At 38.0% G+C, this 72,089-nt stretch overlaps 1 protein-coding gene across 1 annotated transcript; it reads right to left on the minus strand.

The window, feature by feature from the left end:
- Positions 1-8,132: 8,132 nt before the first annotated feature.
- On the minus strand, positions 8,133-53,755 carry LOC126335475 (TATA box-binding protein-like 1). The gene is made up of 5 exons (XM_049998792.1): positions 53,565-53,755; positions 43,038-43,354; positions 19,895-20,145; positions 19,601-19,695; positions 8,133-9,436 (listed from the first exon to the last, which is right to left on the minus strand). The coding sequence occupies exons 2-5, from the start codon at positions 43,335-43,337 to the stop codon at positions 9,201-9,203; spliced, it is 882 nt and encodes a 293-aa protein (XP_049854749.1). The 5' UTR covers positions 43,338-43,354; positions 53,565-53,755; the 3' UTR covers positions 8,133-9,200.
- Between the last annotated feature and the right edge of the window lie 18,334 nt (positions 53,756-72,089).

Here is a 72,089-nt window from a genome sequence, read left to right on the forward strand (position 1 = left end):
CATTGTTGATACGAGGTTCTAATATCCCACAAAATATCCACTGAAGCATTCCACAAAACAAATTGACAACTGCTTAACAACAGTAGCCCTATCGCTTGCTGTACCTTTTCTTCTCTGGAGACTTCTGTCAAATCTTCCCAGTAATCGCAACAGGGACAAGGCTAGATGAAGTCAACACATCTGCAATTGCCATTTAGAGTAGCAAGTTAATGTAACTCCAAAATTAATAAAATAAATTAAAAATTACAACAGTGAATGTGAAATAACACAGAAACTTTAGACTTAAAGTTATAACTTTTCGAAAGTCTTGAGATTCCCAGGATCAGTATAGGTATCGATAACATGCAAAAATCGTTCTTGATTCCTGAGATAGATGAGCTACCCATATACATAATTAGGTTTGTATGGAACACTCGGTGTGCGAATCCTATGTGGACTTGTCCATTTTTTTTTCTTTTTACAAGCCAATCCACATTTGTTGTCTTACTGCTTCTGCTTTAGGAACTTTCTGCGAGTATCACTTCCTGTCTGAAAGTATCTCTGTTTACTGATTCTTCTGTTTTTATATTCTATATTTCCATATATAGTTTCTTGGACCCAGTATATTGTTAATTTATTGCCTTAAAGGTACTTGAAGATTTGTCATCCATCCTCGATTAGAGTTTCAAATGTTCCTGCAATTTTTCTCTATTTTATATATTTCATCTCTCTTAATTTCTTGGCTTCTATGCTTCTTATTGGACCTAAAATTTGACTCTCCTTTTTAAAATTTGTATTATTTGGCCCAATCAAATTAGGGCCTTCAAGTCCTCTTTTCCACCCAACCAGGCACTATACACATCAAACATTGCAATTAAACACTGTTTATCAACCTTCTCAACCACTAAGCATACTTGTGGGGCAGTTATGTATACATATGAGGTAATATTATGACTAATTACAGATACAAATGCATATAATAATAGTGATTAATAATAACATTTAGGATCCACTTCTAGTCTGCCAGATCAAAATTTTATTGATTTTACTCACAGATCATCAAACTCCACACATTCTAGACAGCATTAAAATTACAAAATATTCAGAGAAGAATTTGTATTGTGGGCAAAAGATTATTTCATACAGAGTGTCTTTCCCAGATGCACTTGGCTCAATAAATTCTTTAAGAATGTGTCCAATTGTTTTAAGCTGTTGCAGTACCCTATTATATTTGAGATAATCACATATTTGAAAAGACGTCCACTTGTTGGACATATATAAGTGAATGAATGGAGCCATGTGTTTCAGCCCATGTAATGCTTAGAAAACAACAGATTTTTGTTTTTCAAGTGTAGTCATTATAACTAAAAATGACTATATTCTTGGTTCCTGTAATAGTCAGATTTTATATCCATTGTCACATAATCTGTTATTCGGAGCAATACTTTTTCTAACTGGCCTCTAACCTGTAAGTGGGGTCGATTTACCATGCAATAAATTCCACTTAAATGTAAATTATGCCAATGACTATTGCATGCATAGTGATTGATACTTCACAATCAGGCCAGGCCAGGCTATGTCATCATGCATTATGCTCTGCTGTGGCCATCAGCAGCCTCAAGGCGTTCAACATATTAACGGGTTAATAACACAGTTTGCCTCAAGTAATAATTAACAAAAAATCAATCTGGACATGGCCTTTCATTCACTTTCAATTGTTTCCTTCACCTTTCAGCACTCACAAATATGCAGAAACTGTGCTCAGTGTAAGAGCAGCCAAAATAAACGAACATCTGCCCCGGCTTATTTGTAGTTGCTTGACCTTTTCTGAGAAAATGACTCTAAAAGTTTGTGGCATACTTTGGATTTCTTTTAGTGCAGAATCAGGTCAGCCCAACTGATGGCACAGCGGCTAGTGCCACAGCCTTCCACTTTAGCATCCTGTGTTCGAAACCCGATTACTGTTGTTTTTTTCATTTATGTACCTTTGTACACATAAGGTTACTACAAGAATGTTTCTAATCAGTTAGGGGATACAACTGCATTATATTAATTGTAAAATTACAACTGGGTTCACAATAACTGTCATAATTTATTATATGTCTGTGTGGAATTTCCAGGGGTTTAGAATTTTTTAAAATTCTAGTATTTTTATATTTCCTTCTTATATCAACTCTTAATTCTTATATTTTATTCTTCAGGAAGATATGGTGTATTCCCTTGGATGATACTGATTTTAGAAACATTCTAAACATTGAAACTCCGAATAGCACGAGTGTCATTCGCAGGCTGGTTTGCCACAGTGACATTTCTTCATATGAATCTCACTCTGGAAAGAAATATCGTTAACATTGCTGAAGATTTCATGCATCAGCAATAGTTTTGTTGCAAACCTCACATAATGGATCATTTTTTTGAAAACTGGCATTTGTAATTGATTACGATCAAGATACACAACAGGGACTTCACTGAAAGCAATTTCAGATAATTGTGTTATTTTTTTAATTCATTCAACAGAAATATAATTAGTAGACAAATAAGGACAACATTTTAAAAAATAATATAAAATAAAAAAAATCAAGTTTTGAAGGAGCACAAAGTAGGATATCGCAATTCGAGCCACTGTTATCTCACTGAAAGGCACACAGAGTACCTCAAAAACATTGACCATTGTTTTCCCAAAAATAGTCAAGTATCTACAGATAAAACGACACATGTTCACTTATTTTGACCCCTTTTCCACCAAGTGAAGCTTCTCATAAATCATGTTATGGCACTTTCCATTTTCCTCATAAGCAGAAGTATTGCACACTTGCAACCTCGTGCGTGTTGGTCTGAAGGAGACAGAGCAGATTCATTTTCTATGAAAGTGCACTCCCCCATAACACCACCGTGCAATAAGTAACAATTTAAATTTGTTCAGATGAAAGGCAATTATTTATGGACTTTCAACCAGCAGCTGATATTATCATTAACACAATTAGGGTTAATGTAAGTTCTGCCTCATTGATTAAAACCACAACACCTGAGGTAATTAAGATACAAAAAGGCATTTGGTGAAACAGGATGAGAAATAATGTGTGTGTGTGTGTGTGTGTGTGTTGGAAAAGCGTGGTGTAGTGAAGATTTCAAAATAATCGCATTCAGCGAGGTCACTGGTGCAAAAGAATTGTAATCAGAGAGGAAAAAAAAGAGACCTCAGAGGTATGAAGGAATACCTACCTGAGGTGCAAGAGGTACAAAAATCGCAGAACTTGCTTTGTGGACTTAGCCTGTTTAGCATTTCAGTACAAATTTATTTAGAAAAGTCAGTGTTTATTTGTTATTTATGGATCATGCCAAGTGATAACTTCCTTTCCTAAAGTCTTCCAGCAAGTGTTAATGTGGAGTTAGTGCATATTTAGGTTCTTGTTATTAGAATAAAGTTTATTCTGAATAACTGAGAATGTTCATTTTGTTACTGAGCCCCTTTAGCATGATAACCCCTCAATCTCTTTCACCCTTCAGTGGAGTGTTCAATAATCTGAAAGATCGTGGCAGATTAAACCTGTGCAAGATTGGGACCTGAACCTTGCATTTTTCAGACAGTGCTCTGATTGAATTATTTATTCACACATGTCTCAAGGTCTAAACCCACAGCTCCAATTTGCCAGACTTCTCTCCTTTTCGGTCTTCACAGAATATCTCCCGTATATTTTCTGGAGTAGCATTCCGGGAAGAAAGGCTATTGTCAAGCTGCTTCTCTGTAATATAAGGGATTGGTTTTGCAGTGAATCTATGCTTATGCTATATTGGAACTTCCTGGCAGATTCCAATGCAGAGTGGCTGCCAGAAATGTAGTTGCGAGAACAGGTTGCACGCCATGCCAGTATGACTTCACCAATAAAATGAATGTCCACAAAAGGCAAGGTTCCGTATTTGAATCCTGGTGTGGCACAGTTTTAATCCACCAGGGATTTTCAAAATAGCGCATATTCGGCTGCAGAGCAAAGATTCATTTTGGAAATAATCCCCGATGCTGAGGCTGTGCCTTTTTCCTGCAGTACTCTCTTCGAGGTGGGCTAGACCCACAAGGTGTGTAGAAATGTTTGTTAAATTTGGAAAGTAGGAGACAGGTGCTGTCAGAATTGAACAAAATCACAAGTTGTGCTGGATAACTCAGTTGGGAAGAGCAACTGCTCTGGGAAAGGTGAAGTCCAGGTTTGAGATCCATCGCAGTACAAAGTTTTGACGTCAGGAAGTTTCAAAGACTTGCTGGAACAGTCTTACGTTCTCTTACACAGTTACACAAAAGCCAGCATTATGGTTAATTCTTACCAGAGCAGCACAGAGCTAAGAAGCCACAGAATGGGGAGATATGCAGTAGCTAGGCGACTATCACCTAATTCACTTGTCAACAGCATCATTTTTCTATTCTGTCACATGCACTGTGCCATATTGAACTTTTAGCGCTGAAGTGAATGTTAGTTCAATAATGGTTATTTTGCGAACATGTTATTATGGATGACACAAAGGAAATAGAACAAAATATTACCTAGACAAGTGATAGTGGGTTTGTTCCGTGTATATCAATTTTTCGAGCCAGGATCAGTATTAGGTTCAGAACACTCTAAAGAGACTAAGTCATGGACACTGTATGCAGAGTTATTTCAGATGCACAAGGAACTTTTATATTTCCCATTGAATGAAAATTCAACAAATCCCATACATACTTTATACAGTGATAAAAAAAATTGCAACACCAAAAAATTATTAATGTGGAGCAATCAAATTTTGGGGCTACACTTCTCTAGCTAACATATTCAAGGGATTAACACTGCAAGATCACAGGTTAATGTAAGCACAAGACAAGCCATTGCAAATGTGAAATGCTGGTACATTAGTAATTGATGTAACCACAAGAATGTTGAATGCAAACATGTAAATGTGCGCGCACTGTGTTGTAAGGGTGCTGGACATCACTTTTTGAAATGCTGTTCCATGCCTGATGCACTTGGTGGGTCAACACAGGGATGGTTAATGTTTGTTGTGGATGATGCTTGAATTGTTGTCTAATGATGTCCAATATGAGCTTGACTGGAGATAGATCTGGTGATCAAGGAGGCCAAGGCACTTGACTCTCTGTAGAGCGCCTTGGTTTACAACAGCACTATGCAGGCAAGTGTCATCCTGTTGGGAACCACCACCTGGAATGATGTTCATGAGTAGCAGCACAAGTCAAGTCACCCTACTGACGTACAAATTTGCAATCAGGGTGCGTGAGATAACCATGAGAATGCTACTGCAGTCATACAAAATTGCACCCCAAGACCATAACTCCAGGTGTAGATCCAATGTGCAGACAGGTTGGTTGCGGACACTCAACTGGCCTTCTCCAAACCAGCACATGGCCATCACTGGCACTGGGGCAGAAACAGCTTTCATTAGAATACACAACAGCCCTCCAATGAGTTCTCATTGGACACAACTGAAGTCACAAATGACGACAGTTTGAGGTCAGTGGAATGCACACTACAGGGCATCTGCCTCAGAGCACTTCTTGAAGTAATTGACTTGCAACAGTTTGTTGTGTAGTGCCAATTGCAGCTCAAACTGCAGCATGATGCACCACAGCTGTACACCGAACACGAATGTCTGTCCTCTCGGTAGTATCACATGGCCATCGGGGACCCGGTCTTCTTGTGACCACTGCTGCCAGCAATCATGTGCAATGGTTACATTCCTGCTAAGTCTTTCTACAGCTTCACAGAAGGAACATCCAGCTTCTTGTAGCCCTAATACACAAGCTTGTTCAAACTCAGTGAGGCACTGATAATGTGTGTCATCTTAAATGCATTCTTGACTAACAACCCACCGTGTAAAATCTCAAAGGTAACTGAAACTTACGACCATTACAGCATGTATTTAAAGCAAATCTGATTCGCACCCTCACAGTGGCACTACTAGTGTGACTCTTGCACAAGTGGCACAAAATTTGAATAGACATCTCTGAACTGTAGAAACACCTACCTACTTGTTTCTTTTCTGTCAGTGTATTTTCCAAATTTGTTTAATTGAGGTTCCAGTCCCTTATTTCCAAGCCAAAAAATGTTCAAATTCAGAGCTATGCTTTCTCCAACTGTTTTCAAAAGTTGGGCAATGGGTCATTTAATTATTAAACTAGACAAGATGTTTTCTACTTGTTTATTTCCAAAAGCCATGTCAGCTCATTACTGCTGTATATCAACCACAATTTATAAAATCATAGTTTGCTGTGCAACACTGTCAAGCATCAAAGTGTAAGAAGCTACTAGCTTCCACCATTGACTTCTCTCTGATCAACTGCCAAAGCACTTTCCTATTATTTGTACACAGAAACCGACCCTTTCCAATACGTGGTAACACCACATGTACTAGTTAATTCAATAATTTTGTTTTAATAACTGATTCTTGGAACTGTACAAATGTCTGGTTCGTTATATTTAGTTTTTATAAAAAAGCAAAACACTGAAAACTTAAGGAGAACTGGCATTTTTATGTCTTTAATTAAGCTAGTCAAATCTGGTCATTAATTGGTCTTTGGATCCAAGTGCAACAGGTGTGACCAGAAATACAAATGCAGTTGTGCAAAAAATGCCTTTAGTTTGTGTGCACTAGTAAACATTTAAATAAAGTTACAAACTCATTCTACTTTTCCTCTTAACATAAATACAAAAATTATAAAGGAATTTTTTGCAGAGATCAAACATTTTTCTACTATGTGATAAAAATTGGTTTAATTATGGTGTGGATTCTCTCTCCTTTCACTGACAAAGTCACTGTGCGTGTGCGCACGCCTGATTTGCCAAAATTTCGAAATGTAGTCTTAATGTGAATAAAATGGTGCGACATCAATATCTTCATTAATGGTAAAAGGTGTTCTAAGGTGTTTTTCATAATACAGTTAAAATTTGTGCTGGACCATGACTTGAATCCAGATTTCCCGCCTTATGCAAGCTGTCACCTTAAATGCTTTGGCTATCTGGGCACAACTCCTGGCCAGACCAAAACTTCCATGTCTTCATTTGTGTGTCACAACCTGTACTTTTACACATTATATAATTCCCATACAGTGGAGGGCATTTTTAAATTAAAGTTGCTGCCTAGTATCGGTGGACAAATACAATATTGCAACGCCTGTGTTGTTAAAAAGAACAATGCAATGTTCCTTCGCACACACATGCACGTCCAAAGGGACACAGTACTGTTGTTCGTAACACATGCACTGCAATATCATACTTATCCAATAGAAGAGGTATCAAGTAGCAAAGACGAAGTACACTTAGCTATTAAGGTATACATTTTTGAGCCCATTTACCAAATTTTTCTTCTTGTTTTGGTGTAAGGAAACTTTCCCCAGAGTTTGAAGTAGTGTTTTTGAAACACCATGTACAATTCAACCCCTACAGCTTGCTTCTTGAAACTTAAGTCATTTCCTCACTGAACATTGTATCCTCTAAACTTCTGCCTCATTTTGCAGAAAGCTGTGAGTTACTGGTAATCTGGAAGTTGGAAAATATCAGTTCTCTCTTTCAGTGAAACTACTGAAATCAATTTGTTATGGTTGGTAAATAGTGCCTTCACTATTTTTCTCTGGGTTTGATCCAGCGATTGATTGGAATACTCACTAATTATTTTATGTTCATGAAAAGTAGATTGTTCAAACATGAAAAAGCATTATGACATAATGATGCAAACTGCAAGTGTTATTTTGAAACTAAAATCGTAAAAGTATTTACTGAAGTATGTTTAGCCTAAGGTTTTAAACAAGGCAATAAACTTCTAATTCATCAACAAATAAAAAGCTGTTAATCAACAGCTATTTGCAGATTTGTTTGTAATGAGTCTGCGGAGCTGGAAACAGTAGTAGTAGCAGTACTTTTTACATATTCTAGTGAGAGTGAATCTCTAGTGAGAGTGAATTCCACCTCATTCAATCTTGTTACATCACATTCCTACCTGCTGTATCACATTGTAACAAGTAGCAGCTTCAGGACCCCTAATGCAACTCTGACCAACAGACAAAGTTGAATAAACCACAGCACATTTCACCCATACACAGTAACCTGTGGAACTGCTGTTACATATACAAGCTTGCACCAAGGAAAACTGGGATTTAATAACTCCAACTGAAATTACAGCATATATTGATATATTATTAAGTAACTGGTGAACAAATACAAAAATTCACTAAATGACTAATAGTGAAGACATTCACAAATGCGGTGGAACAAAAACCACTTCGGTTATGGTTTAGCAGTAGCAGCTGTATCACAAACTCTTCAATATCATCCTGTTTCTTACTGTCTGAAGTAAAATATGTAACAAAAAACTCTTGTTAAATAACAATTAAAATGAAAACACTTAACACCACGAACACACACAATAGTTTATATTTGGAATACATCACTGGCACTGGTTAACACAGAAACAGGCAGTCACATTTATTGCAGTTACCAATGCATTGAATGAAATCACTTCTTCCTTATTGTACACGTCAACCTGAAGTCTAAAACAAAATTTCAGTCACAAATTACTTTATAAAATGAATCTTAATAATAGATTGTATTTTCTTTGTACAAGGGTTGATTACATGTTTTGCACACTATTGCCTCATTCAAAACTGTACAGAAGCAATTTATTTCAACATGAGTAATACATCTTTTGTTCACAAACAACACTATAAACACTTTCTGCAAAATGTAAATAATTTTTGTTCCCACTTATTTTTTAACTGCAGTCATCTTTTGTGACTCAGAATGCCATAAACTACTCTTAACTTACAAATGATAAACACTTGCATGAGTAAAGTTTACAAATGTGCATTCCGCAAAAAACTTACGCAAGTTTATTTATAAAGGTGATTTCTTTAACATGCAATGTAAATAAATAACATTATGATGTGATGAGACTGCAAAAAAAATGCGGTCATAAATAATGAGTATTATAGCAAGCACATTCAAGGCATTCTAACACTGTGCAAGTAAATTAAAAGTAACAATATACATGAAAATGTTACTTCTCATTTCATTTTTGAAAATGCTCTGGACACTTACTGCTCATAATTCAAATCACATGCACTTTATACAATCAAGTATTTCCTACAAACACACTTCAGTCTGCAGCACAAGTCTTTCCATGATATGAGTTTACACAATCAGTTTTCCACACTTTTCTCAATAACACTCCACAAATTTGGAAGTTCAATCCCAGCTTTTTTCACTGTCATAATTTTCATCGTCATCCTCTGTGTCCATCAAGGGGTCCTCAAAACCATCTGGTTCTTCAATCTCTATGTGCGTGTAACTGCGTTTCCGTTTCTGTCCTCTGCGCTTCCACTCCATTGCAAGTAAATCTTCTTTTGTACGCTCCTTACGAAATTCATAGACTAGAGGAAAAATACGCTCTATGGCTGCCTGAACATCAGCAACACTTGGTGCTACAAAAAAATCAAGACAGATCTTACTGGATTTGTACTATTCTTTAATAACAATGTACAGAAAATTGCACACACACACACACACACACACACACACACACACACACACACACACACACACACACACAGTATTTATATTCTCCAACAACTTTTCTACTATATTTATATTACTCTTGTTCTATTACAAAAACATTATGCAGTTCATGGAATTTGAAATATATTTTTAAAATTATACACATATTTTTATGCCTTCATTTAAGCAACAATACAGAAGTGAGATACTTCTCAGGCAACTGTAACTGAATCACTCGTCATTGAAGAAAGCCACAAAGTCAAATTGACAAATTCTTTTTGCATTCTGAGATAAAAGATGCATGTGTTGGTGTTGAAAGGAACCATGTCCTGGCAACACCTGTGCCGTTACCACAGCTGTCAGGTTAGTAACTGTATGTTGGAAGGCAGCAATAGCCGACACATGCAGCAACAGGAAAGTAACCGCTGTTTTGTCATTTACAAGTTCCTAACCAGGAGCGAATTTTATTGTATCATCTGTGTGTTTTAACAGTTTAGTTTCTTGAGTTTCTGCATTTAAATTTAATATCTAATAGCTACAATTGACGAAGTTTTCATTTGCGTCGGAAAGTAAATCGATTTTGTGACATAGTACAACTTCCTAATCAGGGGCCAATTATTTAGTTTCACCTGAGTGCTAGTTAGGTTTTCGAATATCTGCGTATTACTAGACAAAGTTCGTGTGTTTCCGTCAGGGTCTAGAGTAGTGTTGTGCAACATGTGCCGATAGCCCATTTATCTGCATAGTTTAGTTTTCCACGGTCTTTTGTATGGACAGGGACTGTGATGGTTGTGTGCGGATGCTAGCCGAGTTGGTGACACTTTGCTCTCAGCTTCAGGCCGTGATGGCTTCGGTTCACAGCTTGAGGCTGCAGTGGATTGGCACCACTGTTGTGGGCTGGGCGTGATATCAGAGTCCTCCGATCAGTCCTCACCGGTGGCCAACCTTGTTACTGCTCACACTGAGGCTGAGTGCGAAGTCACCCTGGGGCGAAGCAGGCGGTGAAAGACTTCAGGCGGCCGCATGTAAGGCCTCCCCAGTTTGTCTGACAAAAAGGTTCCAGGTGCTGTCTGTGGCTGACACTGCCATTGAGCCAGATGCTGTCGCCTGTCCTGTTTCAGAGGAAACCACTCAGCCTACAAGATCTGGGCAATCGTAGACGGTGGGATTATTGATAGTTGGAAGCTCCAATGTTAGGCGCGTTATGGGCACCCTTGGGGAATTAGCTGACAAGAAGGGTAAGAAAGCAAATGTGCACTCCATGTGCGTAACAGGTGGAGTCGTTCCAGACGTGGAAAGGGTCCTCCTGGATGCCATGAAGAGTACAGGGTGCAGCCAACTGCAGCTGGTTGCTCACGTCGGTACAAATGATGTGTGTCACTTTTGATCAGAAGAGATTCTCTCTAGATTCGAGCAGCTAACAGAAGTGGTAATGGCTGCCAGTCTTGCTTTCAAGATGAAAGCAGAGCTGACCATTTGCAGCATAGTCGACAGGACCGATTGTGGATCTCTGGTACCGAGCCGAGCAGTCTGAATCAGAGGCTCAGACTGTTCTGCGACCATGTAGGCTGGAGATTCCTCAACTTGTGCCAAAGAGTGGTTGGGTTTCAGGTTCCACTGAATAGGTCCGGTGTCCACTATATGCAGAAGGCAGCTACACGGGTAGCAGGGGCTGTGTGGCGTGGACTAGGAGGTTTTTTTTAGGATAGAGGGTCTCGGAAAACACAAGAAGGGCTTCAGTCACAAAGGCTGCAGGCTGAACACAGGAGGAACAGATACAGGAACCATTGGTATAACAGTTGTAAACTGTTGTAGCTGTGATGGGAAAGTACCAGAGCTCCAAGCACTAATAGAAAGCACTGATGCTCAAATCGTTATAGGCACTGAAAGCCGGCTAAAGCCGAATACTAGCTCTACCGAAATTTTTTTTCGAAGAACGTAAAGGTATTCTAAAAGGATAGGCTAAACATGGTTGGCAGTGGCATGTTTGTTGCTGTCAGAAGTAGTTTATCTTGTCACAAAATTTAAGTAGATACTTCCTGTGAGATAGTATTGGCACCCGGAATAAAATAATAATTGGAATCTTTTACCGACCTCCCAGTTCAGATGATACAGCTGCTGAAAGGCTCAAGGAAAACAAACTATTTCAAACATGTACTCGACTCATACAATAATAGTTGGTGGTGACTAATTTAACCTTGATATGTTGGTGAAAATACATGTGCAACTCTGGAGGTACGCATAAAGTATCATCCAAAATTGAGCTAAAGACATTCTCCAAACATTATTTCGAGCAGTTAGTTCATGAGCCTATGTGAATAGTAAATGGTTGTGAAAACACACGACTTATTAGCAACAAATAATACTGAGTTAATAACGAGCACCAAAACCGATTCAGGGATTAGTGAACACAGAGTTGACGTAGCGAGATTGGATACTGTAATCCCCAAATCCTCAAAAAAATAAGTGAAAAATATACCTATTCAAAAAAGCAGATAAAAATTCACTTGATGCCTTCCTAAGAGACAATCTCCACCCATTCCAAATTAATCAAATAAGTGTAGACCAGATGTGGCTTAAATTCAAAGAAATAGTATCAGCAGCAATTGAGAGATTTATACCGAATAAATTAACAAATGACGGAGCTCATCCTCCTCGGCACACACAACGGATTAGAACACTGTTGCAGAAACTACAAAACAAACATGCCAAATTTCAACAGATGCAAAATCCCCAAGATTGGCGATCTTTTACAGAAGCTCAAAATTTAGCATGGACTTCAATATGAGATGCCTATAACAGTTTCCACAACGAAACTGTCTCGAAACCTGGCAGAAAATCCAAAGAGATTCTGGTCTTATGTGAAGTACGTTAGCAGCAAGAAACTATCAATGCCTTCTCTGCGCGATAGCAATGGAGATACTATCGAAGACAGAGCTGCCAAAGTAGAATTACTAAATACAGCCTTCCAAAATGACTTTACAAAAGACAATGAAATAAATATTCCACAATTTGAATCGAGAACAGCTGCCAACATGAGTAACATAAAAGTAAATATCCTCGGAGTAGTGAAGCAACTTAAATCGCTTAATGAAAGCAAGTCTCTTGCTCCAGACTGTATACCAATTAGGTTCCTTTGGGAGTATGGTGAAGCATTAGCTCCATACTTTATCATATACAAGTGTTCGCTTGACGAAAGATCAGTACCCAAAGACTGGAAAGTTGCACAGGTCACACCAACATTCAAGAAAGGTAGTAGGAGTAATCCACTAAATTACAGGCCCATATTGTTAACGTTGATATGCAGCAGGATTTTGGAACATATATTGTGTTCAAACATTATGAATTACCTCAAAGGAAATGGTCTATTGACACACAGTCAACATGGGTTTAGAAAACAATGTTGCTGTGAAACCCAACTAGCTATTTATTCACATGAAGTATTGAGTGCTACTGACAAAGGATTTCAGATCGATTCCATATTTCTGGATTTCCGGAAGGCTTTTGACATTGTACCACACACGCGGCTTTTAGTGAAATTGCCTGCTTATGGAATATCGTCTCAGATACGCGACTATTTGTCATTTCCTGTCAGAGGGGTCACAGTTCGTAGCAATTGACGGAAAGTCTTTGAGTACAACAGAAGTGATTTCCGGAATTCCCCAAGGTACTGTTCTACGCCCCTTGTTGTTCCTCATCTATATAAACGATTCTGGAGACAATCTGAGCAGCTGTCTTCAGTTGTTTGCAGATGACTCATTTATCAACTGTTCAAGTCATCAGAAGATCTAAACAAACTGCAAAACGATTTCAAAAAATATCTGAATAGTGCGAAAAGTGGCAGTTGACCCTACATAACGAAAAGTGTGAGGACATTCACAAAAGCACTAAAAGAAACTCAGACTTCGGTTACACGATAAATAAGTCTAATCCAAAAGCCGTAAACTCAACTAAATACTTAGGTATTACAATTATGAACAACTTAAATTGGAAGGAACACACAGAAAATATTGTGCGGCAGGCCAACCAAACACTGTGGTTTATTGGGAGGATACTTAGAAAATGTCACAGACCTACTAAGGAGACTGCCTACACTATTCTCGTCTGTCCTCTTTTAGAATACTGCTCTGCAGTGTGGGATCCTTACCAGATAGGAGTGACTGAGTACATCAAGAAAGTTCAAAGAAAGGCAGCATGTTTTGTATTATCGCAAAATATGGGAGAGAGTGTCACAGAAATGATACAGGATTTGCACTGGAAATCATTAAAAGAAAGGCTTTTTCATTGCAACAGAATCTTCTCACGAAATTCCAATCATCAACTTTCTCCTCCGAATGCAAAAATATTTTGTTGACACTGACCTACATAGGGAGGAACGACCACCATGACAAAATAAGGGAAATCAGAGCTCGTACAGAAAGATATAGGTGTTCCCTTCTTTCCGCGCACTATACGAGATACGAATAATAGAGAATTGGGGAGGTGGTTCGATGAACCCTCTGCCAGGCACTTTAATGTGATTTGCAGAGTATCCATGTAGAAGAAAATTAGTCCTGCAGTTAGTGTATTTCAATACAGAATGTCTATCAGTGCCAACCAACCTATGCAGAGAGCACTGCTATATTTCAGATGTTAAGACCAGCGCATTCTTTCTGTTTTTTAGATGGACACTGAGTGCTGTTGCTGAAAATATATGCTATATGGTGGTTGTGCTGTGCATATTATCAAGCTATGCAGGACATGTTCCTCAGGGAAGTATTGGACTGCCCTGCAGGTATGGTGGAAATTATCGTTTTTACCTAAATATTATCTGTCCAACCATTCCACTTCCACAAAATGGATTGGAACGATTACTGATACTGAAGTCAGATTACTTAACGGGTGCCTAACAAAGATTTTACCTATGTAACTACGTGCGCGCGCGTGCGTATGCGTGTTTTTCAGGTGCAATCACAGCTTCATTAAACTGCAAGAAGAATAGAGGTTGGAGATATTTAGTGCTTTCTATGATTGTGGAACCAAAAATGAATAGGATACCCACCTAACGAGACTGATTGAATGGCGTCTCATTAAATGGTGAAGACCATGGGCTGTTAATCAAGGAGGAGAATGATCAAAAGTGGAATGTGAATCTGATACATATTTTGTAACTGGACATCAGAATCATCTGCATGTCTGTAGGCATGTATTCACTAGTTAACATCGAATAACACAGAAGTTTGTATTCAGGATTGCTAAGCTGCTTGCTAAACGCGAAACCCCAGTGGGCAAGAGAGGATTCAATAAGAAGATGCATGCTACTATGTCACATGAAATCTGCACTGAAATACAGGACCACATTCACAAGTTTTCTGTCAAAACACCTCATTATGGGGGTTAAGCAGTAAATTACTTGGACACAAGACCCAACCTTAAAAAAAGGTATGATTTATTTTGAGAGGAACAGCCAAACCTTGAAGTAAAATATGCCTTTTATGTTAATTATTTCAATAAGAACTTCGGCTACAGATTTGGCAGGCCACAAACATGTGTGCAGTCTCTGCAAAGAACTTCAAGTCAAAATGAAGTCTGCACTTATCACAAAATGTTAAATTAGCAGGAGCAAGTGAGAGGTAATTATTCACAAGTGCACAAGTCTCAAATTTTATTTCTCAATGAAACCACTCAGAATCCTGCTAGTCCAACGATACAGTCTGCATTGCCTTTCATTACATCTCATAACTGTTCAGGAAATATTCTACCAAAGGCAGCTACGGGAACATGTATTTCCTATGCATGACCTGCAAGACAACAGGTATCATGATGGCCAGCCCACAAAAGGGGCCAACGAGATGTGCACATTCGTACTGGACTATCTCACCAACAAGATTAAACCACCCACAAAGAAACTTCACTTCACTTTACTCACATGTGGGTCCATGCCAAAATCGGAATCTTTCATTTATTTGTTTCTGCATGGGTTTGGTCCACGATAAACGATTTTTTTTTTTTTGGGGGGGGGGGGGGGGCATTTCTATTAAGAGGCCATTCCTTCCGTGATAGGTATTCTGGTGTATTCAAGAAAATAAATTAAGTGTTGCAACAGAGTCTACACTCCGAAAGAATAACTGTACAATCATTGCTAATGCAAAAAGGTATGCTGCAATAAAGATGGTGGAAGGACCTGGGATCACTGATACGCATGCAAGGTGGCCTAAGCATTATAGGAAAACAAGTGATGAATCGACAGCAAAGGACGTTCCTAGAGGCTTGAAGGTGCTGTTTGCTGTTCTCCAACTTCCAGTATTCTCAAGACCATTCTGGCAAGAGTGGTTGCTCGCCCTTCATTGGGAGTATAGTCCATCACACATTCCATTTGTCTCAGCATGGACGAAGAAATGGTCCTCTTATGAACTTTTAGAGGAAGGCCTATGAGGCAGGATGAATAGCAATCAAATCAACAAAACAGGAAGATCCCAAGATGGTTCATCATTATGTCAAGACTTCTGAGGCGGGTACTAGAATGGACTTGTCAGTGAAAATGCATTACCTGCCTTTTCCAACAGTATGACTTCATTTAATAACTGTCTTTTTTCCCTTCAGTGTCTATTGACTATAGCACAGCGGTTTTATCAACAATGGGGTTGTATAAAAATACCACATAAGAAAAACAATGCCACGTGTTGTACGAAGAAAATAATATTCATTCCATTTATGTTACCTTTTATTTTCATGCCTGCATGTGCATAAACTCATTTAGAAATAAAGGAAATAAACCAAAAGTTAACATTACTGCTCACTTACAAATTTTGTTAGTTCCATGTTGAAAGGAATTACGTCTAGTTACGTATTTTGTCAGTAAAAGTGTTAGCAACATACAGAACAATGCTATTCTGGCTTTATTATAATGGTGTGTGTGTGTGTGTGTGTGTGTGTGTGTGTGTGTGTGTGTGTGTGTGTGTGTGCAGGGGGGGTACACTTTACACATACAAACAATTATGTCTCGTATTGCATTAAAAGTGTGGAAAAACATTTTTATCTTTTCAAAATTGGACTTCTTGCTTTTATACAATGAACAACTCCAATGTAAAAATTTAAATAGCGAAAATGTCAGGGCAAGCATTTGCTACATTCTTGCTGAACGTCACTGCAGTGTGCTTGACCGATGTTCAGAAAATATTTGAACTAGAAACCACTGTTCAAAATTCATGGTTGTTGGTCATACTGTAATGGACTGAGATTCCATACATTCGGCAATCTATACAGGGCATAAAAGACGGAAAAATTAAAGTTGCCCTCTGACTGAGGAGTACGGCCAGAAGTGCTAGAGGAAAGTGTCAAAAATCTCATGCTTTTCATGAAATAATCCACAACACAATTATCAATTCGAAGTATCATCTTAATCACCTCACGTCTAGAAAGAAGATGTGACTGGAAAGTCATTCGGACTGCAGATGATATGTTGGTTCAGCTTCACAACACAGCAACCGTTTGTTACAGGATTTACAGAGGATTTTAACAAGTTTAGAGCTCTGCGTTGTAATAAGAAAAATCAACATCATCCCATTGTCAGACACCAAATCTTTGTACACCTCCATCCTCCCTCTAACAAAAGAGAAGTACGGTGATGTGATGTCCCTGTTCTAGTCAATTCTTTCCACACTAGGAAGTGAGTATCTGAAATTTTACTAAAACCTATGATATTCAGGAGATCCAGAAGGATGTGATACAACATATGAAGATGCAGTGAACAACTTCTGACAATGACCATTGTTTCCTTTGTGGTATCTTTGAAGGTGGAAAGTGAATGAATAACAGTGGATTCCAGAAGATTCGATATTGCGATGTATGATTAAAACAATTCTTGTGTATTTCAACATTACTGTATATTGCTTTGCGAACAAATATGGTTACGACAGATAGCAGTATGTTCATTTAGGAAATCGCAAGCAGGCAAGGCGCCACCTGGATCAGTGCAACAAGTAATTATCTCCGTTTTTAGTAAAAATAAACCAATTTTGAAAGTAAAATCACATAACATCAAACTAAATAAGTGCATCAGATCAGAATTATTTCAAACATTTTGTGTATTATGAAGTTATAAAATATCAAGATTTTTCCAAATGTGTTTCTTTCAGCAACTATTTCAAGTTATCTAGTTGACAATATGACCATGAACAGTCCACAATTTTATGCCTCGAGTTCCGTGTGCAATTTGTACTGCCTTTGACACATCAAGATAGAAATAAAAATTTAAAAAATACAGAGTGTTACAAAAAGGTATGACCAAACTTTCAGGAAACATTCCTCACACACGAAGAAAGAAAATATGTTATGTGGATGTGTGTCCGGAAATGCTTACTTTCCATGTTAGAGCTCATTTTATTACTTCTCTTCAAATCACATTAATCATGGAATGGAAACACAGCAACAATTTACCAGCGTGACTTCAAACACTGTTACAGGAAATGTTCAAAACGTCCTCCGTTAGCGAGGACACAGGCATCCATCCTCCGTCACATGGAATCCCTCATGTGCTGATGCAGCCCTGGAGAATGGCGTGTTTTATCACAGCCATCCACAATACGAGCACAAGAGTCTCTACATTTAGTACCGGGGTTACGTAGACAAGAGCTTTCAAATGCCCCCATAAATGAAAGTCAAGAGGGTTGAGGTCAGGAGAGCGCGGAGGCTGTGGAATTGGTCCGCTCTACCAATCCATCAGTCACTGAATCTGTTGTTGAGATGTGCACGAACTCTTCGACTGAAATGTGCAGCAGCTCCATCATGCATGAACCACATGTTGTGTTGTAATTGCAAACGCACATGTTCTAGCAGGACAGGTAAAGTATCCCATATGATAACATGCTCCATTGAGCATAGGTGGAAGAACATGGGGCCCAATCAGGACATCACCAACAATGCCTACCCATAAGTTTAGAGAAAATCTGTGTTGATGACGTGATTGCACAATTGCGTGCGGATTCTCGTCATCCCACACATGTTGATTGTGAAAATTTACAATGTGATCACATTGGAATGAAGCCTCATCCGTAAAGAGACCATTTGCACTGAAATGAGGACTGACATTGTTGGATGAACCATTCACAGACGTGTACCCGTGGAGGCTGATCAGCTGCTGATAGTGCCTGCACACACTGTGCATGGTACGGAAACAACTGGTTCTCCTGTAGCACTCTCCACACAGTGACGTGGTCAACATTACCTTGTACAGCAGCAACTTCTCTGACGCTGACATTAGGGTTATCGTCAACTGCACGAGGAACTGCCTCGTCCATTGCAGGTGTCCTCGTCGTTCTAGGTGTTCCCAGTCTCGAATCATAGGCTGGAATGTTCCGTGCTCCCTAAGAAGTCTATCAACTGCTTCTAACATCTTCCTGTTGGGACACCTTGGTTCTGGAAATCTGTCTCAATACAAATTTACCACACTACGGCTATTGCCCCGTGCTAATCCATACATGAAATGGGCATCTGCCAACTCCGTATTTGTAAACATTTCACTGACTGCAAAACCACGTTTGTGATGAACACTAACCTGTTGATGCTATGTACTGATGTGCTTGATGCTAGTACTGTAGAGCAATGAGTAGCATGTCAACACAAGCACCAAAGTCAACATTGCCTTCCTTCAATTGGGCCAACTGGCGGTTAATCGAGGAAGTACAGTACATACTGACGAAACTAAAATGAGCTCTAACATGGAAATTAAGCGTTTCTAGACATGTTCACATAACATCTTTTCTTTATTTGTGTGTGAGGAATGTTTCCTGAAAGTTTGGCCGTACCTTTTTGTAACACCCTGTATAAATCCAACAGGAAATGTTCATTTTCAAGTTATGTAAAGTACACAAATTTATGTAAGCCAAGAAACAGATGAAATAATTTGAGGTGGTTTCACACAAGTTATTGTGAAGAATATTGCCATTTCCCGTTTTCAAAACAAATAAAGAGCGCAATACATTATGTAAAATGTGTGCTGCAAATAACATACAATCAACATGTGTGTCATTTTTTTAAGCAACAATTCTCCAAAACAGAAAAATGACGAACTATATGAGTACAAAGTACATTAGTAATGGAGAAGCACTTACCTGTTACTGTGATGCTACCAGTCGAAAATATTTTGAGTGTTGCTTTTGGCTGTTTAAGCTTGTATGTAACACCTGGATGAAGCTCAGGTTCATAACTGTAATGCAAACAATAAATTTAAATAAAAATGGGGTACTAAGCGTATAATATAAGTTTATCCAACAGCTTAGGATGGTCACATTTGCAACTAGGATTTATGAAATCTTGTAGTTTTTGTGTGTCTTATGAGATACAAAAGTATTATGTAGATCTAGAAAATGTGTAATAAAGGCAATGACTTTATAACGATTACTTACTCAGCAGTCTCTTTGTAGCGTTCAGAAAATGCTGTTATTTTAATAGCAAATGGCATGGAACATGTGCCTAGCACGTTTACTACCCTAAAATTGTTGAACCTAGTGTTGAAACCAAGTTTCTGTAAGCATCTTGCAAAACGTCTTGCTGCAATTTTTGCTTGTTCTTCACTTGTTGCCCCAGTGCAAGTTATTTTACCAGAAGACCACATGGATGCAGTTGTGTATGGCTTCCTAAGTTTCATGGTTATCATCTGGAAAGAGAAGTCATAAATTTAGATGTTGACAAAGCAACCAATGTCATTATGTCAAGCTGTACCATGGAGGTCCCAGAAGTATTAAAACTAAGGCAAAGTGCAGAAAAGTATTATGCAACAATGAATTATTCTCAGCATATTCAACCCTCAAAGCTTATCACCTCTCTTTTGGTACAGTTTGGCCTATTGTTTTTCTTTCTTTCTTTCTTTACTGCCCTGCCTATGCAATATTTATCAGAGTTCTATATCTTTTCTACCAACTGTAAAACACACTGCTGATATTGTCGTGTACTTTCTAATATTCCTTGGAGGTTAAAGTTATTGATTCATCATTAACTTTCAATCTTTTTGCTTCATTTTCCTTTTCTTACAATATTTCAATAGAGGGCAATGGCAAATTATGGTTTCCCACCTCAATAAACCTCTCAATTTTATCCACACTGTACAAAATTACAACAATCTATTGTTCATATTAGGGTGGATGTGAATGTGTTAATCCATTTGCTAAACCGTAAAAGGAATGTTGAGGAAGTGTCCTTCCTATGTACTTCACAGGTGATCTATTATCAGACAAAATAGTCAGTAAAAAGGACTGTCACTCAAACATATTCACAGAATAGTAAAATTTCATTAACAGCCCTTAAACGTGAAGCCTTTGAAAGACTGATCATTTCACAGAGCAGATACCACACAGTAGCAGAAAGTTGTGTGGTGGTGGAAGAAATGACTGTCAAACAAGCGATGCACAAGGGTAATGTTGTTGTCAGAGGAAGTTGCTGTCCAATGTTCACTAGCAAGTTAAAAGGGGGGGATGGCATAGGCTTTAGAGTAAATGTAATTCTGCGAGTATCTAATACACAACTTGCATTTTCTCAATAAAGTTGGAAGAGGATGCTCAACCAAATCAGACATCAAGTGTACAAAAATATGGTTATCTTGCAACATTTTGGTGTACTCAACATGTAGGAAGAACACCAGAGCATGAAGTTCAGTTGGATTAAAGAGTATTGTTGGTTCAACTGCAAGGGCTTAGAGGTTTTCAGGTAATTTTACATATCTATTTGAAATGCACAAATACAGTCACTGTGGCAGATGTGGCAAGTAGTGAAAGTCCTACATTAATAATTAGGAGTAAGACAGACCACTCACTGAATAGCAGAAGCAACTAGGTGTCAACAGATACATGTAAAAGAATAAAATGAAGCTTTGCCAGCTTTTTGAAGAAATTTTTTTGAAAAGGATGCACACGCACACGCGCATTGTGTGTAGGCGCACAGGTTGTGTGCGTGTGTATGAGTGCATGTGCGCACATGCACACACTCTCTAAAGCATCAAAGAATATCTTCCAATAGCTAGCAATGATTAGTGGGTATTACTAAGGGGGTGTGTCCATCCTTTGCCTTTATTACTGCCTGAATTCTGCTGGGAACAGTTTCAGCGAAAAGTCAGAATATCAGCAGAGGACCAGTAGCCCATTTTTTTTTCTCAAGAACTGAAACTAGAGAAGGTAGTGATGCTATACACTGGAGTCTGGAGTGAAGCTGACATTCTAACTCATCCCAAAGGTGTTCCATTAGGTTCAGATAGGGACTGGGCAGACCAGTCCACACTGGAATGTTATAGTCCAAAATCTACTGCCTCACAGATGCTGCTCTATGTTGGGTGCACTGTCACACAGATACAAACCGTCATTGTCTCCAAACTCCCTGTACTTTACACAGTACACAGTGCTGTAAAATGTGTTCATATCCTTCTGCATTTAGCATTTTCAATTAGGTAATCACAGCCTAACCATAAAAAATATTCCATACCATGACACCACCTCATCCGCACTTCACTGTTGATACCACACAATGGCAGGTGACTTTGTCCAAGTATTCGACAAACTGTGTGGCTTATGAGGGGCTGCTCAACCATTTTACACCATTCTTCTTGACTCCCTTTGTGCAGTCATAACTTGGCCACCCACGAGTGATTCATTCCACTGTTTCGCGCCTTTTGCTACCATCCACTGCCACATTTGACAGTCTCTCTCTTGTCAGCACATGAAGTCTGCAGTTTTCTTTTCCACCTTTACTTCACAATCACACCTCTAGTTAACTTGGGCAGCTTTAGAAGGGTTGAAATTTCCCTGGTGGAAACAGCTCAATTGACATCCAATGACCAGTCCTCATTCAAAATCATTGAGCTCTCCTGACTGACCCATTCTGGTGTTCTTGCTTCTTGATTGACAACACAATATTCCCCACCTTTTATACTGACAGGCTCATCTCTTGATATATATTGGTCACGATACATAGTTGTCAATTCTGCATTACATAGGGTTGTCCAGGTACTTTTGATCCAATAGTGTGTATTTCAATGTACCACATAGTTAAAGCAGATCTCTTATCTTCTGAAGGTCAGTCTTTTTAGCAAACAGTCATCTCCATCTAGTCCAAAGTTAAAAAACTTTTCTACTAGTTCCAGTGTCCAACCAAAGGAAATCATTTTTCCTCTCTCATTAACAGTATTTCCTGTTCGCCAGTAACATTCATCTTTACTGGACAATGAACATTTGTGTTCTAGGGCTACAAGAACCAAGCTACATTCTTAAGTCCACCTTTTCAGGCATCACTCAGTGTCCTTGAATAGTTCAATGACTGTCACTGTCTTGTCTACTAATTATATTTATAAATATTTTCATTAACTGGACTGGTGGTTACTCTGACCACAAAATTTCCCTGAGCCCTTCATTAAGCAAATAAATTCTGTCTTTTACCTCAATCTGTTACACCATCTACACACAATATTGGCAATTTGTCTCTGGCTGCTCGTTCCAGAAGAAACAATACCTCCCTCTTAACTTTGCATATGTAGCAAAATATATCTAAATATTGGTTTGCTGCACAAATACAGGGCTACCAGAATCCCTTCAGTTACCCCAATAGCCAACTATACAATGTAATTGTCAGCCATCTCCAAAAAGGATGAACCAACTAAAGAATTACTTTGTTATGCAACAACTCTTGGCTAGAGTTCATTAGGCCATTTTTCTTCCACTGTTAAGATTTTCTGAAGTTCAGTTTTGAAATGCACTGCACTAGCCCATCACCAACCTAATGTCTTATCTGTTGCATGGCTCGCATCCTCCCCTAATAACAGTACATATGGCAACCCCTATAAAAGTAAAACATGAAAGTAAGAATTATGAGATCACACACCACATAGCCACTGACGAACATATTTCGTTTTCTATGTTAGTCATGGGTGACTGGAATTTGCCAGTAGGACAAGGGAGAGAAGGAAACATAGTAGGTGATTATGGATTGGGGCTAAGAAATGAAAGAGGAAGCCGCCTGGTAGAATTTTGCACAGAGCATAACTTAATCATATAGCTAACACTTGGATCAAGAATCATAAAAGAAGGTTGTATACATGGAAGAATCCTGGAGATACTAAAAGGTATCAGATAGATTATATAATGGTAAGACAGAGATTTAGGAACAAGGTTTTAAATTGTAAGACATTTCCAGGGGCAGATGTGGGCTCTGACCACAATCTATTGGTTATGACCTGTAGGTTAAAACTGAAGAAACTGCTAAAAGGTGGAAATTTAAGGACATGGGATCTGGATAAGCTGAAAGAACCAGAGGTTGTACAGCGTTTCAAGGAGAGCATAAGGGAACAATTGGCAGCAATGGGGGAAAGAAACAGTTGAAGAAGAATGGGTAGCTCTGAGGGATGAAGTAGTGAAGGCAGCAGAGGATAAAGTAGGTAAAAAGACAAGGGTTGCTAGAAATCCTTGGGTAACAGAAGAAATATTGAATTTAATTGATGAAAGGAGAAAATACAAAAATGCAGTAAATGAAGCAGGCAAAAAGGAATACAAACGTCTCAAAAATGAGATCGGCAGGGAGTGCAAAATGGCTAAGCGGGGATGGCTAGAGGACAAATGTAAGGGTGTAGAAGCTTATCTCACTAGGGGTAAGATAGATACTGCCTACAGGAAAATTAAAGAGACCTTTGGAGAGAAGAGAACCACGTGTATGAATATCAAGAGCTCAGATGGCAATCCAGTTCTAAGCAAAGAAGGGAAGGCAGAAAGGTGGAAGGAGTATATAGAAGGTTTATACAAGGGCAATGTACTTGAGGACAATATTATGGAAATGGAAGAGGATGTAGATGAAGACGAAATGGGAGATATGATACTGCGTGAAGAGTTTGACACAGCACTGAAAGACCTGAGTCGAAACAAGGCCCCAGGAGTAGACAACATTCCATTGGAACTACTGACGGCCTTGGGAGAGCCAGTCATGACAAAACTCTACCATCTGGTGAGCAAGATGTAGGAGACAGGCGAAATACACTCAGACTTCAAGAAGAATATAATAATTCCAATCCCAAAGAAATCAGGTGTTGACAGATGTGAAAATTACTGAACAATCAGTTTAATAAGCCACAACTGCAAAATACTAACACGAATTCTTTACAGACGAATGGAAAAACTAGTAGAAGCCGACCTCAGGGAAGATCAGTTTGGATTCCGTAGAAACACTGGAACACGCGAGGCAATACTGACCTTACGACTTATATTAGAGAAAGGTTAAGGAAAGGCAAACATACATTTCTAGCATTCGTAGACTTAGAGAAAGCTTTTGACAATATTGATTGGAATACTCTCTTTCAAATTCTGAAGGTAGCAGGGGTAAAATACAGGAAGCGAAAGGCTATTTACAATTTGTACAGAAACCAGATGGCAGTTATAAGAGTCAAGGGACATGAAAGGGAAGCAGTGGTTGGGAAGGGAGTGAGACAGGGTTGTAGCCTCTCCCCGATGTTATTCAATCTGTATATTGAGCAAGCAGTAAAGGAAACAAAAGAAAAATTTGGAGTAGGTATTAAAATTCATGGAGAAGAAATAAAAACTTTGAGGTTCGCCGATGACATTGTAATTCTGTCAGAGACAGCAATGGACTTGGAAGAGCAGTTGAACGGAATGGACAGTGTTTTGAGAGGAGGATATAAGATGAACATCAACAAAAGCAAAACGAGGATAACGGAATGTAGTCGAATTAAGTCGGGTGATACTGAGAGAATTAGATTAGGAAATGACACACTTAAAGTAGTAAAGGAGTATTGCTATTTAGGAAGTAAAATAACTGATGATGGTCCAAGTACAGAGGATACAAAATGTAGACTGGCAATGGCAAGGAAAGCGTTTCTCAAGAAGAGAAATTTGTTAACATCGAATACAGATTTATGTATCAGGAAGTCGTTTATGAAAATATTTGTTTGGAGTGTAGCCATGTATGGAAGTGAAACATGGACGATAACTAGTTTGGACAAGAAGAGAATAGAAGCTTTCGAAATGTGGTGCTACAGAAGAATGTTGAAGATTAGGTGGGTAGATCACATAACTAATGAGGAGGTATTGAATAGGATTGGGGAGAAGAGAAGTTTGTGGCACATCTTGACCAGAAGAAGGGATCGGTTGGTAGGACATGTTTTGAGGCATCAAGGGATCACAAATTTAGCATTGGAGGGCAGTGTGGAGGGTAAAAATCGTAGAGGGAGACCAAGAGATGACTACACTAAGCAGATTCAGAAGGATGTGGGTTGCAGTGGGTTCTGGGAGAAGAAGAAGCTTGCACGGGATGGAGTAGCATGGAGAGCTGCATCAAACCAGTCTCAGGACTGAAGACAACAACAACAACATGTTAGTACGACAACTGCTAAACTTGCAGTGAAAGATGGGTGTGAAGTATATTAATAACACTATCAAACGCTGCTTTACTTCCAGTACAGCACATTAGAATTTCACAAATAGCCTTTTTTGGAAAAAACAGGGGGAAATAAAAAGGTAAGCACAGTTTCCACTCCTCCACGCATCTGACCAAAAATCACACATCTCTCATCCATTTGTCTACTGTTCACACCCAAACTCCAGCCACTGCTAGCATCTTGCTACGGGTGTATATTTTAGTAGTTGCTGCTTCTCATACTGGCCTTTTGCAACACCTACACCTCCTCCTCTTTAGGATTTGTACTTTCTCACTCTGAATTGTCCTCTGTTTTCCAAGAACTCCACTTTTAAACTTTTGTTTTATTGGTGTATCATGGTATACTTAGTGTTTTCAGTGGATTATTGCATCCACTGAATCATGGTCCTGGGTGACCATGTAACTTTGTTGAGATTGCTCAACTTTCAAACTTGTATGAAACAAATGTAACCAGTACAAAATGAAGAGTAGTGCTATTTTCTGTCCCTACCTAGTTCATACTTGCAGCATCACTGTATTATCTGATACAATAATCTGCGAATTTTTCAGTTCATACAGTCACTGAGCCAGCATTTCTATAATACAGTACAATGATGACTGTTTTATGTAATTTCAAACGTGCTCTGATAACCAATCATCATAAATATGTGCTAGCTAATGCAAAAACTGAAGACCACACAAGAACAGATCTGAAAAGAACAAACCTGAACTCAATAAAACTGCTATTCAGTGTAATGAAATTAAAACTGTATTATATGTGGCACTGTACCTTTTAAACAATGTAAGTTTTGTTCATTTTTATGCTTCCATACTACACTCTTGTCTTCCTGCTACTACGAGCACAAACATATGGAAATATTAGCAACAAATTATATCAATGTGAATGTTAGAGGCTTAAAAGGTTTTCTTGTTTTTAAATAAAACTTTTTATATGTAGGTAATAATCATCTCAAATATTTTATTCTTCCTTCAGAGTTACAGCCCAACAATTTAACAATAAGGCAGTATTCTCTTAAAATACTTGTGTATACAGTTGCGATAATTTTCGTATATACTGTGCTATGCACAGAGATCCACCATGTAAAATGAAGTTCAAATCCCACTAACACAAGAAAAGAAAGGAATACCATATTCAAATATATTATTACTATCATACAGTTTCAAAATTTGTTTTCTATCAAAAGTATTAGTTACTAATATGCATCAGGAAAGACCCTGTAACACATCAAGGGGAGATAAAACACAGGAAGAAACCAAAGCAATGCAGAAAAACAGAAGAAAAGTGCAATAAGAATACTAGAAAAGATGGAAAGTTGTGGAATATCTTTAGCTCTGTAAATGTTCACCCTACAACCTTTGGAGGAAACTGCAGTCACACAACAAACAAGCTTTTAACAATAATTGAATTTTGTGATACTGAGTTTGCTACTGCTTCAGACTGACTTTAAAGGGGTATCAGTTTATCAGCAAACACACTACATGATTTTCATAGGTGGCATCACTCAATGACTCCTGCAGTTTCAAAATAAAATTTAGCTAGCAGCACTGACAATGCTGCGTGTCAATACTTTCTACTCGCACCCCTGCAGAGTTTTATCAGTACCATTTACATGGAAACACTGTGCTGCAGCTGTTTTAACTGTTGTCTGTTGTTGTCATTGCTATCCACACAGTTGAACTTGCATTGCATTATAGGATGGCAGTAGTATTTATCAAATACTCTTAATACGAGTGTTTCCTAAGAGTATGGTGGTGGTGGTTAGTGTTTAACGTCCCGTCGACGAGGTCATTAGATACGGAGCGCAAGCTCGGGTTAGGGCAGGATTGGGAAGGAAATCGGCCGTGCCCTTTCAAAGGAACCATCCTGGCATTTGCCTGAAGCGATTTAGGGAAATCCTAAGAGTATACCACAAGAACATACTGAATGTCTATCCCCACACAACTGCTCATCTCAGAATAAGAATCACACACTCAGCACGTTTCTGTTGTAAGAAGATAAAAATTTTTACCCTGCAACAGGAATTTTAACATTATATTAAGGGAAACAGCACAGATTGTTTATTGTGCATGATGTCACAAAGGTGACTCTTACAAGTTTGAAACCAGGCGAAGTATTGGAAGACAAAGGAGTCATTTTCTTAACAGCACTTTCTCACATTCTGATAACACCAGAAAAGGTTGTATTACAGCTTCTACACACACACACACACACACACACACACACACACACACACACACTATTGATAGGTCACACTTGCCATCTGGGCCTCCAATGTGATCCACTGACTACACCACCAGAAAAACAAGCTGCTCCACCAGAAAGGTTCGAACTAAGTCTAATATATGAGAGACTTTGAAAACTGATGTTATCTGTCTGACAAACACCTACCTTTCTATGACTAAATTTTACAGTGGCCTGTAAAGAACTACAACCAAGGCTACAAGTGAATGGACTGTCAAATTGATTATTGTTGTAGAACAACACAATAGTACTGTGGAATGTAGAACTGTATGCGTAATATTGTATGAAACCAAGAAAATGTAAATAGAATGGAGTGTGCAATTTGAATAACTTACTTTTTTTAAAGGCATCAGTTCACAACTTTCAACGATTAATTAGATGGTCAAAATAAAACACCAGAAATTCAGTCTCTTGTCTGACAATCACATTTGCATCATAACAACAATGCCAATGGAGATGTCCGTAGACAGTTATTATACAAATTAAACAGTTTTTCTCAATTTCCCATAAATGAATGTCAGTTAACTTAAGGACTTTTCAAAATTTATGCTTCAATTAAGACCTCACCATTACAAAATACACACACTAGAGTTAAAGAAGGAAGTTACATTCGGTAATGGTTTCAAAAATGCCCCATAACATAAGTGTTTGCTGACTATGATCCTACATACAGTCTACCAAAGAACATGCTCCTCTTCTAGCAGTTGTCTGCTACAGGTCATTTCCATTTTCAAATTGGGCCAAAACACACACACACACACACACACACACACACACACACACACACACACACACACACACAATATGCCTATATCTCCAAAATTGGGCTATTGAATTATTTTAGAACATGTTTTATGTTCCTGTATTGTGATCTTTCTGAGGGACTGGAAAGCTCCTCTGTAGAAATGAACTTTTGTTCCATAAAAAGAAGAAGATCATGTGACTTTCAGTTTGCTCACTTGTCAACAAGACTCAGAAGACAGTAGATATCAGCACCCAGACTAATGCTGTGTTCAACTTCTGGAAGGTTTTGGTGAAGATCAATATTATCACTTAATGAACAAAATACAAGTGTACGGAATATCGGACAGCTTTGTGATTGGACTGAAGAATTCTGACAAAATAGAACACAGAATGTCAGTCTTAACAGAAATATTTTGATGTAACAGCAGCTTTGGAGGCTCTATGAGGCCATTTGTGGACAACACAATTGTGTATAAACGAATCTCAACACTACAAAATTGTAGCGAAATGCAAGGAGGCCTGTAGAGGACTGACAGGTGCAGATGTCAGTTGACCCTGATCATAAACAAGTGTAACATATTGGCATAAATAGAAGACCCATTATTGTATTATTATTATAAGACTGCTGAATAATTAATGGAAGCAGTCATATACATTAAATACATATGAGTACATATAGAGTGATTTGAAGTGGAACAATCATAAAACAAATAGCATAAGAGGCAGATGGTAAACAGATTCATTGGGATAGTGCTTGAAGTGGAGTCCACCCATGAGGGAGGAATCTTGCAACCATTTGTTACACCCATTGCTTATCTGTCGAACTTTTACCAGGTGGGAATGACAGAGGATACAGAAGATGTAGAGAGTATCTTATCATAGATTCATTTAGAACCTGCAAGTGCCTCATTAAGATGCTCAGGATCTAGTGGTAGATCCTACAAGAGAGGCATTGTGCATCATGGTGTGGCTTACTGTTAAAATTGGGGGGTGTACATTCCTCAATAGGTCAACCAATGTAGTGCTTTCTCTTCTGTATTTATCACAGAAGACCTCAAAAGTAAAGTTACAGAGATTTGAGCTCACGCAGGGGTTTAACAATTTTTTTTGTGTATCAATTAACATGAACAGGAAAAGGGGGAAGTGACAGCAGTACATGAAGCTACCTCCAACAGAGAGACCACGAAGTGGCTTGTGGATTACAGATGTAGAACAGCCAATACATACTGACAAAAATGGGTTTGATCACAGCACTACTTAAGAGCCAAGTCACAGTGTGCACTAACATCAAATTTTTTTATGTGGAAGTAAATTAGACAAACTGGGGCTACTCTAGTCATAATACTTTGTTACTAACTATAAGTTTCTTATTATTTTCCTCCCCTTCTTATTTTCATCAATGAATTATTCAATACACAGAGATTTAGTTAATCTTCTAACATGACCTACCTTAGTCATTTAATATATAACACTGACATGTAAGGTACCATGCCTGCCACTTTTCGAACAGAATATAAAAGGAGCCCTTGAGGAACAATGGATCATTTGTATGCTGACATTCTGGGCAAAGCAAGGTGGGAAAGGTGATCTTTAGAGGTTAGAGAAGTGAATGTAGTGCCTGGTTTAATTGTAAGCTGGGAAGTAGATAGCCCAGAAACACAGCTGCAGCACTGCAATAAATTACACAAAAAAGGCAAACTGTCTGACTGGAATATAACTGTCCAAAAAGAAAGATAATAAAGGAAGAACAGAAGAATGTAACAAGACAGTTAAAAAAACCCAGAAAGGATGTGATTGAGACACAAAAGTTAAGAACTAGCTGAAGGGATGACAGGGGGTACGACGAGTTGGTGGGAATGCTTCTTGGAGACTAAAATCATATGATAAAGGAGACATTTTTTAGGCTACCTTTCTTAACAGTGGATGAATGAGGTTGCTGTCTAGGATGAGTTCTGGTTCTGCTACATCAGTAGTGAATTTAAAATAAATATTCCACTTTTTTTTCAACATTGTTTCCCTACACTGTCATTTGCTTTGCCATTCCTACAGTCTTGCAATCTCCCCCTCCCATCTGTCTAAAAACTATGTGACGTATAAAATCTTTACTTATGGACTATCCTGAATGATAACAAGACGTTAACAAATGTATGCTATGTGACCTGCCTAATGGTGGCATGTCAATACCTCATTTACAGTTTGACAGAAAGTATGTTCAGATGTGAATGTGACAAAAGGAGACTGGTTTAAACAAGACTAAGTAATGAAAACCTGTTATGATACCTGGAATTGACCATGATTAAATATACTATATCGCAATCTCTTAATCCACCCCGTGCTGCCTCCCAACTTTTATCAATCTACTTCCACTAATGTCTTCCATTCTCCTGCACCTCACAACCAATAATTATCACTGTTGGTTAATTTTTCTTAAGAAAGTAGCGTTATTTTGATGTTACCACAGTGATGTTCTGTTGTCTCACTCCTTAACAACTGCGAGAACACAAACTTGTTCCAAATATGAAAATGGAGCAATGTGACTGGCATATTATTCCCTACTGAGACTGGCCTTCATTCTCTTCATACAAGAGTTTATTATCTTTTAAGTCAATTCCCACAAATTTTTTTCCTAAATGTTGTTCTTTTAATTAAATCACTTCATATGTAAGTATTTCACATTTCAGGGAACATCAGTATTTTTTTGTCGTCTTAATTATCCTCATCTATTAGACTAAGTTTTTCATATCCATAACCTACAGATAACTTACATGTGTAGCAGGGGGCTCCTTTTATTGTAACAAATATCATCAGAGTGCATACCCAGACAAGAAAAAGTTCTTAATTTTTCCCAGATTTCCCAGTTAAAAACGCACTTTTTCCCATGTGACAATAAACTACTTCCAAGGTGAAAAACACTTTTCCCATGATAAGTGACAATATGCTTTCCATTGGAGCTGTAAAAAATATAAATTCTTTGAATGGTAAAGGTTTTCTACACCAGCGTAGAGCTTCAGAGAACAAAAAAACTCGGCAAAAAAAGTTTTGGAAAGATCTGTGATTTGCAGCAACATTTATGCTGTGTATTTTCATATTACAGTATGCTGCATATTTTTGTATTCGTATTACAAAAGTATAGATTCAAAACAGCACGTTAGTTTCCAACTGGACACATGATTTAGTCAGCCAATAGCAACATCACTGTTAAGTAGTGTCAACATGCGAATAGGAAAAGTTAAGAATTTAATTTAATGTACATAGTGTAGCCAAAAGGAAATTTAAGATTTCACATATAATATTGGTCTTCTTTACATGTGTTGCAAAGATACATCACAAAAATATGAGAGTTAAATCTTAAATGACGACAATGTATCATCATCTGAGCTCAAAATTCTTCTAAGTGGCTAGTCCTTGATGTGTTAAGTTTTAAATGAGAGTCAAATGCTCTGCGATTTAAGAAATTCATTGCACATTCGCACACGTAACCTAATCAATCTTGCGTACAAGGAAATTTACTTAGAAACTAAGGCTTTTCAAAGCTCCATTATCAATATTTTCCAGTGACCTGTTACAAATAGCTTCGTTTCAGCAGTTGCCAGAGAATGCTAGAAAACATGTTACTGTGCTTGGGCAGCTACGACGAAGTAGGAAGCCCTTATGTTCGTACATACATAGTATTAAGGGATCTTACATGACTTCATAAAAGAAATAGGTTACTCCAAGAGGAACAGAATTCCTTACACCATGCTAAAATGCATAATTCGGCTTAAAAGTACACATTCATATGTGCAGATTCCCACTGAATTCGGCTCCAACCTGATATTAAGATTTAAATGCCGTTTTTGGGGTGCAAATTTTCTTGGAGTCTCAGCACTGTATTATCTCCTGCTTGGTTCTTTATTATGGCATAATGCCATACATACCAGAAGATCAAAATGTGCACTTCAAATTCAATGAGCAGTTGAAACTAGCCAATAGTGCGGAATGAAACACTGATTCTGACAAGTTAAACTGCCTCTAGAGAAAAAAATTAGTAAAAGCCACATTTATTTAACAAACCAACAAAAATAATTCCATTGTACTGCAAGGCGATTGACTGCCAAAATTGCGGAAATCAAATCAAATCATAAAAACTAACATATGTTGGCCTTCTGCAATTATGTGAATGTATTTTAATTCAATTTATAGCTCTCAACCACAGAAATCCGTTTCGTTTCGATTTGATGTGAGAACTGTAAAGAAAGAGGAAACAGCAAAATCACTAAACATAAATACAGCTTATGTGGGGACGAACCCTCCTCCCCACTACAACCCAGACTACTATGTGCAGGTGGAAATCTGGTAGCTTTGGGGCACCAGAAAATTTTTTCCAGGTAGCATCTTGCTGCTTGTTGCTACTGCTGATATAGCTAACAGCCACATTTTAAGTAGCCAGAAGCAGGTGCAGGTACTACCCATAAACAAAAGGACTGCTCATGTGCATGAGCCTGCGGGCAACTGCTCAAACAAACTTAATATAAACAGTTGTGACATCACACTTGCTGGCAGCAGTTTATTGAAATGAAGTATTCCATAGTCTTTGTCCTAAAACCTTTGACACATTTTGCTGTTTATCAGTTCTTACCAGAAAAAATTACAAAAATTTAGCTGAACTCTAAAATGATGACAAATTCCCAGAATTCTAAAAGATTCCTAGGTTTTACCCCATTTCCACCAAGATGAAAAATTTCCAGGTTTATCCCCAGATCTGGAGCGTATACACCCGGATTACGGTTTATTTCCATTCTGTTCATGGATGGAATAAGAGAAGAATGACTGTACAAGAGTTATTTGAACAGCATAATCTCTGGATATTTATTTAGGGACATTTAACATTAGCAAACACTAATTTCAGTTGCTGAAATATGGGAAATGATATCAGGCTGCTCTTACCACAGAGGGACATCATTTTGAGCACCTGCTGTAAATAAAGGTGAGCTTAAGTTGATCAGATGACAACACTGTTTATGCTTATCTCCAGGGCAGCATGTGCGCAGCCTACTACTGGCAGGTCAGCAGCCGAGAGTCGGGGGCAGTGATGGTTGGTGGCCATGCTAGGTGACCTGCGGACCCCTCCCAGGCATCTTTTGTGAGACATACTGTAGTTACATGCACATCTTCAATGAGCCAAACACTAATTAGACAATAGCCAAACATAGGCACATTTCTGTGGCAGGACGAGTCACGATTATGCCTCTTCTTCAAGTGATGCAAAGTGTTGTGTGCATCAACAGCCCAATTAGTTGTTTAACCCACATTGTGAGGTGGGTGTGTTTCAGGCCAGTTGTGGTTCTACAGTGTTTTGAGAGATTTCCAAACTGTGACTTTAGCCCAATTGTGCAGTTTACCATGAACGTGAACTAGGATGTTTACTTCCACAGTCTTTGCGACAAACTGCTCTCTGTTACATCTTCATGATGTGTATGCTGCAGACACTCGTCTTTCACATACAGGCAATTAACATCCTTGCAATTTGGTACCTCCAATTAGCAATCAGAGGATTCTGTTGCACATGGCATACTTGAAGAAATTTATTCACCCTCTTCCTCACTGAAGAGAAGTCACTGTCTAGGCTAGAGGCACTGCCACGAAATATTAGTGTAATATCTCCTGGGTGAGTAATTTTTTGTCTGGTTTGCTTATAACCTTAGTTAAAAATTTGTATCTAACATTTTTCAAACAATTTACTTTTAGATTAACTACCATGCTTGTAGCTTGGTGCTCTTTCGCCATTGTTTTTCTGGATATCTAACTGAGTACTATAATACTTTAAAATATAAAGCATTTGGATACGTAAAAAATCTACTTGTCATGAGATGGCAGAACACATGCATAAGAGAAGGTACAAGCAGCCGAGATTTCAGAGCCAGTGGCTCTTTCTTCAGGTGGAAAGGCTGAAGGGGGAAGAAGAAAGGTGAAGGAAAGGACTGGAGGTGTCTACGAACAGGGGTAGATTTCGGAAAGGTCACCCAGAACCGTGGGTCAGGGGAGACTTACTGGACGGGATGAGGAGGAAAGTTAGATGTCTCCAGTCCTTTTCCTTCACACCTCTTCCTGAAGGAGCCACCACTGGCTCTGAAAGCTTGTCCAACTATAACCTCCTTTTATGTGAATGTTCTGCCACCACTTATTGAGTACATTTTTTACCTATCTGATTACATTAGACTGTAATAAAAATAATTATTTTCATTGTTACATACTTTAAATATTAGGCAGTAAAAATGACTAACATTTCAAAGCTACACTCAACATCAGTAAAAATACCATATTTATGTGAACCTTATGTGCCACCGAGTGTAATGCACACCCCAATTTTAAAAATTAAATCAATAAAAAAAGGAATTTTGGCAATCACTGATAGGGTATATTTGTAATGTTGAAATGTTTTACAATGCTAACTTTATTTCAAACAATAGTGAATATATACGTGAACTACAAAAAACAATCATTTATTTTTGAGTACTCATTACAGTAATAAGTGACATTTTCATTATTAAAAAGAATACTCAACTTAATTACCTACATGACATACAAAGAAACATACTATAAATTACAGGCGTTATTCATCATTATTCACTAATGTCATTAATGGAATCCTCGGAAGAGTCTACATCAGAAAGATTCTTTTCCTTCTTTCCTGCCATCCTCTGTAGTCATTCCAGAGCACATTGTCTTCACTGCCATACAGATTACTTGAAATACAGCATTTCTTGGATGATTTTACGATCATTAGTGCTTCAATGTATTTCCAGGCAGCCCAAACCCAATGCACAATACTGTAGGGTGCAGCACGTTAATTTTTCTGTTTGAGTCAGTTCATGATTAGGTTCGTAAAACAATTTTTTAGTGTTCCTGAACCTAACCTCTGAAAGGTTTATTTATACAAACATCCAGGGGTTGTAATACATAAGTCATTCCTCCAGGAACAATAACAAGGTGACTGGGTAGGCTGTGGATCACCTTTTTTACTTAGACAACCACAAAATGCATTAAGACTACCAGGACAGAGTTCCCATAAGTTTTGGAGCCAGTCAAGCACCAAAGTTTCAGACATCCACACCTTTTCTTGAGTCCGAACAATGATGTCATCAGGGAGTAGCTTTTCATTTTTTGGAGCCTTGGGGCTCGTTTTTCGCTTGAAGCTTAAACAAGAGGGAAGTTTGTTCCCATCTGCTGTGATCGCTATCATTACTGTTACGTGCTGTTTTTCCCACCCAGTAACTTCTTTTGTACCCTTCTCGTCAATCGTGTAATTACATGGCATATCAAACCAAACTGAAGACTCCTCAATGTTGCATATTTGGCCCATCGAAAAATAATTCTTCCAAAGTATGATAACGCACTGCTGAAATTCTTGAAATTTCTTCTCAAAATCCTGTGGGAGTTTTGAGCATATTGTTGTATTGCATCACAGAGATAAGCCCACTCATTTCTTAATGTGTTCAACCCATCCCCAGCTAGCCTTAAACCCTTACTTCAATATGTTAGATGCAGCTACCTCTTTTTTTAAAAAAAAAAAATTTGGAGTCACTGGTCACAGGTTGCTCATTTTTCCTCCTTTCTCAGACAAGTCCCAAAACATTTACTTCATTGTCAGGATGTCTTGATATGTGAGGTCCTGTGAATTTCTTTCTAGTAATGGTAGCTGCAAATAATCCCAATTTCTGTTTCTTCCATAAGTGAATGTTACTCTCAGCTACATTTAACTTTCTTCCTGCCTTCTGTTACCTCATTTTTCAGCATAAAGAATTACTTTACACTTGAAAGTAGCTTCACACAATATTATTCTCTGCTTACCTTCCATTTAGTGACTACCTAATGCAAATACAATGCTGCCAAGTACTGTAGCAGCCCAACAATAATGAAACGAGTTTTGAGATGTACAACAATGGGTTGTAATGTATGGGGCAGTACCTAAATTCCTACAAGGAAAAACAAAACATACCCAACACGTTCTATTTGAACCGACCACTAAAGAAAATTTCCTCTCGTGGCAGTAATGGATTTTGTTCTGATGCCTGCGAACAGAATTCAGAACTGGAAATATATACCAGCTCTTAACTCTATAACCTCTTACCAGATTTACATCTTCCTTTCTTTAATTCACAGGTACCGTGCTTATATTTTCTTGCTAGGGTTTAATTAATGTTTTTCTACTTCAGATTACATGGGGTAAGAAATGCCAATCAATGATTCAAGTTTCTACTCAAATCTAATGCACCATAGAATCTTATGCATACCCCAGTTTTGAGTATTTTGTATGGCAAAAAAAAAAGTGCGCACTAGATTTGAGTAAATACGGTAGTTGACATTTCCACAATAGTGGAGAACCTCACTGTAACACTATATGTTACGGCATTAAGTTGGTAATTTGATGGTATCTCATCCAAAAGATTCATAATCACATTTTGGAAAGTTATACCAAACACTTTCGGAAACAGAGAACATCCAAAATTCAAGTAATTGTACCATACAATAACCCAGCTGGCATTTTGTTAATTTCAGATGCATTAACCTTCATTTACCAACTCACTAGAATCCAAAATGAAGGTCTTCTTTACACTTAACACAACTTTTTGTGCGCATTTGCATTAGGCAGCGGACTTTAAAGTTTAATCACAAGGGAGTATTTTGAGCGGTAGCACTTTTGATGGAAAACACAAATGTTACATCAATTAATCACATTTTCTTTTGTTGAATACATCCATTTTATTCACGTTTTCATGACTGCCCTTTCTCAGCAATAAAGCTAACTTCCATTGGGAACTCCAGTCAAGAGAGAGCTCTGTTACTGTTTCCTTTGTCTAAATTGTTAGTTTATCTTTGGCCTTAGCTCTTTCCTTCATTCCCATTACACCAAAGTGTCTTCTGTCAACAAAGTTCTCATCACAATGTAACTTTTCCTTCAGTGAACAGTACAATGTCTGTTACCCATAAAATACAGAATAAAGTAAAATCTAAAGCCTGTAATTACTGCTACATATGTGGGTAGCCAGATACTGGTGTGTACATCAGAACTCCAGAATAAATAGAGAAACGGAGGAAGCCGCCAGACAGCAGGGCTGACAAGAAGAGGAACACAATCTAACGGTAGGTGAACTAAATGCAACACACAGACTACAGACAAGACGACACTATGACAAGAGCAAACCTTTACAACAATGAGGCGCTACACAAAGCTGTCACCGGAACTGCTACGAGACCAAGAACAACAGAAATCGAAGATGCAACCACAGAGTATCTAGATGACAATCAAGCTAGTTATGGAATGGTCTTAGAACAGCAAAGAGAGATTTGAAAATATCAAGTACAAGCACTGAACTAAATGGCTGTGCAAGTGCCTATATACCGGCCACATGTAACCCTATTTGCTGCCGTACTCATGTGGCGAGATAGTTGTCCACATACTCTGCGAGCACAGGACAGCTGTGGGGGTCCTAATGGCTATTCAAGTCATCCCTCTGGTGGCATTCAACCTCCAGGACACCAGAACTACGCATATTTTTGATCAAATATATGGCAATACACTTATATATCTACACAATTACATCACAATTAAGTGCCTGAAAGAGGGTTCATCGAACCACCTTTTAGTTATTTCTCTACCATTCCTCTCTAACAGAATGTGGGGAAAATGAGCACTTTAATCTTTCTGTGCGATCTCCAATTTATGTCATTTAATGATCATTTCTCCCCATGTAGGTGGGCACCAACAAAATACTTTCATTATACGAGGAGAAAGTTTATGATTGAAATTTAACGAGAAGATCCTGCTGCAATGAAAAAACACCCTTGTTTTGATCATTGCCACCCCACTAAACATCTTGTCCATTAGATCTATTGCATATTGTAAATGTTGCTTTCCCCACAACATTATATATGTGATTGTTCCAGTTCAAGTTATTTGTAACTGTAACCATTAAGTATTTAGCTGAATTTACAGCCTTTCGATTCATGTGATTTGTCATGTGACAAATTTAGCGGATTTCTCTTAATACTGATGTGGACAAATTCACACTTTTCATTATTTAGATTCAATTGCAACTTTTAGCACCATACAGATATCTTGTCTAAATCATCTTGCAATTGGTTTTATTAACATGATGTCTTTACAAGACAGTTAACAAGCACATCATCTGCAAAAAGTCTAAGAGGTCTGTTCAGCTTGTTTCCTATGTTGTTTAAGTAGGTTAGGAAGAGCACCACTTTCTTGGGGAATGCCAAACATTAAGTTTGCGTTACTCGGTGACTCCGTCAATGAACTGTGACCTTTCTGACAGGAAATCAAGAATCGCTTTGAACAACTGAGACAATATCCATAGGTGTACAATTTGAATAGAAGTTGCTTGTGAGGATCATTGTCAAAAGCCTTCTGGAATCTAAATATTTTGAACCAATATGACAGCCCTCCTGTTAGTAAGTACTCATTACTTCTTTGTGAGAACAAAGAGCCAGTTGTGTTTCAACAGAGTGTTTTCTGAATCCATGCAGATTATCTGTCAAACCATTTTCTTTGAGGTAATTCATAACACACACACAGTAAATGTTCAACAAACCAGCATTAGTGATATGGGTCTGCAATTCAGTGGATTAATCCTATTACCTTTTCTGGGTATTTGTGTGACTTGCACAACTTTCACATCTTTAGATACGGATCTTTTGACAAGCAAGTGGTTGTATATGATAGGTAAGTGTGGAGCTACTGTATCACCAATCTGAAAGGAACATGACTGGTATGCAATCTGGGCCAGAGGTCTTGCCTTTGTAAAGCAATTTAAGCTGCTTTTCTACACTGAGGAATCTACCTGTAAGTTGATGCTGGCAGGTGTTCTAGACCTGAATTCTGAAATATTTACTTCATTGACTTTGATGAAGGAATTTTGATAAAAATGTGTTTAATAACTCTGCTAAAATGGTACTGTCATCAGTGACATCACCACTGTTATCCACATTTAAGGTAATGAAATGCACAGTGAAGTTATTGACTGTCTTGTCAGTGGTGTACTTTCTACACAACCATAATCTCTTTCGGTTCCTTCTAGATTTCGAGATGGAGGTTTGTTGTGGAAACTATTAAAAGGATTCTGCATCAAAGTTTTTGCTAAATGTTGAGTTTCTCTAAAAACTTTGCCATTCTTGTGGATTTTGCATTTTTAAAATTCGACACTATTTCTGTTATTTCTGCAACAGTGTTCCGGTCCGTTCTGTGTACTGTGCTGTTTATACTATTTCTTTACGTTCAAACCACATCTGGTCAATGCTTAGTGAGGTCAGCAGGAGGAGCGACTAACTTTGGAAAGTCTCAAGCAGATTGTTGTCTGATGTTTTAAATAGGTATACTTTAATTTTTGGTGGTTTTGGATGCTATGGTAGTCAGTCTCACTGCAACCACCTTGTCATCACTAATCCCTGTGTCCATCACTATGCTACCTGTTTCCTCCGGATTATTTGTCACTAAGAGGTAAAGTGCATTTTTGCCACCACTTACAGTTTGAATAGGCTTCTGAACTAACTGTTCAAAATAATTTTCTGCGAAAGCATTGCGTACAATTTTGGATAATGTTTTATGCGTACCACCAGCTTTAAACAAGTATTTTTGCCAACATATCTATGGTAGATTGAAGTCACCACCAACTTTAATTGTATGTATGGGGTACCAATCAGAAATACTAAAGTTTTCTTTGAACTGTTAAGCAACTGTATAATCCAAGTTAGGAGTTCAATAGAAGGAAACAATTTAGTCTGGTTGCCAAGTATATAGCCTCTACCCATACCAGCTCCAAAGAACTATCTACTTTAATTTCACTACAAGGTAAAATACTTCTGACAGCAATAAACACTCCACCCCCAACTGCAATCCATCCTGCGTCACCATAGTTAGTCTTTTGCAAAAATTTTGGCTGAACTTATTTCCAGCTTTAGACAGATTTCCTTACCTCTAATGATTAGAGCTTCGGTGCTTTCCATTAGTGCTTGGAACTCTAATTCACTCCCAGCACAGCTACAAAAATTTATAACTTCTATACAATTTGTTGCTAGGTCTGCCTCTTCCTATGTTTGCCTTGCACCCTTTTACACTAACGCCCTCTATGAAGTTTCCAGAGACCCTCTAAAAAACCATCCAATTATCTCTACACAGCCCCCAGGATCCATGTAGCTGCTTCCTGTGTGTAGTGGACTCCTGAGCTATTAAGTAGAACCCAGGAACCAACCACCTGATGGCACAAGTCAAGGAATCTGCAGCCTGCACAGTTGCAGAATGGTCTGAATCTCTGATTCAGGCATCTATTCAATTCTGTCAATGCTACAGATGGCGAGCTCAGCCTTCATCTTGCGAACAGGACTGGCAGTGTTTGGTAGTCTTCATTTTATCAGCCAGCCACTCGAAAACAACAGAGTCTCTCCGACCAAAAACACATTGTTAGTACTGATGTGAGTATGACCCACAGTTGGCTGCACCTTGGTATCTGGTAGCACCTTTTCCACATCTGGAGTGACTTCTTCTCATGTGCACACTGAATTCCTTCCTCTTTTTGCACCTATGTCCCTGAGGGATCCCATTATGTGCCTAACGCTAGGGCTCTCAACTACCAGAAATCCCAGCTGTGTAAATGCCCATACCTAAAGGGCCGAGAGGCACTCTGGAACAGGGCAGGTGACTGCATCTGGACAGGACCTACGTCAGCCACAGAAAGTGCCCGAAACCTATTGGTCAGATGGACTGGGAAGGCCCTCTGATCAGCCCCACCTTGGCATGACCTCCCACTAAACCACAGGTGAAGGGTCAACCTCAGTGCACACAGAGAACTTCCGTGAAAGACACACTGCAAAATGCATTGAAACACTTCTGTCAGTGATGTTAAGAGCTTATGGTTCTCACACCTTCGATAAATGAACTGCTTTCAGATACATTTGTTTATAGACAATGGATTGCAGGACATTGCACATAATACAGATGAATGTTAGAATTTAATGCCCCACAGTCATAGAGCTTGTTTCAGTACTTGTTTAATTCAACAAGGCATGGGAAGAAAATCTGCTGCAGCCTGTTTGAAGAAGCAACCACTTTAGAGGTAACAAAGTTATCTGAGAAAACCCCAGAACACCTAATTCAGGAAGCCTGCACACGTATTTGAACAAATTGATAAAGTCCAGCACCTTAACCATTACAACACCTTGCTCATCAAATACAGCAGAACTTACCAGAAATTACGACAAGTTCACTGAGTTATCAATTTCAATTTGCCAGATCATTTGGAAGTAACTGCACATTTAGCGAACTGAGAGGGAACACAATGGCCTCTTGTAATGGACAAAATGTCATTTACTTGGAACAATTAGATAACTAACTGATCATTGGAGTATCAATTTCTTTACACCACGATCCCTAACGAAACAAAAATGTCGACTGCACAAACCTTCAACACATCAATCCATACATTAAAGACAGTAGTAACAAAGAAAGTGGTATGTATAATGTGAGAAACTGCAACTCAAGGCAATTGTGTGTCTAAAAATCTAAACTTGATCCTAATAAACTCATGAATAAAATATTTATAAATAACTGCAGAGAACTTAAACATGCGCAGATGTCAAAGTGCCAATTTGTATCCATGAGGAAACCATGGCGTAGCAAATTACCACCAATGAGTAAGAAAGTGAATACTGTTGCATCAATTCTATAACCGCCAGAACTTCAGACCAAATTGGAATGATAAAAATCATTTGATGCTTGCTCTGCTATCAATGAGGCAATATTACATAACTGACTTCTTGTTTTCTAGGCTATAATATGAATTTAATAAATAAATTATTTTCTTACTACTGCTTTACCACAAACTGCCCACAATTCATAACACTAGTAAAATGTAAAAGATTCACAATAAATATGACTATTTATATTACACAGTTGACATAGCTACTCATTTCAATTACATTATAGATAATCATCAATCAAATTCAGATCAGTTATAAACTTACTACCGACTAGAAACAATTTAGTGCTGATCCATGAACAGTTATTAACCAAATGACATACATGCTATTAATGACCTGCATGCAATCTACATCGAATACATAATCACTGTTTAGACTTGTATGATACACACCCCGTTCTCTTTCCTATATTCAACATTGGCACCATTCAGTGCAATCTGTCGTAGATTGAGATGGCACCTCACACTAAAGCTGCAAACCACATTGTTTATTACAATGTCTATTTCAGGTGTTTCACCACTGTCAGTCTGATTTTCAGCCTGTGCGACAGGCTGCTGAGGGCCTTCAGCAGGCATGAGACGCTGGGAAGTCCCATCAGGCTCCGTCTCTGGCTCAACATTACCTATATTGTGGGCTAGGTTTCCATTTGGTAATAACTGCAGCCCATTCTCCTGTATAGCTGCAGCCATCATATTTGCGACCAGCGTATCTGAAACAGGAACATACGTCGTCATCTACCAAAACCAATAATAGTCAACTGAAATTCAATACTTGACCCCCTGAATGTTTATAAACTTTCACAACTCTTGCTTTAATTTTACACATTCATATTCAATTTCACAGTAGAATAACAGTAACAAGTACATTATTTGCATATTTTACACTTCTTACTGCAGGATGCAAGTTAATTATGTACTAAAATTTCCTGCAGTGAACTAAAATTATGAAAAAATGAGATCAATTCACCCCACCTGACTAATGCAGCTTACCCCGAGATTACTAGCTGATGACTGGTAAGGCAACACACGAAGTACCGTTGAACTAAAGAAGGCTTTTAACATCCAGTACCATGCTGAAGATCCTTTTGAAATATGAAACAGAAATACTGAAAGGAGGTAAGGAAAGAACATTACACCTTAAAATCTTGTCCATAACCAACAGATGGCACACAACTGTGAACATGAACAAAATTGGGGAAAATGAGAGAAATGGTATTTATAACTGAACTTCCTCACCTTCACCTGGCATGCCTGCAGGAACCACTGTAGGTCTAAATACATAGATTCTGTGCAGATACTGCAAACGGCTGAAAGCAAGGGGGAAACTATAGCTGTAATTTTCCCCCTTAGTACATGCAGCTTACTGCATGGTTAAATGATGACATGTTGGGATTAAATATTCTGGAGGTAAAATAATCTCCCATTCGGATCTCCTGGTGGCGACTACTCAGGAGGATGTTCTCATCAGAAGAAACAAAAACTGGCATTCTATGGATTGCAGTGTGAAAATTTAGATTCCTTAATCAGGCAGGTAAGTTAAAAATTCAAAAAGGGAAATGGATAGGTTGAAGTTAGATACTGTGGGAATTAGTACAGTTCAGTGGTAGGAGAAACAAGACTTCTGGTCAGGTGAATAAAGGTTACAAATATAAAATCAAATAGGGGTAATGCAGGAGTGGTTTTAATAAAGTAAGAAAACAGGAATGGGGTAAGCTGCTATGAACAGCATAATGAACACATTATTGTAGCCAAGACCGACATGAAGTCTACACTTACCGTAGTAGTAGAAGTTTATATGCCAACTATCTCCAGATAGGACGAAAAGATAAAAGAAATGTATGATGAGGTAAAAGAAATTATTGAGACAATTACAGGCAATGAAAATTTAACTGTGATTGGAAACTGGAATTCAATGGCAATAAAAGAAAGAATGAAAAATAGGTGAATATGGACTCAGGAAAAAGAATGAAAGAGGAAGTCATCTGGTAGCATTTTGCACAGAGAACAAATTAATCAACGCTAACACTAAAGTTGTTTATGTGGAAGAGACCTGGAGGCATTGGAAGGTTTCAGACTTATTATATAATGGTAAGACAGATTTAAAACCAGATTTTAAATTTTAAGGCATTTCCAGGAGCAGTTTTAGACCCTGACTACAATGTGGTGATTACAAACTGTAAATTAAAACAGAAGAAATAGGGAAATGGTCAGAATTTAAGGAGATCGGACGTTGATAACTTTAAACTACTAGAGGTTGAGAGTTTCAGAGGGAGCATTAGGAAACAGTTGACTAGAACCAGGGAAAGAAATAGAATACAAGATGGGGTGGGTAGCTTTAAGAGACGAAATACTGAAGGCAGCACAGGATCAAACATGTATAAAGATACAGCCCAATAGAAATCCTTGGATAACACATGAGACAGAATTTAACTGGTGAAAGGAGAAAATATAAAAATGCACCACATGTCGCAAAAGAAAGAGAATCAGGTTGACAGGAAGCACAAAATGGCTAAATAGAAATGGCTAGATGACAAATGTAAGGACTTCAAAGCATATTTTACACGGGAAAAGATATATACCACCTGCAGGAAAATTACAGAACTCCTTGGGGAAACGAGAAGCAGATGTGTGAATATCAAGAGCCACTCAGATGGAAAACCAGCCCTAAGCAAAGAAGTGAAAGCTGAAAGGTGGAAAGAGTATACAGAGAATCCATACAAGGGAGATGAACTTGAAGCCAATATTATAGAAAGGGAAGTGTACATAGATGATTAGGAGATGGGAGATATGATACTGCAACGATAATTTGAAAGATCTAAGTCAAAGTAAGGCCCCGGAAGTAGACTATATTCCTACAGAACTACTGATAGCCTTGGGGGAGCAAGCCAAGACAAAACTCTTCCACTGGCGTGCAAGATGTGTGAGACAGACGAAATAGCCTCACACTTCAAGAAGAATGTAATAATTCCAATTCCAAGTAAAGCAGTTGCTGACAGGTTGAAAATTACCAAACTATCAGTTTAATAAGTCATGCTTGCACAAAACAGATAATTTTTTTTTTTACAAAAGAATGGAAAAACTGGTAGAAGCTGATCTCAGGGAAGATCAGTTTGGACTCCCCCCAGCCAGCACTCCCAATCCCCACACTGCCTGTTCTAGTGCTGTCAGTGGTTGGCATCACTCCACAGCACAGCAAGCTGGGAAGCTAACAGATTGTTCTATGAAAAATGAACTATTAAAGTAATTTATTATGAAAATTGTTCCCCATTACAAAAAACAATCACAATTAAAACAAGAATGCCTGGCCATTTGATCACAAAGTTAGATCAGCACATTTAAAAAGTTATCATTGTACGGGTTTTACTACATGTTGTATTATACTTTATTAACTAAAAATCTTAACTGAAGATAGAACTAAAAAGAACTCTACTACAGAGTAATGTTACCATCTCATCACTTGATAAAAAATGGATGAAACCTTGTTACACAAAAATCATCCTTAAAGAGGCCCAACAATAAAAAATTTGGAAGCTTTTACAGTGTCTTGTCAGATAAAATTGAAGGCATCCAAGTATCTTCATGTCTGACAAGGTAGCTATGGATCTGGTGAGAAATACCTCCTTCTGTCTCTGTGGTTGGGAGAAAGTACACCATTGTCAAATGTTGGGCATTATTTGCCACTTGTACCCACTCTACTTGCCATGACTCAACACGGTTCATGAGTCTTGATGAGGGGTGACAGGATCATCTTGCACTGAGTTACACCTACAGGAATCTGACTGGTGCTGTTGCCAATAATTCCGACATGTTGGAATCTAGCAAAAAGGTACTTCTCTCCCTTGGTTCTGAATGTTCAGGAGAAAATCTGAAATGTGCTGAACCATTCTCACTGTAACATACAATTACGCTACTGACTGACGGACAGGTATCAGACGAACAAGCATTATTCAACAGGTGAACTATGTATATACAGTAATGAAAAACTGAATCAAATCAAGTTACAGATTCTCAAATTAATATTTTTACTTTGAGTATTTAAGAACAAAATTTCTGATTACTGCATATAATTTTTTTTAACACAGGCTTTGAAACTAAATTTGCATAAAATGTCATATTTAACAAGACAATGGTGTGAACATTGCAGTGTTTTACTACACATGGTCCTACTTATAGGATGCCCTTGCATTCCCCTAACCTTTTAACTGGTTTATGCAGCCAGTTACTGGGGAACCTACACTTTAACACAGATTCCTTAACAGTAAAATGTGTTATTTTTAATATTAGCAACTGACACAGAAAAATGCCGCAGTCAGTGACAGCCTTAGGATCCACTAAAGACTGAAAAACTCGCCATAACGGAACTGATACATATCAACACACACAAAATTACTGAAATGACTAAACTTTATGACAGATTAAAACTTTGCTGGGCTGGGAGTCAACCCTTCCCTTTCACAGGGAATGCTGTTACCCACTGAACTATTTCAGCATTCCTGATGGGCAGGTGAGGTAGAACCCCTACTATAGAATCACTTCAGGTGTCACAAAACATGTTCAAATAGTTCAGAGTGACAGCTTTTTAAATCCCATATGAAAACAAAGGTTTAATTTGTCTGGGAATTTAATTGTATCATCCACTACACAAAGTGAAAGATTCAATGTGCAAGTAGAAACTTTTTAGTACAGCAGAATCATACTCTTATCAAAACAGCATATACTACTGAGGAAAAGCTCTCTGACTACCAACCAGGGGCAGTGTTTAAAAACAACATTTTTTGGAGTGTCATACCTGTTACCTTCGCCAGAGTCAGTCAGTCAGTTTCATGCTCCATGGATCATTTGCACGATTAAATTGTAATGATGTGGAACAAGTCATTTTATATTCACATCAACAAATATTATGTAAACACTGCTACGTGCTGACCACAAGCGTGTGTTTTTTAAAGGGTTGTGTAAATTAGTAAGTAAAAATGGAACACTTATAGGATCACTGTTTCCTGTCCGAGTGTTATAAACAGGTAGATGTGTATCAAGGTGAAACTTGTGCCATGTGCTAAAATCTAGCAGAGTAAAAATATGAACTGCTTATGACCATGCCATCAAAAGATAAGGCCATTTATGTCACACAATTTGACATTTGTAAACTTGTCATCAAAACCTGTAGGGCACTTCTCACTGATCTAGAACAATGCAATTGCGAAGAAGCACAGTTCCACAGTGCATGCAAACAAAAAAAACCAAAAATTGTTAACCTGTAATCATGTGACACAAAAATACATCTAGTGTCATTTGTCATGTGATTTCAAACTAAAAAAAATTCTTAAAAAGTCTCAGAATTCCTGGGATCGATAACTTGCCAGTACCAATGACGTAATAGTTGAAAGTCTTTTACATTCTTGATTTCTGGAATGGATGACTGTCCATATACGACGAATTTGTAGCAGTTCTGAAGCAAATGCCGTGAAAGGTTTCCTTCACTTCAGAAATCAAGTTGAACTCACGAGGGCTTAAGTCAGGGGAGTGGAGTAGGTGGTATAGCACTTAGCAGCACCATCAGTCAAACAAATCAGTAACAGCTTTCACTGTACATGCTTGAGCATTGTCCTGCAAAATGATGGTCAGGTCATGCAGAAAGTGTCATCACTTCTGTCTCTAAGCTGGTCGTAGCTTGTGTTCCAAAAATGAACAGCATAGAGACAGAAGTGATGACACTTTCTGCAGGACCTGACCACCATTTTGTAGGACAATGCTCAAGTACGTACAGTGCAAGCCGTTACTGATTTGTTTGACTGATGGGGCTGCTAAGAGCTATACCACCGACTGCACTCCCCTGACTTAAGCCCTCGCAAGTTCAACTCGATTTCTAAACTGAAGGAAACACTTCATGACATTCACTTCAGAACTGTTACAAATTCGTCGGACAATAGACTGCACCGCTTGAACTGTCAACACAACTGGCAATGTTAAATATCCTACGACTTCCATATCACTGGCAACGGGTTATGCAAAATTCTGATGACTACTTTGAAAAATGTATCTATTTTGTACGAGCTGTAAATAAATAGTTGGCACTGTTAAAGTTCCAACCCTCGTACACAGTTAAGTTTGTGTGGAAACTTCAGAGCGCGAGTCCTAACGCCTGGAGAATTTCTTATTATGATGATACCAAAATGTCAAGTTTGCTAACAGTTACGTGACTAGGACCTACAGAGACTCTCATAACGAAGAAATGAGCTTTTCCCTGCTTTACAATCAGCATAAGCCTTGAAACTACAGATGTTCACAGGCCAGTCATTCAAAAATAACTTTAGTTTACTAGATATGCAGTGCATACCTGAATTTTATAACATCTGCAACAGATCTGGAATAGTTTGAATTGTAAGATACTGATTACTCTTAAGAAAATGGAGGCAGCAGCTTAAATTAGGATGACCATATTTGTGATATGAACTCACCGATATGAATTTTGGATGTTCTTCGTGAATTCAGATGTAATGAACATTTCTTAAACTGTAGCTAGAATACAAAGACTACTCAAGATGCAAGCATGAACACTTGGGGAAAAAAGTAAATACTAGTTCCAAAGTAAAAACTAGTTCCACGTTAAACTAAATATTTTTGTGGCTCAGCTATGTTTATAATCACACTTTATAGCCAAAGTTAATTCTGCATATCCTGAATAACATTTGAGTAATAACTGACAACTGTACAGTATTAAGGTGACCTCATTTGCTGCATCTTTATATTTCTGAAAGTGACACCAGAGATCATGTTCCTATTTCACACAGTGCAACAGCCACAGAAGTGGACACAGTTACAGTTATTAACTCATATCCTTCATGCATTGCTTTGGTCCAGATGAGTCGTGTAATACTGGTAGCTTATATCTAAAACTGATGAAAATTATATATTTTTCAATATGGTGCACAAGTTAGCATTTAACCAGTCCGTTTGTAACTACAACCAAATTTTCTGCTTTCACATTGGTTGGCTTTGCCAACTCACAAATTGTCTCTTTCCCACCTAACCTAGACCATAGGCTGCACTACAGATCAGCCTTCCACCACAACCAATATTTCAAGGGGAGGGAGTGGGAGTGGGGCCTCCAATGTGTAACTACTACCATAATAATGACTAGCAGAAAAAATCTTATGCAAGGTTAACAGAGTCAGCCACCAACTGAAACCTACATTCTGCAATTTGTTGAGACTTATGTTGGAGTACCAGTCTCTGACAGTACTCCAGTCTGACACAAAGCACAGTTTTGTTAACTAATAAAGTATGCATTTGGAATATTTTTTGAAAATATTTGACATTAGCAGATATTGAACTCCGTTTTTGAGAGAAAATAAACAGTTTAGCAGTTGTTCCGACAGCAATTTTCACAAAGACAAACGTAAGAAGTGATACACAACTTGAGCAGGTGTTGACAGATGTGAAAATTACCGAACTATCAGTTTAATAAGTTACAGTTGCAAAATACTAACAAATTCTTTACAGAAAATGGTAGAAGTCAACCTTGGGGAGGATCAGTTTGGATTCTGTAGACGTGTTGGAAGACGTGGGCAATACTGACCCTACGACTTATCTTAGAAGATAGATTAAGGAAAGGCAAACTTGCATTTCTAGCATTTGTAGAGTTAGACAAAGCTTTTGACAATGTTGACTGGAATACTCACTTACAAATTCTGAAGGTGGCAGGGGTCAAACACAGGGAGCAAAAGGCTATTTACAATTTGTACAGAAACGAGGTGGTAGTTGTAAGTCGAGGGGCATGAATGAGAAGCAGTTGTAGCATATCCCCGATGTAATTCAATCTGCATATTGAGCAAGCAGTAAAGGAAACAAAAGAAAAATTCAGAGTAGGTATTAAAATCCATGGGGATGAAATAAAAACTGAGGTTCGCTGCCGATGACATTGTAATTCTGTCAGAGACACCAAAGAACCTGGAACAGCAGTTGAACAGAATGGACAGTGTCTTGAAAGGAGGATATAAGATGAACAACAACAAAAGCAAAATGAGGATAATGGAATGTAGTCTAATTAAATCACGTGATGCTGAGAGAATTAGATTAGGATAAGAGTCACTTACAGTAGTAGGTGAGTTATGCGATTTGGGGAACAAAACAACCCTTGATGGTCGAAGTAGAGAGGATATAAAATGTAGACTGGCAATGGCAAGGAAAGCGTTTCTGAAGAAGAGAAATTTGTTAACATCAGGTATAGGTTTAAGTGTCAGGAAGTCGTTTCTGAAAGTATTTGTGTGGAGTGTAGCCATGTATGGAAGTGAAACATGAACGATAAATAGTTTAGACAAAAAGAGAATAGAAGCTTTCAAAATGTGGTACTACAGAAGAATGCTGAAGATTAGATGGGTAGATCACATAACTAATGAGGTGGTACTGAACAGAAGTGAGGAGAAGAGGAATTGTGGCACAACTTGACTAGAAGAAGGGATTGGTTGGTAGGACACGTTCTGAGGCATCAAGTGATCAATTTAGTATTGGAGGAAAGAGAGGAGGGTAAAAATGGTAGAGGGAGAGCAAGAGATAAATACACTTAGCAGATTCAGAAGGATGTAGGTTGCAGTAGGTACTGGGACATGAAGAAGCTTGCACAGGATAGAGTGGCATGGAGAGCTGCATCAAACCAGACTCAGGGCCACAACACCACAATTATACAAGTTAAGTTTAGTAGCAGTATGTTGGACAGATCCTGTTGTTAAGTTTAAGGAGGGGTGTATGAGTCGTTTTTGTGAGATTTCATTCTTTGACAAAGAAAATGGTTGGTACTGCGACAATTTTACAGTAAGTTCAAAACACATCCGTGACTAAAATTAATCACATTCTGAATTTTTCTCTTGGAATTCAATTTTAGTTTCTGTTCTTGCATCGTGCTAATCACTGGAACTACTAGCTTTCTGTAAATGGCGTATAGGCTACTGTTCCATGTAGGGGGTCCAAGCGATTACATGTACGATCAACTGGCAAAAAACTATAGAAGTTGTCTAGACACCCCAATGACTACTGGAGCCACAGAGTTTGTTGTTGGCAAGCCATTGTATTACGAAGTAAGCACCAGAAGACCCACACTGTATAGCTTCTGTCCTTTCCCCCTAAGTGAGGCTGAAGAGAACACTACAACCCAATGGCTTTTGTTAACTGCACCAGAGCTGCCCAGTAACAAAATACTGCTGAACAGTGTACAGTAAATAAGTGAAACAAACGGATGACCCATCAACTAATCTAAGACTATGCACAAAATTTTTTACACATTTTTTTGAAACACAGCCAGTTTTAAATAAAAGACAGAACTTTACAACATTCCGTGAAAATGTCAGAAGCTACAAATTCGTAACTGGTTTGGAGAAACAACAGCCCATGCAAAAACACTTTCGAAATGACAAGTGGTTTCAGTTCAGATGAAAACATTTTTGCACCCTAAAGGGGAAAAAATGACCAAAAAACGTAAGGGGAACAAAGAGAGAAAATCTGACAGTACTTCTAGCAGTGAAATGCTGCTAATAAGTTTGCTCCTCCTATGACTATAGCATGGGCATTGCTGGTGTACGTTAATAAAGAATATCACACACAGAATGTGGGGCATTTGTCAGTCGGTTAGTAGTTAGATGTGAGCTCCCGCATTCTATGAATACACAGCAAATTCCTGCCTTAGATAATCAATAAAAAATTGAACAGCCTATGATATTTTTCATTACCAGTTACATACCTCTCGTGATGTTACGCTTCTGACCTCCGTTTGGAGAATGGTATACTGCTTATTGCATTATTCTTTAACTCAGCACATTTTAAATCCTAAATACCATACAATGATTTAAAATCATTTAGTTAATCATGTTCCACTAACTATCAATGTCTAGCACAAATGATCTTTTGTGTCGACGGCTACTGTTAATCATTTGGCTTGCAAAACAAGTTTCTTAAAGGTAATACAAAGTGAAATATTACACTCGGTAATCAGTAACACTAAACGAGTTGTAGAATGTAAAAAAATATTTTTTTAAGGTAATGGTTTGAGAACTTTCTAGAAAATACAAGTCTCTCCACACAGCAAAGACTGTTAAGTCGATGTTATCATGCTATCATGAATTTGAGTATGACAAACCAATCAAACACCAAACAGAGAAGCTAAATACTACAGTGACGATAGTAAATTAAGTTTGTATTGGTGTCTTAATCTCCAAAATACTCCAGCTCTTGCTGTGCACTACAACTCATTTTCAAATGGATATTTTGCGTCTCCTTTGGGAGACAAATCTGATAATACTTTGACGGGAAATGAAGCACCATGTCTTCGGTCGGAGATTTTGAATACAGGTGCACCGTATCATCACAGAACGTGAACATTCGCATAACCTTCCTCAATACAGTGAATTTTAAATTCGAAGTTTTCGAATAGTCGTTGTGAAAAGACTGAGTCTAAGCCGACTTTACAAACTGAAGGTATGAAGACCTCTTCGATAATATCACCAGTAATTTGTTGCATTTAAGTCTACGAACGTAATGTTTTTTAAAAGAACCCCGTACGCAACATTGCGATACATTTACACAAGATTGCATTCTCTTTCTAAGTATGCGGTGAGAGCTTCCACTTTTGGTTAAGAAAATATTCATAAAGACTGTCAAAATATACAGTAATGAAGTGGAAGCATTTCTTTATAAATGAACACAAAAATTCTGCATACACTTGAAATCATGAAGCGCACGGTTGATACAGTACACAAGCCCTAAATATCTCATTACTGGCAAACAGGTGGACAAAATCGTTCAAACAGAATAGGCACTTGTGAGAGTAGAATTCTCACTACTCCTTTACGGCCGAGCGGAAGTACACAATAAAACGGTTTTCACAACAAGGACCGAAACAATTATAGCGCTTGGTGTATAATAGGTACTTACTCGGCAAATATAACAGACGTAATCGTTATACTACACTCAATAAACACTTATACCGCACAATTTAAGGTAAAATCCGAAAACCGTAACAAGCACCCTTGCCATTGTCCTCGGCCATATTGCACATTGCACAAAAGTCGCTGCCTTAGTGATTTAAGTTTCAGAGATGATACAACCTACCTTGCATGCACAGTGAGAGTAAAACAAATATACTGTATATGTTCGGAGTTTGTCGAATTAAATAACGAGACATATCGAAAATTCTATCAATTTCTGACAGAAGGCACTGTCGAAAGTAGATAAAAACATATCACTTTAGTTTCAGTATTACAGAAGCTTGATTTTTATAGGATATTGATACGACGTACAACATTTCCATTGTAATCATGGATTGTAGCACTGTTTATGATATGATGTAAAAAAAGGTACGAAAGGCTGAGGGTAATTGACAAGGTGCGACATTGAATTCTCGAAGATCAAGTCTTCCGGAGTCAAGTACTAGAGCTACATGCACAACGTTACACTTTACGTTTCTGAACATCTGGCACTCTTCCTTAATTATGATGGTACTGAGATTTTGCATTTGTTTAATCCTTGATTTAATTTCCAAATGGCCTACAAACAAAATGAGTAAAGAAGATTGGTAATAATAACAGATGCGTTTAGTGGTAAAGTTCATAATCAAGGACTCTACATGTCGTTAGCTTCAGATTTTCCGCCGACAACTGAAATTGTCAGTGTTCAGAAGCTCTTATTTATCCTACAGATTTTTTTATTTTCATGCAATCCTTTTCTTGCCATGGAGATTAAAACGGGAATACATTAATTTCAATAATAATTTTCTTTGCATAGAAGTAATCAAAATTGTTAAATAATTTTTAAAAACTGTTAATACAATTTTCCTAATGTACTTTCGTTTGAGAGAAACTTTAAAGGAACACAAAGTGAGTTTGAACAACCAGGTGTCCAGGAAAAATATCCTACTTACATGACAGAAACTAAAGAGTTACCCCAACATGTGCAGGTAAAACATAAAATCAGAGTCGGGAACTAATAAGTGTGGTGACCGCCAAGGCTCGATCCTGCGACCAACGATCTTATTAGTGTACAGTAATGACCTACACGCAACAGTAAATAGCAATGCAAATATAGTAATGTTTGCTGATGATGGTTGTATCTTGGTCAATGGTATGAAATCCTCAATGCACATCACAATTGAAACAAGTAGTTTTAATTTTTTCCTGTCATTTTCAATTTATACTCAATTTTTAAATTCTAAAGGAGTTTGTTATACTAAACACCCAGATTCGAAGACAAAGATTTTGGGAAATAATAAAAAATTACAATAACAATTATTGCTAAAGTGAAAAAGTTTTAAGCTCAATATTTTTTCAATAATGAATACGCCAATGCTTTTTCTAAGTACCAAAAAAAGACTCTTAATTTGGCTTTTTTAGGTACTTGATACTGTGACATGACAAGGTACTAATCATGCTCGATGAGGGGGTCCTCCAGAAAATTTTGTTGGTAACCCCTGCTGTAGTATATCGAGAGGTTGTAACAATGGAATATTGTACTGAAATGCAGGAAGATCTGCAACGAATTGATGCATGGTGCAGGGAATGGCAATTGAATCTCAATGTAGACAAGTGTAATGTCCTGTGAATACATAAATCCTTAATCATTTAGCTACAATATAGCAGAGCAGCAACTGGAAGCAGTTAATTCCATAAATTATCTGGGAGTACGCATTAGTAGTGATTTAAAATCGAATGACCATATAAAATTAATTGTCAGTAAAGCAGTTGCCAGACTGAGATTCATTGGAAGAATCATAAGGAAATGCAGTCTGAAAACAAAGGAAGTAGGTCACAGTACACTTGTTCGCCCACTGTTTGAATACTGCTCACCAGTGTGGGATCCATACCAGATAGGATTGATAGAAGAGATAGAGAAGATCTAACGGAGAGCAGCGCGCTTCATTACAGGATCATTTAGTAATCGCGAAAGCGTTACGGTGATGATAGATAAACTCTAGTGGAAGAATGCTAGAGAGATGTTCTGTAGCTCGATATGGGCTTTTGTTGAAGTTTCGAGAACATACCTTCACCGAAGAGTCAAGCAGTATGTTGGTCCCTCCTACATATATCTTGCAAAGAGACCATGAAGGTAAAATCTGAGAGATTAGAGCACAATCTTTCTTTCCATGAACAATACGAGCCTGGAATAGAAGGGAGAACCGATAGAGGTACTCAAGGTACCCTCCACCACACACCATCTGGTGGCTTGCGGAGTATGGATATAGATGTAGATGTAGCAGTAGTGGTGGTAGTAGTAGTAGTAGTAGTAGTAGCTTTAATCATCAGTAGATATCTTTTTACAAGGATATAGTGCATGTCAAAGTATTTACAAGTCAAACAATAATACAACACCCATACAAGAGGTTTGCAGCAAATAGTCTATCATTAAAGCTTTCCAAAACAAATACAGTGCTGTTTCAGACCGCAAATAACAAGCTCCAAGAGCTTGAGATAGACGTCAGTAGTCAGAAAATATTTGACACTGCACATATAAGATCCCTAGCAGTAAAAATGGATAATAAATTAAGAGGGAATGAATACACAGATTACCTGCTCAAGAAACTAAGCTCAACATGCTTTGCACTAAGAGCTATTTTGCCCTTTTTTGACAGAAAAACAATAATTTTGTCAAAATTTATATATTTTTGCTTCTTATCTCGGATTGTATAGTATTCTGAGGAAATAACAAAAAAGCGATAAAAGTTTTTAAAATACAGAGAACGAGCTGTGAGGTCGATCTGCGGTGTTTCAGATTGGATGTACTGTAGGAACCTGTTCAAGACACTTGGACTAATGACACTCACAAGTCAGCACATCAACTCAGTGATGATATTTGTAATCAATGAGAAAACAATTTCCCAAACAAATTGTGATATTCACAGTTGTAGGACAAGGCAGAAGCAAAGCCTTTATAAGGACTTAGCTACACTCAGTATAGTACAAAAAGGTGTTATCTAGGCTGGAATAGGGATTTAGAATAAGCTACCCCTGGATATAGAAAAGGCCATTGACAACCATCACATTTTCAAGAGGAAACTGAAACAGTTCCTCATAAGCCACAATGTATAAAATTTAAACGAATTTCCACAGTTATAAGATTTGTAAAAGATATTTTACATTATTAATATAATAATCTGTTTATCAGGGTTTGTAAAACAACTTGAAACAACATCCACTATATTCCTTGGAAGAGTTTTTCAACAGTGGTTCTAGTGAATGGACAAAATATTAAATATTGTTATGTTTTTATATATAATTTTGCCTAAATTAAATCTTCATTTTTTTTGTTCTCAGTTAACTGCACATTTAATTTTGTGTTTTACTTACAGTACATATTTTGCCAAAACGAAATTTTATGTGTGTGATCTACATGGTTTTGTAAACATTTTGCTTTATGGTATTTTCATTTGCTGCTATGAAGTTTCACTTTCCTGTTTGGTTATATTTCATTTTCTCTATGTTCTGTGTGTTTTTTTGCACTGCATAAATATTTTCTTTTTTTGTAATATAAATTTTGTATATGGTGTTGTTTAAATGTCAGTTGATAAACATTGTATTTGTGACACAGTCTGTCCAGCCATGGCTGGTAAACAACGAAGATATAGTAATGAAGTAATATTATAAGTCTCGTATGTATAATGTCTGCAGTATAGTTGCTTTTCTTGAAACCATGTAGGTATTAGTAAATAGCCTGTATTTATATTGATTACATTGTTACTTGTTTTTTCTCTCTTTTTGCTCATATAATATTGTATTGTAAGGATTTAGAGGCTTATCTCACTAGGGGTAAGATAGATACTGCCTACAGGAAAATTAAAGAGACCTTTGGAGATAAGAGAACCACTTGTATGAACATCAAGAGCTCAGATGGAAACCCAGTTCTAAGCAAAGAAGGGAAAGCAGAAAGGTGGAAGGAGTATATAGAGGGTCTATACAAGGGCGATGTACTTGAGGACAATATTATGGAAATGGAAGAGGATGTAGATGAAGATGAAATGGGAGATACGATACTGCATGAAGAGTTTGACAGAGCACTGAAAGACCTGAGTCGAAACAAGGCCCTGAGAGTAGACAACAATTTTCGAATGTAGTAATGGAGATGATTGCTCAGTAGTAAGAAACTTGTGTCTCATGAAGGTGTGATGATTGAAGAAGGCTTTAAGGTTAGAGATGGTGTTGTTGCTTCTGTGTGGTAGTTAACATCTGAATACAGCTTAACGCAGTGACACTTCGATTCTTTCCTGTAGTTTATTCTATGCACACCTCAGAGTTAGATTTGCGGTAACACGCTTTTAGTCCATTTTACAACAATGAACTTTTCTCATTCCAGGCGTAATTATTGCTGCAGATGAAAACACCACAATCATTGAAAAAGGATTCATCTGTCGGCAGTACCAATACAAGCTTTAAGACGATCTGAGCTCGAGTGTAGCATTGGACAATCCACGTTTTAAATCATCTGGCCCTATTGCTTGCACTCGTTGTTTATGTACCTTTCGTGGCCAAGTTGACAACTGCTTATTTATGAATTTTCTGTCACATCCTCTTATAGGCTACCATGTTCCCAAATTTTTCAGTATGAACAATGCTTTGTTGGGACTGCAGGCAGTTCTCTGTGGTTTCACAACACAGTTGTCAATAAGTTTGTATCTGTGGTGATAAATTTCTTTCAATTAAGGCGACTTCTGATGTGAAACTTTACTTTGTACATGCCTTCAGTTTTCCATGCACTTTGTTTCGCTGTACTATAAATTACATGCTGCACCATTTATTAAATGCATGTCTGCAACTTTCTGTATGAGGTAATACCAATCTTCAAATACTAGTCATGAACTGGAAGTGGAGGTAAAGTTTTACTGTGCACTGTTTTTGCAGGTATTGTCACCAATGTCGATGCAACAGCCAGTTATTTGTTATGAAACATAAACAATTTACAAACATGTACCTCACACGCATTTCTAATTCAAGAGGTCCCAGCACATGAAATAGGTCTTTCTAACCACTGGTTCGTTATTTAAAAATACTGAGTATAGTATTCTTTAACATCTGTGTAATTTTAACCTTGAAGGTATGGCACATCACATATACAAAGGCTGAGATAAAGTTCCTTTTAAAATGTATTTAGGAATGTCTCAGGCTTTTCTACACTTTTCATGCTGCATGGTCGTTTATTGTACTGAATGACTAAACTGCTCCATTTAAATAAAGTTATTCGTCGTATAAATGCTCCAAATTTATGGGCTTACAGGCTCACACAAAATTATAGAAATCGTATTTGGGTGACAGGTACCAGAGAGTAGAAATATCAAGTAAGTGTTGAAACAAGCAGCTCTCAGACCTGGAGAAAATCGAACATGTTGTGGCATAAGAAGGAAGATTACAGGAGCCATGCTCTTCTTCATCTATGTTGATGACCTTCCTGAGGATATCAACAAGAAGTACACTGGATTTATAGGTAATACCAATACAAAAAACTGAAACTAACTTTTAAAGGAGTTGAAAGTATTCTAACACAACTGGATAAATGTTTTGCCAATAACAAACTAGTAATAAACAAAAATCTCGAGTTTCATAAATATCCAAAACAAATGTATTGCATTATTGCTAGAACACAAGGAGAAGTGCTCAATATATAAAATTTGGATCTCCATCTGCATGACAAACTGACTTAGGTACACTACATCAATAACTTAAGTAATAAATCAAATCCAATGTATTTCAAAATGCATCCAAAATTGCTAATAACAGTACTAAGTTTTCAAAATCTTTTTCTATACATGCTACCTCTCTATTATAAAATGTGAAATAGCTCTATATGGGAACTCAACAAATATGAAGAAAACAGTTATTAGATGGAACAGGCCTATCTGTACAACAAGCAGTACAGGAAGTTAAGGACCTGAAACAAATATCCAAACATGTAAATGTTGGTTTCTACAGCCATTGTCACTGTCAATAAAATTCTTCAATGTGTGTCACCCCATATCCAAACTGATAAACACTGGAATGATAACAAACATTATAATGGTAACAAATACTTAAATGCACTATATTTTAGAACACATTATGTAATTAAAAACGAAGATGTACATCAGTATGAAAAGTAACTGTTCGAAACTGAAAGCTGTGTAATAGTGGACAAGTTGTTATGAGATAATTTAAATGTACATAAGGATGTGCCTTCTGAACATTGTTCACCAGATGAAAAACACTAATGTCCCTAAAACCAATGTCAGGCAGATAGTGGAGAAGAATAAGATTCATTCCTTAAATAAATATTTTGTTAGTGGTAGAGACAATCAATAAATATAAAATACATAAAGATAAATTAATTGAAATATAAGTAAAATTTCAATTTTCCTAACATTGTATATGCTGATGTAGTTCTCCACAAACAATCCTACCTCGTAAAAAATGTAGAATGTGAGCCACCTATTCATTACTCATATTTAGTTATTTAATTGTAAATAAATACAATTGCCAATTATGATGCCAGTATGTAATTGACTGTACTTTCATTCAGTGCTCATGAACTTTTTTTAATATGCTGAAGCTTATGTTGGAGAAGACACTCATGTAACTCTCGCCTGTGGTGTATCTTTAAGCTGTATTTGCAAGCAATTTAACGTCTTGTATAGCTTTTAGAACTGTGTTGCAAAGTCCAAAGTAGATAGCATTTGGCTGTACTGATTCCTTTGTACGCATTTCCATAAAAAATGTCTTGTCCATTTTTATAAATAGATGACTGTTATTGACATGTTCAAAAATGGCTCTGAGCACTATGGGACTTCTAAGGTCATCAGTCCCTTAGAACGTAGAACTACTTAAACCTAACTAACCTAAGGATGTCACACACATCCATGCCCGAGGAAGGATTCGATCCTGTGACTGTAGTGCCTAGAACCGCACAGCCACTCTGGCCGGCCAAAAATATGCAAATCCTCAAGAAACGAACTGGGGGCCATTATAGGTAACCAGGATGTAAGGAAGTCTCTTAATTGCAAAATTCTTAGACGGTATCGAAATAGTGGCCGCCGCCAACGAGGACAGACAATGTGCAACATAGGGAATTTTGAAATAGGGCTCCACTACAATGACACAACACCAATTTTGGAAGGGGCCAGCAATATCGACATGTAGACCCTTCCATGGACACTGGAGCGTTGGCCAGGGGGAAGAAGACACCCGCATGGACACCTGTTGCTGAACACAGTGAGTGCAAGAGGTGATAAGCCACGTAATGTCCCCATCTATGCCTGGCCAATAGATGCACTGATGGGCCGAAGCTTTGGTGCGAAAGGCCCCCCAGCGACTGCCATACAAAAGCTGCAGTACATTACAGCATAAGGAAGCAGGAATCACATCCCAGGGAGCAGCACCTTCTGTAGTTAACAAAATCAATTACACACACAAAGGTGGTGCAGGAGGGACAAGTAATTACGCAAGGGATTCAAAGTACGGGAAGGTGTTTTACTGGGCACACGTGCTGCACAAAAGAGAGGACCCAACTACGTACAGAATCCATGGTGTCGGCTAGTGCTATTTTGGCATTGGTTATTGGAAAACTATTGACCACAGTCTGGTTCTCAGTATCTGTTGTGTACATTGTTCCGCATAGTCAGCGCGTACACAACTTTCCCAATAGAGCGCGCCCCGCTAGGCACAACAGCGCAGGCGCAGTGCTCGTCCGTCTCCGCACTACGAGATGGCGCTGCCTTTGAGACGGACCAAATTCTGCTTCCGCCGATCCGGGCATTAATATGTCACGCAGCCAATGAGATTGCTGCTAACGTAGAACCTTTTCTCCTCGCGGATCGCACTCACGCAGTGATGCCTGAATGTGAGAGGTATTATAATGAGTGTACAGATCTCCGATTAGTCAGTGTGCATTACTCTTTAGTCAAGTTTCAGTCTGCACCTAAAAGATTATCATATTCCTGCACATAGCCATGAAGATAAATGAATAGACACTTTGTCAAGTATCAGAGATATGTGAGAATAAGATTAATGTACCAAGACCAAAGGAACTTCAGATTGTCAATTGTAAACAGCATCCAGAATCAAGTTACATAATGTCTATATTTTTTTATTGTTTTAATAAATGTGTGTGAAAATTAATGAAGTTCTGTTTAAAGTTGGTCACTGTCAATCTGCTTCTCTAAGCGTGCAGGTGGCATTTCTATCATCTGACCAGAAGATAAACACGCCACGATAAGACCACGAGACATATTGCTGACACTCGCCTACTTTGTTAGAGCGACAAGTCAAATAATCTGATGGTGTGTGTACCAAAGGTCTTACAGTACGCACGCCACAGTATCTAAATAGAAACAAAGCAACTAGTCATGATCAAGAGCTGGGTCCCACCAAATCGGAAGGCGAGATAAGGCATCAGGGTTGGGATGTTGCCTCATCAGCCAGTAATAGAACTGATAACGATAACGAGAGAGTAAGAGAGCCAATAGCTGCAAAAGATGCACTACCTTGCTGGTATGGAAGACGAAGAGTTAAAAAGAGCAACCAACAACTTGTGATCTGTGATTAAATGGAACTTGGAACCACACAAGAAGATGTTAAATTGCTTGAGGGCGACCACAATCGTGGAATTCTCCTTTTATATGAGAATACCACTGCTCAGTGAGAGTTGAAGACTTAGAAGCATAAGTAATGTTTCGTTTAGATCTGTCCACGACAAGCAAGGTGAGAGAATGAACAACAAATATGTAAGATACAGGAGTGGAGAACTGATCTAAGATCGGAATCTGCTGTTTATTGCAGCTAACCGACTTTCGCGAAACCTGTGTGAGGCTAGGGGAGCCCAAGTCCACATATGTTTATTCATTTACTAAAGTCATTGCAGTTCCTGAGTCCACTTGCATTTTTAGCAGTTTATTAAATACATGTAAGTCGATAAAAAATTTGTTTGGGGAGCAGTCATTGTAGACTCACAGTTTATATCCATCGGTACTTCTGTGTCCGCCACGTTTGAAGAGAAGTTACACACCGATAGAATATGGCCTTTTTTCGACACCTGTTGCGAACAGCCCAACGCTTAGGGTACGCAGCACACTCATTTTTCGACGAAGCAGTAAGGGCAAGATGGAAGGGGAGCATGAAGCCGCTGTTGTAACATGGACTGTTGCTGCTATGGCCGTAACCAACACTGCCCTATGCGACGCTGGGTCAAAGGTTATCCCTTGCAATGACTTCCCCGTCGCCCTGAACACTTGCAGCGTGCGTTACAGGTATGACTGAGCAACTTGCATTACTTCCCCTCAAGCAGCAAATCTGGTCGCCTTCGGCTTGTGACACTTCAAAGGACAGTGCTATATTGAGTACATCTGTAAACCTCGAATTCTCACACTGAAGTACTGCTCTATCCATGGCCAGATGAATAATAACATCATACACCACGTGATCAGCGTAGGATTCATGACGGGTACTGGTGGCAAATTTACAACGACAGGTGAGCACATTTAATTCTGCAGATAGACTTTGTAAGGCCAGTTTGGGCATTTCTGACAATGGTAAAATTCAACATGCATAGCAATGACGTGCGTTCTGTCACAGTAATAGGTTGAGAGAAGCTTACACATTTCATCAAATGATAAGCTTGCCGATTTTTGCAAGGCGCAAATTACCACAACAATTCATATGTGTAGCAAAAGCCAGGAGAGATAGAGACCTCTACACAGGTTTGTATCTCCCTCCCGAAAAACCTGGAGATGTTGACGTAACCGTGTCTCGAAGGAGTCCCAATTTTCAGCTGACTTATATGTCAGAAAGGGCGATGGTTGTGCTGGTGGAAGAGTTACCTGGCATGAACATATGCCATTTGACTGAGAGCGATGGTGAGTGTCTGCTGTTCTTCTGGGAAAGCTTGCTGCTAGGCAGTGATACATTACAGTATTTCTTCCATAGAGATGTTTGTCAGGTGACTTAGCACTGCCACTAACATGCACACAAAACCAAGTTTGTTATAACAAGAACAAAACACGATTTATGGAACATAGTACTTCATAGAGCAACACGTAAGATACAGGTTGTGTATAGCATTCAAAACATTGACTGGGAACAGTAATACAGAGTAAAGAATAGGCCGACCACTCGTTTGCAATCGCTTCACGCCAAGAGGTCAACCCAGGTGACCTCTATAAGTGGGCCTGTGAATTGTATGGTCGAGCAGTCTCTTAAATCATGCATGTCATGAATGAAGGTACATCATCCAACATATGGAATGGGGATGTTGTCTTGTGTACAAACACTTTTATTATGTGACTGTCTGTGTGATGATGAACCAATTCAGGTATTCACAAACACGACCAGTAACATGAGTAGCAATAACAATAACTGCACAAAACATTTCTATCCACTATGTGTGAAATTGTGCAGTTACAGTATACTAAGAAACAATAATTTCAATTCTGTAACACAGTATATAATACCACTACATTATACTTAGCCCACCAAATCTCATTTAATGGAACACAGAGAGTGGAAAAAAACAGACAAATTACCCCCATACTCCACTTAAACAATATCACGAGCAACACCCTGCTTAGAGCACAAATGGAATGTATCTACATGTGATACAGTACTAAACCTTACTCTTAACAAGAACAATTAAGGGGGCCATAACACGAAATATTACCAGTAAAAAGTTATGTGTGATCACTGATGGTAAACCATGAAATGGATCAGGGGGAGGGTGGGGGAGCAACATAGAAAACTCAATGAAGTTGCTACGTTAAAGTATGATACCAATATCAGGGCATAGTTAGATACAGATCAGTCTAAATGCAGTAATCACTCTAAAGAGACGTTCAGGTATACCAACTAATGTTGTGATTGATATACACGCTGTGCTAAGTATGTCACCTAGTTCATATAATATAAATGTGAGGTTGCAAAGGTACCTACATATTCTGTCCAGGACTGTAGAATCGAGGGTGCTATCAGAGTTAAATCATGGAATGTAATAATTCAGGCACAGGTAGAAGTAAGGTTAAGAAATGGAGTGATAAAACAGCCAGTCTTAATCACAAATGGACTAACACTCGAATGTATTTTTGGCTTTGACATTTTGAGTGAGAAGGTGTTAATAATAGACTTGAATGAGATATTCTCATTCTGGAAACATCCCCCAGGCTGTGGCTAAGCCATGTCTCCGCAATATCCTTTCTTTCAGGAGTGCTAGTTCTGCATGGTTCGCAGGAGAGCTTCTGTAAAGTTTGGAAGGTAGGAGACGAGGTACTGGCAGAAGTAAAGCTGTGAGTACCGGGCGTGAGTCGTGCTTCGGTAGCTCAGTTGGTAGAGCACTTGCCCGCGAAAGGCAAAGGTCCCGAGTTCGAGTCTCGGTCGGGCACACAGTTTTAATTTGCCAGGAAGTTTCAATAATAGACCTCTCTGTGGATAAACTGGGAGTTAATTACATGTGGTGTTCCTCAAGGTTTCATCTTGGGTCCATGGCTTTTTCTTGTCTACAATAATGACCTTTCATCTGTTGCAGTGCTAGATGCTAAGTTTGTTTTATTTGCAGATGACACAAACATAGCAATAAGTTGTAACTCAAGTACAGATTTAAAAATAGCTGCCAATCAAATTTTCACTGACATTAATAAGTGGTTTAAATCTAATTCACTATCATTAAACTTTGATAAAACCCACTATATGCAGTTCAGAACTCGTAAGAGATTTCCTTCCAGCTTAACATATGAAGCCATGCAGATTGAAGAGGTTGACAGTGTTAAATTTCTGGGATTACAACTCGATAATAAATTCAGTTGGGAAGGGCATACCACACAATTGGTTAAGTGCCTAAACAAGTTTGTATTTGATGTGAGAATGACGTCAGTTGTAGGAGATATAGGTTTTTCGGGTGCAAAAGCGTGTGATAAGAATCATTTTTGATGTAAATTAAAGAACATCTTTTAGAAACATGTTAAAGGAACTTTGTATTCTAACCACTGCTTCCAGTATATTTATTCCTTAATTAAGTTTTTTGCTAGTAATACATCTCTATTTCCACCCAATAGCTCAATGCATAGTATCAATTCTAGGAATGAGAACAATCTGCATAAAGACCTAAAATCACTTATGTTGGTCCAAAAAGGGGTCCATTATTCAGGAACATGCATATTTAAAAAAATGGCCAGCAATGATTAAAAATTTGGTTTCTGATAAAGCACAGTTTAAACATTTAAACAGAGTTTGGAAGACTTTTTGATAGGCAACTCCTTCTACTCCATAGATGAATATCTTAACAGAGACTGTTAAGCAAGGTCCATTAAAAATATCTGTTACATTTCAATTTTGACAACACTCAGTCACAACTGTCAAGTTTAGGTATTTTGTGTATAATAAATTTAATTGATAATGCATAACAGTGTTTTATTCTGACAGGGTGTAAATTCTGTAAATATTAACTGTGCCATTTTACTGCATTGTATTAACCTATTTCGACTATCTACTGACAAATGATTAGGTTAGTAAGTATTATATTCAAATGTTTTATGTTTTTATGTTATAGTTTGATATGTTCCACACCCATAAGAATCATTTCATTTTTTGGGACTATGGAACAAAAACTTAATCTGGTCTAATCTAACTTAATCTAAATGCTGTTTGCACATCAATAGCCAAAGAATCATAGTAATTCTTATAAAGACAGAAGCAGACCATGTAAGTACTGCCAAGGGCTAAGGATAAGGTTAGTTAAAACCAGTGTGGGGTCCACCTATAATACATCTATATGAAGTAATCTGATTGAGGAAACTGAGAACCAAATAATGGTCAGAGTAATGGTGTATACCACTGGTGACTCACCACAACAAGATGAGCTCGAATATCTATTATTTAAGTAAGTGACTGCATTTAGTAATTAACCTGGTATCATGAACACTTATCAGTATCATATGGAAGTCTGCTCCTGTGAGATCCCATGCTCAAAAAAAGCTGATACTCCACTAATGATTTGGTAACCTTGGTGGCGTTTTGGGAGTTTAGAAAATTCAACTATTACATTTGTGGCAAGGAAATTAAAGTTTATTACGACTATCAGGTGTTGAGACTTTTCATGTCAGACAAACTCCTACACTACCTTTCAGAGTAATGGTCTCTGTTTCTTCAGGAGTACAATTCTGAAGTCGTTTGTGTATCCAGAAGAGACAACATTGTAGCAGATGCATTGTCACAAATACATGGAACTGATTGAATATACAAGGGACTGTTAATCTAAGATCGTTATTATCGGCAGTATTACTTAGAAATATGTAGGAATATGGCTGAAATACATGCAGACAATTGGCAGCAGAAGGTAAAAACATAACTTTCACAAAATCAATCCATTAGAAAACTGAACTGTCACTAATTGATACAGAATGCTGTGCTGTTCTATAGCTGAAATCCTAATACCAACATTTGGCGTGTTTGCATTCCTAGTGTATATGAAGATGCACTAGTGTGGTACACGCATATTCCATCGTATATGAGGGTCGACTAATTTGGTACATGCATAATCTATCTAAGCACATACAGAAAATTAACTTAAACTGTTATTTTGCATATATGAAAAAATGAATGTAACATCTACCAAAAACATACCTTATTTGTCAAAAATCCAAATTTACCATAAATACCACTACATGGAGCTACAACCTATTGTATCTACACAACAATTGCAGACAACCTCTATGGATGTTGCAGGACCTCTCTTCTTCGTGAGATGTGGAGTTAAATATGTTGTAGCTCTATATGGTATATTCACCGACTATCTGATGTTCTACACTACAAAATATACAGCAGCAGTTCGATTAATCAAGAGAATAATAAAAGATTACATCCCGACAGATGGAAAATCTGCCAAACTGCTACCTGATGACACATCTAACTTTACTTGTCAGACTTGGAAAACATTTCTATGCTAACATGATTCTAAACAGACATTAATGTATATTTTTCATTCAGAAGGAATTCATGGGAGTACTTATTTAGAGAGTTTAATAGATACATTAGGAGATAGGCACACAGTAAAAAAAACATTGAATATTTGGAAGTATTTGAACAGATAGTAAACAATCTTCCTGTGCAAAACAGACAATTTACTCCAGATGATGTGATAAGTAAATCCGAGGAAAAGAATAAATGGATAAATCTGCTACTGAGACTATGTAGAGAAGAGCGTTCCTGGGAGAGAAAGGTAAAGAAAGTATTAGTTATACTCACACAACAGACACACATTAGTTACACTACGATAGGTAGCTACAAAAAGTACAAAATTAACAGGTAAGAGACTGAATTCTTTCAAGAACTCACCAGAAGTTATCACTTTTTCACAAGAAAAATTATAAGTTGGATGACACACACACACACACACACACACACACACACACACACACACACACACACACATATATATATATATATATATATATATATATATATATATATATATATATATATATATATACGCAAATGCAACTCACACACATGACAGCTGTCTCTAGCAGCTGAAGAGGCTTCAGCTGCCAGAGACTGCAGTAATGTGGAGGTGTGTGCCTGTTGTCTATTTTCCTATCTGTATCTTAGCATCTCTGCACACACACACACACACACACACACACACACACACACACACACACACACACATATATATATATATATATATATATATATATATATATATATATATATATATATATAATTCAGCTAATTCAATCTATACAACATGTAGCCTCTTTGAGTTATTAAATACACTTTAAGAGGTGTTTCCATGTATCTCTGTCCACTGCTGTCTTCTGCCAGTTGAATCCCACAACTTTCCTGAGTTCCATATCCCAGAGATCAGCTGGTCTTCGTTTATCTCTGGGACTCCACTCTAAAACTGATTTTGTCCCTCTTCCATCCTCTGTTCGTGAAATATGTCATGTCTTTTACTCCTGTAATTACTCGTTTGTCTTCACTTTTCTGTCAATCTATCTTAGTGAGACCTAACATTGACCTTTCCATGGCTATCTGAGCAGTTCTATGTTTCCTTTTGAAAAATTCATTTACAGTCCAAATTATATATATATATATATATATATATATATATATATTAGATTCAACAAAAGAGAGTCATGCTCTGACTACACCAATTCATATATGCAAAAGATTATTAGCATTATTTATACCAAAGCCATGTAAGTATTAGCATAGAAGAGTAAGCTGGCTTGGAATGAGTATTATACTTCACATTTTCATGAGCTTTAAGTACGAGTATATATTCTGCTCTGCTTTAAGTGTTAGCTTCTCTTTGTTTTCTTCGAATTTGCTTTTGCCTTGGTCTGGCACCCTATAAAAAGGTTGAATTTTACCTGGTAACACACAGTGTTGTCCAGTACTATGTAATCATGTTACCTTATGTTATCGAAATTTCCAATGCCTAGCAATGTAAAAGAAGTACAATCATATCTTGAGATCGAGAACTTCTCTGGAAATAGAAGTAGCAAGAGTCCTTAAAGAAAAATGAGTAAAAAATAACTGGACACTGGACTATCAAGAATCATTTCAACAGTTAAAGGAATTACTAACCATTAGACCTGTTCTCATTTTTAAAACAGTTTATGTTGTCTTGTGATTTGAGCAACCATGTCCTCAGCTGCGTCCTGAGCCAAGAGGTGAATGGGAAGGAACAACCCTATGCTTCCAATCAACTGAATAAAGCAGAAAAAACTATTCATCTACTGGAAAGGAAACACTGGCGCAAATTTTTGGTTTCACGTATTTTAGTTGCTATCTGTATAGGAGGCATTTTCAGGTCATAACAGATTATGCAACACTAAATGACTTCTTGGATGAAAGGAGCCAACCACTTTGAGGAAAAACACAGACAGATTAGCTCTGATGATGGACTGCATTACAAGCAAACACGATGTAGCTGTCACATCGTTGTACCTGCCTATTTCTGGGATGAAATATTAGAGCAGGCTCAAGATCTTAGCTGGGGTTAGTGGATGCTGAAGTATGGAATGCCACATTGCGGAAAATCAAAGAGTTGAACTGAGTCGACAGCAAATACCATTGCAAAATCTGCTTGCAATTAATTGGCCCTGACGTCCTTGACCCTTCCACCCAAACACCATCGCAAAGCAGATCATATTTCGTATTACTTGGCCATGTTCACAATACCAAACGAATGAGGACACACAGTGATGATGTTTGGTTATTGGGGCGCTCAACTGTATGGTCATCAGTCCCGAACAAAGTCTCAATTTTTACACAATCCAATTTTTACACAGTTCAATCTAGCCACTGTCACGAATTATGATGAAATGATGAAGACAACACGAACACACAGTCTCCAGGCCACACACAGTGGCTCATGCTTTCATTCACTGTTGGCTATTGAAATTCGGCATACCAGAAGCGATAATAACGAACCAGTGCACGAACTTTATGTCTGAATTGTTTAAGTAGCTGTGTCGGCTACTGTGTCTTAAGTGGTTACAGACTAGTGCCCTTTACCCCCAAACAAACAGCAGAACAGAGAGAATGCATAGAACATTGAGCTAGATGCTTAGTTATTATGTGTATAAGAGCCACGATGATTGGGACATCCTATTACAGTATGCTGCCAGTGCATGTAATAAAAAATCCATAAAAATGTCCTTTCACCCTATGAGACTATTTTTGGCAGGAAAATTTCATCATCTTTAGAGTTATGTCATCCTACTCCAGGGGAGAGTGTATCCTCTGTTCAGGACATCACTAAAAGGCCAAGAGGGATTCTGCATCAGTTGAGATAAATGAAAGCAAAAGGTCTAGAAAGACAGGCAAACACTCACAATAAGAAAGCGAAATTGTCTAAGTTCACATCAGACGGTGGGTGTTGTTACCTAACCCTCATGACCCAAAGAGAAAAACGAAAGGACCCTATGAGGCAGTCGAAACGGCATCCCAAGTTAATGCCAGAAAACAACTCTTCACTTCAATCACAGTTGTCGATATGAATCCAACAGTTTCAAGGTGAAATGGAAGCAGTGCCACAATAGTCGGCAGCTCCTCCTGAAAGGGGAAGGAAAATGGGAAAAGAAAGCAGAAGAAAGACAGGTATAACTAAATCAGTGACGCAGAGTGTGCCTGACATTATTGCAACACATCCATTCACCTTACGATTATGAGGATGTTTTACGAGCTGAAAGTTCGTAATTATCTGTGAGTTATTGAGTATTTTGGCTAAATTTATATTGTGTTATTCTATGCGAAATGTTCTGGCAAACATTGGCATTTAGGTAATACGTTCAGGAATTATTAATAGAACGTTAGTGTGCCTGATTCAAATAAATTGTTTTTTTTATGTAGTTGTATAGAAGTAGATAATCAGACAGAAAGTGAGTTGGTAGTAAGTGAGGTTGAGTGAGTATATGTGTGGCACATTTTGGTACGTAACTTTAGGGGTGGAGATTCTTTATAATAGATGTGTACTAGGTCATTTCAGTCATTCAAAATGACGAGATGTTTGAGGCAACACTTCTCTCCACCATGAAGTCACTACAAGTCTGAGCGCCCACAAAACAAATACGCGCTGTACCTAGGTAATGAGAGTATACTCTGTTTCACTCCGAGAACTCTACAACTACCTGCCCTGGGAAAGTCATTATAAGTGAAACCGACTTTTTCCAGAAGATAGAGTCACAGCTGGTTTTCCTCAGTACCACAAGCGATAGAAATTAGTGTCGCCTGCTATGAGGACGTTTCTACAGCATCCAGTGCATAAATCTGTAAGTTCACTGAGTACTAATGAATGGTACACAGTGCAACAGTTCAGGTGCCACTTTTGGTTACCTGCCACCATGAGCAGAAACACAACCCTAAACACCAGTTCCTCATTAGTTTAACTACGAGACGTACCTTTCGAAATTCTGTCCAAGGAAAACTTGACTTTCCTAAATGTCGTCTGGCTGTCCTGGGACAGACGAAAACAACAGAAAATGGTTGTGTTACAGTGGCACATCTACTTGATCACGTAAGAAAATATCAGAATGAATTATGCCACTGACTCACAACCATGGGGACTAGCACATCAGTCTTTTATGTAATGCTGATCATAATAAGTGTCTTGTATTACCATCTCAGATGTAGAGTTGCCCAAATCCCATCTTTGCTTTCCTTCAATCTGCAGGTCCACAATAGTCATGTCAGTACCAGTGAAGAAGTGACTAAACCACAGTGGACAATAATAAGAGAAAAGAGCAAAGAGTGGGGCAGAAACTCAATGGTTAACTGTCGTAAGCGTGAATTTAAAATAATAAGAAAAGGAGGATATGCCAAAGTATTATTCAGGCGATGAAGAAACACTGATAGATGTGAAAGTGTTTCTGTGGCGGCCAGATTAATAAAACAGGAATCCATAGGCTAGGACTCATCTAAGGAGGGAGGCAATATAACAGCTCAAACGCTGACAGCTGGT

The sequence above is a fragment of the Schistocerca gregaria genome, chromosome 2 (assembly GCF_023897955.1).
Source record: "Schistocerca gregaria isolate iqSchGreg1 chromosome 2, iqSchGreg1.2, whole genome shotgun sequence".
NCBI lineage: Eukaryota > Metazoa > Arthropoda > Insecta > Orthoptera > Acrididae > Schistocerca > Schistocerca gregaria.

Coding starts and splice junctions, on each gene's coding strand:
- LOC126335475 (XM_049998792.1), bottom strand. CDS start 43,337: ATGATGGCTGCAGCTATACAGGAGAATGGGCTGCAGTTATTACCAAAT. Junction 19,696..19,894: donor CGCTACAAAGAGACTGCTGA/GTAAGTAATCGT, acceptor TTTGCATTACAG/TTATGAACCTGAGCTTCATC. Junction 9,437..19,600: donor TGGTAGCATCACAGTAACAG/GTAAGTGCTTCT, acceptor ATTTTTTTGTAG/CACCAAGTGTTGCTGATGTT.